The sequence below is a fragment of the Engraulis encrasicolus genome, chromosome 7, assembly GCF_034702125.1.
Source record: "Engraulis encrasicolus isolate BLACKSEA-1 chromosome 7, IST_EnEncr_1.0, whole genome shotgun sequence".
Classification (NCBI taxonomy): domain Eukaryota; kingdom Metazoa; phylum Chordata; class Actinopteri; order Clupeiformes; family Engraulidae; genus Engraulis; species Engraulis encrasicolus.
In genome coordinates, this window is record NC_085863.1 from 32,738,445 (window position 1) to 32,790,944 (window position 52,500).

The following is a 52,500-nucleotide window of genomic DNA, read 5'->3' on the forward strand; positions in this document are numbered from 1 at the left end:
TCTCTCTTTCTTTCTTTCTTTCTTTCTTTCTTTCTTTTCCTCTTTCTCTTGAGGTTGTTGCCAACACTGTAGCAGAATAAAGGAAAAAATGGTATGCTTACTGTTGAAGCAGAAACAGCATGATGTTTTTGATGAGAAACAGAAGGAGAGGAGAGGAGAAGAGTTAGGAAGGCAGAGAGGGCATGAGTGATGAGATGTTGTATAAGGGAGAGGGCATGTGTGTTTTTGAAGGAGAGGAGAGGAGAGGAGAGAGGGCTTTATTATTGGTGTGTGCGTGAGAGAGAGAGAGAGAGAGAGAGAGAGAGAGAGAGAGAGAGAGAGAGGGGGAGAGGGAGAGGGAGAGGGAGAGGGAGAGGGCATGAGTGTGCTTGTGAAGAAGAGGAGAGTACACCACAGTAGAAGGCATGAATGTTGGTGGGAGACCAGAGGAGGAGAGGGCTTGTGTGTGTGTGGGTGGAGGAGAGGAGAAGAGAGGAGAGAGGGCAGTAGTGTTGGCCTTGTGTCCTCGCTGGATCCTCTTGAGCCGTGACCCAGATCATTTAGCATCTGCAGCTCTCCCCATGCCGCGGGTCAGTACCACCAGCACCAGCAGCTCAGCCATCACAGCCATCCACACACCTCCAGTACCAGCTCAGCCATCACAGCCATCCACACACCTCCAGTACCAGCTCAGCCATCACAGCCATCCACACACCAGGAGGAGGAGGAAAGAGCATGAGAATGTTTGTGGAGTAGAGAAGAGAGGCCATGTGTGTTGGTGCAGCACAGGAGAGGAGAGGAGAGAGGGCATGTGTTGGCCCTGTGTCCTCGCGGGAGCCTCGCGGGAGCCTCTTGAGCCGTGACCCAGATCATTTAGCTGCTGCAGATCTCCCCATGCCGCGGGTCACTACCACCAGCTCCAGCAGCTCACCCATCACAGCCATCCACACACCACCAGCACCACCAGCTCAGCCATCACTCTGCTAAACAGTCATCACTCTGCTACACAGTCATCCAGGGAAGCTGACATTGGGGGAGAAACGGGACAGTTGTCTCAGGCCCAGGGAGAGAGGGGGGCCCAGAATTGGGTCCTCATTTCATTGTATGTATTGGGTGGTGGGGTCCTTTCGGATGACTTTGTCCTGGGCCTGGTCATAGATGTCAGCGTCCCTGCAGCCATCACTCTGCTACACAGTCATCCATCGCTTCACTACACACCACTACACAGCCACTGCTTCACTACACACCATCCCTCTCCCTGCACACCATACCTCAAACTACACACCACCCCAGCCCAGCACACCACTACACAGCCACTGCTTCACTACCCACCATCCCTCTCACTGCCCACCACCCCTCTCACTAGACACCATCCCTCTCACTACCCACCACCTCTCCATTCACTGCACACCACCCCTCCATTCACTACGCACCATCCCTCTCACTACACACCATCCCTCCATTCACTGCACACCACTCATCCATTCACTACACACCATCCCTCCATTCACTGCACACCACACCTCCATTCACTGCACACCACACCTCCATTCACTGCACACCATCCCTCTAACTACACAGCACCCCTCCATTCACTACACTTTGGTATTAGGTAGTAGGTTTAGAATGCTGTGTGTGTGTGTGTGTGTGTGTGTGTGTGTGTGTGTGTGTGTGTGTGTGTGTGTGTGTGTGTGTGTGTGTGTGTGTGTGTGTGTGTGTGTGTGTGTGTGTGTGTGTGTGTGTGTTCCTGATGCAAATGTCCCGTGTGCAGTATTGTGTTGTGATCTCTGTGTGGAGGTGGAAAACAACACTAAACTGTAATTCAAAGTGGCGTTTCCTCCTACATCGCATGTTTGTGTAAGGAGTCATCTTGTTATCCCTCGTAGAGCTCCGCTGCAACACATGTATTTGGATATGAATGTCAAACCCACAAAGACAAACTAACAACCCGTCACAATTCATTACAAGCACTAACTGCAATAAAAACACCATTTGCAATTTGAAGGAATTACACAGTGCATGCAAAGCAAGCACTGACAAATTGACTGTTAAAAAAGACTATACACTAAAAGGTTATTTTATCATTCACTGAGTCAAGCAGTTAATCACAGGCGAATTTGGATTGGAATATGCTACACTTTTTCCAATTATTTTCATACTTTCCTGTCATACCAGATCATATTATGAAATGTGTTTTGGTACAGTGCTTGTTAATTGAGAAATTACTGCACTTGCGATGTTATTTGCTTGGACAAAGTACAGACATGAATCTACAGTATGAATTCAACAATTAGAGACCAATAAGGTGCGTAAGTGGCTGTGTGTGTGTGTGTGTGTGTGTGTGTGTGTGTGTGTGTGTGTGTGTGTGTGTGTGTGTGTGTGTGTGTGCGTGTGCGTGTGCGTGTGCGTGTGCGTGTGCGTGTGCGTGTGCATGCACCGGTATGTGTATGTCTGTGTGTGTGTCTCAGTCTGTGCCTGTGTGTCTTGTTGAGAGCTTGATTCATGGGGATGACTTCTAAATGAAATTGACCGCCGCAGCCCCTCATGCAGTCTCATTAGGCCTCATTTGCATGTGTCTTAATGGCTTGTTAGGCTGCCATTATGTGGCCCACCATTCTTCTTCAGTGTCAGGGGGATTTCATTGGAGGTAGTCGTGGGCAGCACAGAGACACAAGACAGAACAATCTGCTATTGTTTAAACTTGTGTATTTGTCTGTGTATTTTACCAGACAGTATTGTGCTTTTATGTCAATGAGGCAATTTTGATATTGATATTATGAAGCTACATTCACACACATTACTCACTTCTCGCTCACTCGCCTAATCACCATTCCCTCATGGAACATTCGCTAAACGTTCCAGCGGGTTTAACTGCCATTGTAAAAGTGAGAAGTTAACTGTCAATAATCCAAACTGTTCATTCAAATTGGTGATTCGAGTTAAAATATTTTTTTCTCGGAATCCGCCCATATTGCATCGCTTGTACGCTCCTTTGCTCCTCGCTTCCTCGCCTCGCTGGAACACATAGGCCTAGATATTCTATTGACTTCACACCCTGAGCGGGTAACTAGTAGCGATGTGTGTGAACGATGCTCAAACCTATGACCTCTTGAGTAAGAGGCAGATGTGATACCAAGTCAGCTAAATGTTGTATAGCTAGCATATAAGATGTCCCACCACATCAGGTAAAAACTTTGAGATGCACATCAAATGTCAGCTAAAGGCATCTAAATGCACACAAGAGGAGTTAGATAAAGTAGAAGTAGAAGTATTGTTACAAATGTAATCACAACACCAGTAATTTTGCACCCCGATGTAAATAGTCAACATTGGTATTTACAACCCAGTGTAAATAGTCATTGTTGCTATTTGCACCCGGGTGTAAATAGTGAACATTGCTTTTTACAACCAGTTGTAAATAGTCATGGTTGCTATTTGCGCCCGGGTGTGAATAGTCATAGTTGTTATTTGCACCCGGGTGTAAATAGTCACAGTTGCTATTTGTACCCGGTTGTGAATGGTCATTGCTATTTGCACCTGGACGTAAATAATGAACAATGCTATTTACAACCAGGTGTAAATAGTCAGTTGTTATTTCCCCCTGGTGTAAATAGTCATTGTTGCTTACACCCGGGTGTATTTAGACAGAAATGCTGTCACAGGCAGATGCAAATTGCAATTTACAATCAGGTCTGCAGTCAGTAGTGCTGAAAACAATGTACTCCACCTGCTATCCCACTTGTTATACCACAAACCCCAGTTGTATTCCCTTTACCCTAACCCATTAAAGCCTAAGGCACCTGCAAAAAACACCTGCTGAATGAACTCATTTTGGAAAAAGGAACCCAAATATCTCAGCCTCCGAAGCACATAAATAACCTAATAACCTCGGACCATCATTTGCATTAGAATGTGTTCATTCATCTCTAACATACCCACATTTCTAATGAAAAACCCCTCAAATCTCAAGAGCCTGAATGCAGTGTATATGTCGCCCCAGGCGCCAAAGGTCAAACAACGTATATGCAGCATCAGGCTAAAATGGGTAAATATACTCTACAACAGGGGTGTCAGACTCAGGCCCGGGGGCCAAATCTGGCCCGCGGAGTCATTTTATTTGGCCCGTGGGATCATTTCAAATGTGTATTACAGTTGGCCCTCAAACATAATTAATGTACAGTGTACCAAGACTTGAACATGAAATTTGGTGTTTCTCAGAAGTATGAGCGGGCCCAGGCCAATGACACAGCTCACACTCCTATGCAATACAATATGTGCCAGTGTGTGTGAAATTAAACTATGAGTATTAAGTGCACGATTTTAGTCCATTTATTAAAAATAAATCTTCTTCGACCCTCGACTTCTTTTCAGATTTTGATTTTGGCCCTCTGTCAATTTGAGTTTGACACCCCTGCTCTAGAAGCTAAGTAGAAAGTCAGCGAGTTGCATTGCCCAGCATATCATTGAAGATGTACATTCAAGGTTCATACACACAAACACACACACACACACACACACACACACACACACACACACACACACACACACACACACACACACACACACACACACACACACACCCCTTACTCTCTCTCTATGAATCACAAGTGATGAAGTTTTATGAAAATGTAATTCTCCTGAGGTTCCTTCTCTCGCTCTCGCTCTCTCTCTCTCTCTCTCTCTCTCTCTCTCTCTCTCTCTCTCTCTCTCTCTATCTCTCTCTCTCTCTCTCTTGTCTCTTGAGAATATTAATTGAATGAGAGATGATGAAAGGAAGTAGAAGTGAATAGGGTTGAAGGAGTGAGTGAAGAGACTAGACATTATTAACCGTGCTCCTCTCTGCTCTGCTATGCTCATTGTCCACACAGGTGGAGGACATTTCTTGCAGTGTTAGTGTTTGACTCTAGCCTCGCATGTTTACACTAATGTATTGCAGATGATTCAATGGCGTCCTTCAGTTAAAACCACCATTCTTGAGGCATTGATCACTCATTTATTACGTTTGTGCGACTGCGTTATGTCACCTAAACCCTCACTTGAAGACAGTAAATTAAAGTACTAACAGCTGTGATCGACTATCGTGGCACGTCACATCAAATGTACAGTTTGCAAAAAAGTAATTAAAAAAATATGTAGGCCTACAGTTCGTATTTCATCCAGCCAGACATTATTGTTGTACATGCAAAGTCCGTTGGCATTCCAGCATGAGCTGAAGTTAATGCAAAAAATTCCAGCTGAAGTTAATGCAAATTACTGTTTAGGTGGTTCTCAGTAGTAACATAACCTTATGTGTGCATATTTATACAGGGCAATAAGTCAATAGAGCCAAAGGGGCTTTCTCTTCACTTTCCTTTGAGAGGAGCGTTAACATTCATAGTTAAGCCCGTTTGTTAAGGTGGTGCATTTGGTGCATTTTAACTGAGGCCCAGAACTTCAAAGGAAATTGGGGTGGAATATAAGAAGTGCTTTGGTTTAAGATATTGGGTTAAACCGTCTGAACTCTGCCTCTACAAATCTCCCACTGTTGCTCTCGAGGACATAAAAAGAGGGCACTGTATCATGAAAGGGGAAAATCTTCCACAGTACCTAAATAATTGAATTCGATTTATCGTCAAGAAAGGGGTCCGTTTCTCGACAACATCGTTGCTAACTAAGTTAGCAACTTTCTTGGTTGCAATGCAATTTCCCATTGATAACCTAGTAAGTTGGTAACTGTTTAGCAACAATGCTTTCAAGAAATGGGCTCCAGGTCTTGAAGAGACTACACCAACTTATCAACTTATTGGCAGCCAGTATTATCCCTGTGCACCCAACACTACCTGTTGTGTGTCTGTGTCTGTGTCTGTGTTCTGTGTATCATGCATTGCTTGCCGTCCATTTGTTTTTATAGCCCTGATGTCCTGATTTTACATTTCTGATGCTCATCTTGTCAGAATAGTTGAAATTTGTGTTGTGTTGTGTTGTGTAAGTAGTCTATGTGTCTCTGTGTAATTGATGAGCGAACATCTCTCTTCACTGGATTAACTCAAGGAAAATAAATATTACTTAACCGATATGAAAAACAAACTAACAACAAACCAGGCAGCCCTTAAATAAACAAACTAGTTACATTATTGACGACGGTGCAGAGGAATGGTGCAGCACACATCTTATTATAGGTGCACACTTAAGATTCCGCCCCTCTCTGTGTCAATATCAGTTATCTGCTTGGCTACATGATATGATTTTACACCACAGCACTACATAAAGAATGAGCCGTGTGAGTATAGCCCCCCATAACGGTCATTATTATGTAGTCGATGTTATGTTATCACTGTAAGAATGTCCTCCCGGCTTCTGTTGGCTCTTTTCATGGTGGTGCGATATCCTTGAAACCTATTTAAATGACTCACAGTCACCCGCTGTTCCCTTTCCATTCGGTATTCACTCATGTATCAAATAAAAGCGTCATATCTCACAGGACCATCTACAGTACATTTATGTACCATGTACCATGAACACTACATATGTTCCTGTGGCTTTCAAACGTCAGCACATGGCCTTTTTTCTCTCCTCTTCTCGATCCATCAGTCAGTCAGTCAAATGATCTCTCCAGATATCACATTTTAAGTGGCCACAGTTCTATTTAAAACAGGCCCCCTTCGCTATGCTGTGCTCTGTGTGTGTGTGTGTGTGCGTGTGCGTGTGCGTGTGCGTGTGCGTGTGCGTGTGCGTGTGTGTGCGTGTGTGTGTGTGTGTGTGTCAGCGTGGGGGACTGTATAATTAAGCCGTCTCTTCTCTGCCACCTATGGAGCGCTGAAGTGGCAGATGCACACACACACACACACACACACACACACACACACACACACACACACACACACACACACACACACACACACACACACACACACACACACACACACACACACACACACACTCCGCCTTCCTCCCTCCAGGTGATACGAGATGAGTCAGAGGGAGCTACTAATTTGATCAGATATTATGAGCTGCTGAAAAAGATCAGAAAAAACGATACTATACAATACCTTAGGGCACACTGATGATAGTAGCATTAATATAAAAACTGCATTTTAGCACAGCTGATACAGGCTGGCTAGCGCACACACATACGTACACTAGCATAGCACTGAACTAGCATACAGACATTAGCCTGGCGACGCCATCCTATGTACTTCCACCCAAAGATTTTGGCTCCGTACATAGTCTGTGTCTCAAATCACACAATTGTGTCAGTGCACTGACAGTCAGTGCACACAGTGCACTGAGGTCTTTAGTGCATAGTGTTGTGGAACAATTTGAGCACTATGCACTGTGCCCTCACTGGAAGTGACGGCTGAGCATGGCATTAGCTCGCCAAAATACGAGTTGGCTACTGTTTACAATGCACAGTGTCTGGTGCTTGTATTTCCATGTCCTTCACCCCAAAGGACAACAATCACACATACAATACTTTGGTTGGCATACAAAGGTTGGTGTCCCATCAACATTACTTACAGAATTAGGAGACTGTTGACCAAACTCTTCTACTGAACTGAATGCCACATTTCCTCCCTGTCATTGTCAACATGGCCGCCGTTTAGTGCGTCAGAAATTATCTAAGCTATGAGATAGGCATCTCTCATTGGCTCCCATTATAGCCCCGTTGGCGAACGCAGCCAAGTAAAAGATGAATGGGAGCCTATTGGGCTAAATGGCTCAGCAGGGATTTGTGACGGTTCTGTTCTCTGGTTTGTAAAGATGTGTGCACATTCTGTACCTTATCATGGAAGTTGTATTAGAAGTGAAGTTAAATGTTCCTGACATGGCTTTGTTCTCCCAAAGACGTGTTAGTTTTGTCCTGCAACACGCTAGCATTCGGCTAATACCTGTTGGCTGAGGAATCTCTGCGACTATTCACGACCAGAGCTGACGAGAGACGTACTCTGACTGATCCTAGCAGAGACATCTACGGTCACACACCTCAAAACCCCCCACCGCCGTCCAACATGTTAATTGAAGGTGCCCAAATTCTTAAGGATGAGCGCAGTCATTTCCTTTACCCCATGTATACATGCCGCTTTTCTACCACCTTAAATGCAATAAATAACAGGTGTCCGCAACAATCCTAACATAACTTTAAACACATCGACATCTGAAGTCAGACTTAAAACTACAAAACAAATGGCGTAGTGCCGTAAAGTCGATTGTCACGTGTTATGTCATTGCTATAGTTGAAATAAGGGTCATTTTCACGAATCTAACACTTGACAAGATGCAAACGTGTCGGCAAATGCTTTCACTTACTCATATCTATCGAACGCGACTCCATTGTTTCCAGGGAAAAAATCACACGGGCAGATAGTTCTATGAGAAGCGTACAGCCCCATTGGCACCCATTCATTATTTACTTGGCTGCGATAACATAGCTGCAGTGCCACTCCTGGCCACACCAGCTAGTGGTCGTTCTTGTACAATATTCCATTTTCTTTGCCATCATTCAAGCACTGCATTTGTCCGCCATTGTTAGGGGATCATCCTGGCACTTTCAGTGCACTGGCTCAACTGAAATCTTCAGCGTGAGTGCCCTAGGCACTGAAAAACAGTGCCCAAAGTGCACAAGTGCGTGATTTGAGACAAAGCCATAGTCTGGCCCAACCCTCCTAGCTCGGTTGCTGACGGTTCTGCCAATCAGCAAACAGAAGAATCCTGTATGTCTGCCTAACGTAGTTGTTGCATTTCACCTCATCTGTCTGCTCTGTGTGAGGCAGGGTCGCAGGTGACCCCCTTATGAACAATCTGTATACAAAGCGGATTCCAAAAAAGTTGGGACACTTTATATTTTGTGAATAAAATCAAAACGCTGGCATTTTCAAAACATTCAATATGTTAACAAGGTAGAACATTATGTACAGACAACAAATCAGTGGTTAAAGTCAAGCAGAATTATTGTTTTGAGGTAATTATGTGATCATTTAAAATTTCATCCTTGCAACAAATCCCAAAAAAGTTGGGACAGGGCCAATAAAATGCATTTTATATTAGATAAGACTAAACACAACACAAGGGATGAGACTGAACAGTTAAATACTTTGACTGATGGCATAATTTTATTCAAAAATGAGATATTTTGATGTGCGAGACATGATTTCAGCAGCTCAACTGAAAGGTGTGTTCTTCAACTTGTTTACCTTTTTGTTATGCTTAATATGGGCATATCCTGACTGCAAGAAAGCAATTTTGTGACCTGTTTACGCTTATGATGGAACCACACTGTTGGAACATAGTAGAGATTTAAATTTGCCACCATTAGGGGACAATATCTAAAGGCGGTTCTCCAAAATATAATGCCTTGGTAGCTATGTTTGCTGTTTAAAATCTGTATGTATCATTCAACATTCATTTTAATGCTCTACATGAGTAAGAAGACCCGAACCAAGTCACCTCTGCACCCCCTTACCATCGTATATGCTGTCTTTCAGACTGACCACTAAATCAAGCTGAAGTATTCATTTTCTATATAACCTGGAGGGTGCATGACTCCATAATTTTCAAAAAGGATTAAATATTTTCCATCCTGTAATCAGAGGACAGTTTCACATGTCTCCTAGTTCCATAGAATGAGCTTTTCCGTATGCAACACTGTTTAATGTCTGCATCATGTGCATTAATCAAGTGTTGTGTTTATGGTCATTTTTTCGAGAGCTGTCATTGTTGGAGTGTCATAGTTTGCTTATTGACCACAAGTATGTCCTGATCTCATAACTCATGCAATGATTACACAGAACTATATATTACGGAAATAGGCCTTATATGCCTGCAATTTTGATAATTCAATCTTTCTGTGTAATAGATAAGTAATTAGTCCCTCAAAATCTTCGCTGCTGAGTGCCACAGCCTTTCTGTGATGGTATTTTAGTTGTGCATTAATGTTGGCAGTCAATATAGTTCCTTTTAAAATATTATTCCTCGTCTTATTTTTAGAATTATCCAACTATTACAACATGTTTTGGCCCTGTCCCAACTTTTTTGAGATTTGTTGCATGGGTCAAATTTTAAATGATCACATAATTACCTCAAAACAATAATTCTGCTCGACTTTAACAACTGATATGTTGTCTGTACATAATGCTCTACCTTATTAACACATTAGATGTTTTGAAAATGCCAGCATTTTGATTTTATTCACAAAATACAAAGTGTCCCAACTTTTTTGGAATCCGCTTTGTATAAAGTTTGTGTCTTGTGATGCCCCCGAGAGAGAGAGAGAGAGAGAGAGAGAGAGAGAGAGAGAGAGAGAGAGAGAGAGAGACACACACAAACATACACAGGACAAGAAAGAGTTGAGTGTGTTGTAAATCCAGCCCTGCCTCAAGACCCACGGACATGAGGCAGCTCAGCCCTATGCATCATTTTATATCCACATTTGAATGTCTCTGATTAATGTATCCGGATGATACCAAGCTGTTGCATATTACTACTAATTTCCCTGATTTGTGCTGTCATATTGGGTCCAGCAGAGCTAGTTCATACTGAGCTGTGTGTGTGTGCGTGTGTGTGTGTGTGCGCGTTTGCGTGTGCTTGAGTGTGTGTGAGTGTGGATCTGTTCTGTGTGCATCGGCTGGGCCCTTAAATCTTCTGAGTAGTGTGTATGTGTGTGTGCGTGAGTGTGTGTGTGGTGATTGATAGCCAGTTAACTTGGCCCCTCTTTATCTCTTCTCCCATCATCTCCCTCTGCTCTCCTCAGCCAACTGGCTTTGTACGTCCTCGCTCATTTCCGGAGTTTCCTGAGTATTCCCGAGATAAATCCCAGCTCAGCTTGTCATCTCTCTGTATAAGGCCTTCGCTGAGGGACTCCTCAGCCTTTGGAGGAGTTTGCTGTATACACCCTAGCTCACTGTCTGCGTTTACTACATCATCTCCCTCCATCTCTTCTCAGCCAACAGGCTTTGCAGCATCAGGACCACAGCTTTCTGTATGTCTTTCAGCTCATTGCGAGTAAATGACAGGACAGCACTCTTCAGATTTTTCTTTTGTTTATTCGCCTACAAACGTTTCGGGGAGAGCCCTTCCTGAGCGTGTAATGGCGAATAAACAAAAGAAAAATCTGAAGAGTGCTGTCCTTCGCTTCATTTACTCACCTATATTTCATGTAGGATTCAGCACCCAGTTAAGAACTGTATTATTAATTATTAGGCGACAGTGTGATTGTGTCTCCTCCACTTTGCAGCTCATTGTCCAAGGTTGCTGTACAAGTGGTATCATAGCATGAATTGCTGCCACAGAGCTTGTACATCATTCATTATTGTGTGTTGTGATGAAACAGTGGAAAATATATCTGCAGCTTCTATTACACTAGGAAAGTTAAGCGCACACAGTATCTTGGCTACTGCATTACTAAATTAGATTAAGGTCCGAGTTTTCAACCTGTGTATGTCCTATCTTATATCAGATGCTGTACAAAGTTCTAGCATTGACTGTCGTAACAGTCCTAAATCAGAGGGGTTTTGCTGTACAGCTACTTCCATTCTTAACCAGCCGTCTGTTTACTCGGCAACATCACAGGCATACTGAAATGGGCTCTCTCTCTCAAGTATTTCAGAATGTGGCGGCGTGCCCACTCTTCAATCAGCAAGAGAGAAAACATCAAACACCCCATCCTCCTTTCATTCCTATTTTCCTCTCATTCTTCATCCCCTTTCCCCACCTTCTCCTCCCTCTTCCCCTCCTCTCCTTCCCTCCCCTCATCCCTTCTTCTCCTCTTCCCATCTTCTGCCCCTGTTACCTGCCTGCAGCCGGCATGCTGGTGGATTCCCGTGGTAGTTACCTACAAAGCAGACGGCAGTGGGGTTTCCGCTATAAAGGAATCATTCAAGCGGTATATCCTGTATTCCCTTATTGCCTTTTAAATCCCTATTGCCCCTTTCCTTTTACTCTTTCTGCCCCTCCCTTATACGGTAGTCTCCTTTCCTTTTTAAAATCCCTATTCCCCCTTTTCTCTGTACCCCTCCTTCATATTCCCTTATTTCCCCTTAGTCTCATGTCACCTGCCTTTAAGCTCCCCTTTCATTTTAACCCATCCCGCCTCCTCCTATTCTCCCTCTCCCCATTCGTGGGAGGGTTTTACATTGACATGTGTAATCAGTCACACACATTGTAGATGTAGGCTTCAACAGGATGCAGAGGACAATATACAGTAGATTTTGAAATAAAGTGTGTAATGTATACAAATGTTTGGACAGTAGGCTACCACATGAAGTGAAGTGTATCCTACATCATTTCTTCATAGGGCGTACATTTTTTACCACATAAAAATGTATCTGCAGCTAAATTAAAGCTATATCACTCCCAACAGGCCAACTTTTTTATTTTCAAAAAGTATTTCTTTATATATATGGTGTAAATCAGTTATTGGAAGCAGCTCCAAGGGACGGAGGACATAGAGGAACAATATTTATAAGAGTGTCACGTTCAAGGAGCCAAAGCCCAGTTGATGGCACACATTGCATCAGAAGTAATGATGGTCATCAATCCCCCGTCAAGCAGAGGGCGGCCATCATTATCTTTGTAGGGCCCCGGCTGCCCCGTTGCCTGTCCATGGGTCCAGGCACATAATCTGTCCAGGGCAGGAAACTCTCTCTCCAGCTCACTGATGGCTTGCACATCTATCTGAATGAAATCTGCACCCTTAAAGTTCTACAGTCGCGGCACCAGATTGGACTTAATTTCACTCATTCAAGATTCAAAAAGCTTTATTGTCTAATATGTTGATATGTTGTCATATTAGAACATTGTCTTTTAATTGAAGGCTTGTGTATATGTGTGTGTGTGTGTGTGTGTGTGTGCGTGTGCGTGTGCGTGTGCGTGTGCGTCCGTCCAGTCCAGTATAGTCCAGTCCAGTCCAGTCCAGTAGTGGCAGATGAGTGGCAGGCTCATTTCTCTTGCTCCAAATTATCTGGAGTGATCACCGGGTCTCTGGTGATGTGTAGTAATCAATAATTAAGCGGGCTTGCAGAGCAAGGCCCGATTTTAGTCATCTCTAAGTACGTTTATTAATATGCTTGCTTGCTTTGTTGCTTTCTTGTGCAGGGCAGTAAACATAGAAAATGGATCTCCTCCTAGGCCTTTTGAGATAGAGACATCGTTCAAACACTAAAACGACCGGCTCGGCTTGGAGATCATTTGTACTGATATAGTGTGTCCGTGTTTCTTGTCGTTTTTCCGTTTTTGGTGATTTTGTGCAAGTTTGGGTCCCCATTGAAAACAATGGACGGAACCTTCGTGCAGGCACTCCATCCTTCTAGGGATCAAAGTGCAGGAAGCTTTTTTTGTTCATAAAACATCAACACTTTCACCTAGAAGTTTAGTTGACGCGTTGTTAGCGAGCTCTATGAGATGTCTCCAGTCTGTGAAAGTTTCATGTCCCAACTCTCATTCCTTTTTAAATGGCAGGTGTGTAAAAACGGCAGGGCTGGCCCCATTGCTTTTCCCATTGACTCTTGAAGCAGAGAGAGTAGAGAGAGAGAGGTTCCATTGGCCCATTGTTTCCGGGTTCTATTATTGGGGGGGGAATCCCCCTTTAGGCAGACCTAGGCAGACCTGAGGACTGTTCTATTCAATGCTAGGAGTATTATGACACGCCCCTTTAGGCAGACCGGAACCTGGTCATGTTAGGTGCCCATAGAAACCTATTATGTTGGCTTATCTCTATATAGGCGAGTACATTTAGGGTTTAACCCCAAAAAAATTGATACAAAAGGTTTTTTTATGGATTCTATTACTATTGGACCTGCTAAATGACATACTAAAAATCTAGTAAAATCTGACTTTGGGAAATGAGTTTTTTCAACATAGCTGCCATAGGCTTATTATAAGGGTCAAGAGACACTCCAAGTGAATAGGCCAAAAAATGTAGCTTGCCGATATCACCATGAAACTTAATCCGGTGATTACTCACATATTTGTGAGAAAAAAATGTATTGCAAGTTTTCTGAAATGTTATGTTTTAATATGGTAATTTGACTATATCTAATTAAATATGTATTACATTTCAAAATGCAAAAACTCAAAGTCTGAAAAAGCCAAGCTCAAAATTACTCTTTTATTTTGTTTCTAGTAAGGCAGAAGATATCTTCAGAAGAGATTATGGACATCTCTTTTTGTTTTGTAGTAAATCTAAAAATCTTTGTGCAGACTCACCAGCTAGCATTTTTTTTTCAAAACATGATTATTTAACATCTCTCTTAGATAAATAATTGAGTTTTATGTTTCTCAAGTTCTTCCAGACATTCTTTGAGTCTGGTGGTATCATTCTTAGCATGTATCAAGGGCAAGGTCAGCTGTCCTCAAATCATAGCCTCTCCACAGAGGTGTCCTAGGGGCTGGTGCTGGGACTCCTATTTGCCATGTATACCACATCACTGGGCCATGTTATCTGTTCTCACAGCTTCTCATACTACTGTTACACCGATGAAGCACAGTTACTTTGTGCCAGATGACTCCACGGTCACACACATTTCCGCTTGCCTCTCTGAACTATCCACAAGTATGAAGAAATGCAACCTTCAGTTGAGCCTCGCCCAAATGCACTGCTGGTGATCCCAGCCAAAGATTTAGGTTGCCATGATATCGAACTCAATATGGATTCTGCTACTGTTGCCTCAAATAAGGCCACAAGAAATCTAAGTGTCATTGTTGATGACCATCTATCATTCTCTGACCACATAGCCTCAGTTTCCCAGTCATGTCCTCTTTTTCATGCCCTAATTGAATACAAGGCCCTGACCCTTGCCTATGAAGCTACAACAGGCCCTACTCTGGCTTACCCGAAAGCTATGCTAAAGCCCTATGTCCTTTCAGGACATTGTCTGTCTCCAGTACCAACCGTTTTCACTTTGCCCTCTACTTACACATGTAGTGGCTCCTGTCTTTTCAGTTCAGCTGCTGAAAGACCCAAAATACCTAGTGACACCATGATTCATCACTGATGATGTGCCCTGACAAACAACACATGGATATTACCATAGCAGTAGTGTCTTTATCCACCCAAACAGCACTCCAAACAAACAGATCCTGAAAACATGTTAGTTCATGCCAATGTAGGCTAATTATCATGTAGTAGGCCTAACCTTTATTTTAAAAAAAAACTTTGATCTTGAAAATGACACCTTTCCTGAAGTTAGATTTTCCTAGATTTTTAGTATGTTAGTAAGGACAGCTGGATGTATTGAAATCAGTTGAAAAACCTTTTGTATCAATTTTTTTGGGGTTTGGTGCATTTTGGCCATAGATGTACTCGACTAATACTTAAATAATCTCTGCTTGAAGTGCCTTGCTGAAGAGGTCAGCACATCTTCCACAAGAGGTCCATTTGTGGCTGAACTGTTTAACCTATAAACTTCATTCAAAGACTGTTAGAAAGATCACATGTATGACTCCAATCTGTGTACAGGATATGTTTTTTAACAACAGCTATCTAAAGACCTAGAAACAGTTTTGATTCGGCCCTCTGCCTTAGAGCACCATACTAACTGCCATACAGTCAATCAGGTGCAGCCAATATAGGGTTCCAACTCAACTGTCACTTTCTCTCAACATTCTATTCTTAATGAGCACCTGCAACTACAGTTCTAGAAGTCTATTGTTCAGATCTTCAATGCAATATGATATTGTCTTGCTGGAATGTTTATGACAGCCAGCTGCTTGGCTCAATGGTGAACGTGCTGGATTAGAGATATGGAGGTTGGGAGTTCAAATCCCACTTGGACCCATGCTGATTTTCAAAATTATATCATATGCAGTGTTCCTTAGCCAACGTAAAATACCATGTATGTCATTTAGTATCAATGGCAAAGGTGCTGGATTACAGATATGGAGGTTGTGAGTTCGAATCCCACTCGGACCCATGTTGATTTTCAAAATTATATCATATGCAGTGTTCCTTAGCCAACTTAAAATACCATGTATGTCATTTAGTATATCCCCAAAACGCAGAGCTACAACACTTTCAAGATGGCTGAATCCAAGATGGCTGAATTGTTTGGCCCATAACTTCTGACTGGGTGGATGGACTTTTTCCAACATTTCTTTTAGCTTTGTTTTCTCCATAGTACTTTGTTTTTAATTTAGGGATAGAGATATCCAAAATAAAACTGCTCATCTCTGCCCCAAAAGGCAAGCCCGCTTCCAGCATTTTCTGTGAAAATGCAATCTAGTTAACCATATTATTACCGTATTCAGTGTTTTTGTTTGTTTTGTTTTTGCTTGGTTTGGTCTCGGGCTGTGTCTATGTGGGCGGCGTTTCCCATAAACTCTTAAGTATTACTAAAGCATGAAGTGCCTTTTTGGTAATATATTGGAAATAGCTCAAATCATCACTAAAAGTTTCAACATACACTATGTTACTGGACACATGTCACTTTGGGCAAGCGTTTTATTTGCATGTTTGAGAAAAGAATATTGTAGGTATGCTGTAAAATTATTTTAAGGATGTGATATACTATATTGCCTCATTAAGTACAATTTGAGCTAGCGTGCAGTGAAATGACAGTTGGTAAGTCCATACGTGCAGAAAAATATAAATTACATAAATTAATTATACATCATAATATAAAAGTAGACGATTTTCTTAATTGTCCATGGCTGTGTAGACTCAATGACAAGGTGAAGTTCTCTGTGGAAAGTGAACGTAGATGTGGCACTGGCACAGCTGTTTTGAAAAAAATCCACTGGTCATAGGGAAGGACGCTCCCGTTGAGGTGTGCTGAACTCGCTTAGTGGCAAAACAGCATCCTCACGCCACTTGCTGATCACCGCGAGGCAAAGCGCAGTCCAATATCCACCCACCAACATGTGTGTGAAGTTGTCAAGTCACCGGTCGTCGGTGGATCGAGGCTTTCCCATTATCTGGACAGTACATTTTGCAAAGTTAATTCAAGTGTTAAATATCCCACTCTGAGTATGGAATTTACACTCATTTGAAATACAGTAGTTGTTGAATTCAACATTCTCCTATAAAGTGTATTTGGTCTTGGTGTCAAAGTGTTGAATTGACACTTCAAACAAATGCTATGTCAAGTCTACAGACTCAAATTTATTTCACTCATACTGCATTATTTAATTTAGTTTCGTGACCTAGTTTATCTGAGAGGTCTGGAGGTCTCAGGTGATGTACACTTCAATAATGGCCTAATTAACTAATTCATGAAGTCATGTAGGCCTATTTATTTTGTAAAAGTACACACTAGCGGAGCACGACTCTTGAAGCAGTTGACTCCTATCTGAGAATTATCAGCAAAGAGCATTTAAGTGTCTGATTTAAAGCCACCATTCATCTGGAAGGTCACCATTTTACACTTTTACTCTCTCCCTCCTGCACTCAAGCAGGATTTATAACTGAAAATTAGGCTAAAGCTCACAAATGGAGAGTACAGTTAGTTCTCATTCTCGGGCAGGTGCGAGTGAGCAAATAGAATACCCTTGAGTATATTCTGCTGGAGGTCGTCACAGAATTGATGGACCCATTAAAAGCAGACTTCTGCCCTCCATGCTTTCAGGCAGTGGTGCAGTTTACCAAGGCCAGATGTAAGATATCCACCCTGGTTTAACAACAAAAATCACCGGCACCAACACAGACTGTAAATAGCAGTCAGGGTTTGGCCATAAAGATGGCTCACTACGAAGAGCAATGATAAACCTCCCAGCTCATGGCTTACGACACCACACAAGCCTGACTTCCAATGTCTTTCCGACACGTTCTTACAGATTCTGTGTGGCCAACAAACCACAATGAGCAGTAGAATTTATAAACTGCACGACCAGACACACACACACTCTCTCTCTCCTGAACAGTATCTGAGTTCCCATAGTGTCTCAATCTTATACAGGGGTTGGACCAAATAACTGAGAGACCTGCCATTTTAGTATGGGAAGCTTCCTCTTGCGTCCACAGTTAATCCTGCTGGATGTGATTCATCCTTCTTGGTGGTATTCAGATATTACATTGGATACCATGGCTCTTGATACATCATGAAGACTTGCTGTCTCTGTCAAAGATGCAACATTTACACACACACCAAGAAATTCCCCCTTTTGAACTCTGTACCTGTCACCTCTGTCACCTCTAATGTGCATTGCACATTGCTAATTGAACCTTCACACCTCACTTTACTGGTCCACAGGCTGGTCCACTTGAGCCATGAAACTTCCCTCACTAAAATGACAGGTGTCTCAGTTATTTTGTCCAACTCCTGTACATATTTTACAGTATATCCTACCTCTCCCTTTAATGCTTTTCCTGAACAGATTTTTTGTAAAGAAAGTGTGCTCAACTCCGAAAAGTTTCTTACAAGGTCTTTGGGTGCGAGCAAACAGCAAAGTTCATGTTTAGTAAAAAAAGCCACACTCCCAGATCAGTTTCTTGCAGTTTTAAAGGAACAGTCCACCCTTTTTTGATTTTCACATATTTGCAGTATTTCCAAGCATTATTCATGACTGTGCATATCATTTTCTTCTCAGTTTTTTCAGTACTTAGGTTTAATGGATCAGAATTATTAACATAGTTAGCATAATCACTGGAAGTGAATGGAGGCATTAGCATCAAGTCACAAATGATCACAGGACATGATTAAATAGCTGTTTTGCACTCTGGTGAATTTTACATTAATTTTAAAGTACTTTATAAGAGTTTATAGAGTGAACCTGATGAAGCAATAGCGAAACGCGTTGTTCACCAAATAAACTACCAGCAAAGATACCAGTGATTCATCCTTCATTTACCTGGATTACTCTTACTGCACATCACCAGCACCTGGACAGTGGTTGTGCACAGGGACGTTACTTTGAGTACTTTATAAGTACATTTGATGACGTTTTGTTTGCCCCCATAGACTTGCATTGCTATGCTTAATTTGGCTATACTGTTAAACTAAGCAATGGAAACACATAGACGAAAATTATATGCACATTCATGAATAATGCTGGAAAATACTACAAATGTGTGAAAATAAAGAGGGTGGACTGTTCCTTTAATACTGGGTTAGCATGGCAGACAGACAGACGTTTCGGACTAAGCCTTCACACCACACCACCATCCTCTTTGACTCTCTGCAGGTTGAAGAACAAAGAACCTATGCTCACATTCTATGAGACAAACTACCAAAGTCAACAAATGTACACTTGTAATAAATAATGTAATTGTCCCAAGGTAGGCTTTTTTATCATGTGCCAAATTACTGTAAGCATTAGGTAAGCATTTTTCTTTTACAATGTCAGGCAATTGAACATTGAAATTCTTCATGCCACGTTTTTTATTAAATCTTTTTTTTGCATATGTTTGTGACTGTGTGTGTGAGGAAGAGGAGGGGCAGTACGCTTTTTTGACATGCCAGCACATCATCCAACAGAATAGTTTTAATCCAGATATGAATGTCCTAATATTGTCTCATAAAGGTTATATTGACTCAGGACATGGCTGTTTTGAGACAGATTAATGCAATAGGCTGGAGAGGGGGATTTCCTGCTAGACATTCTATAAATGAAACTCATCAAACATGACTTTCAGTGATGCACTTTGGATTTAATTTGAGTTTAATTCAAAATGGACGATGGCTATTGATTTCAGAGACACAAAAACACAAAACGTGCACCGGGACCTCTCCTCTGTCTGCATAGCAACCAGGGCAGCTACTAAGGTTTTGAAGGCTCTAAGCATAACTGGTCAGGAGGCCCCCCTCATAATTAAATAATAATAATACATTATTTTATTCAATCTCAATTTAGGAGGCCTCAATTTTGGGGGCAAAGTGGTTGATGCCCTTAGCGCTCTGCTTACTCTGCTTATGCCTAGCGGTGGCCCTGATAGCAACTTTAGAAAGCAAAGGACACCTTTCACATCACACAACACCCTGCGCTTTTAAGCCCACCAAACAGAAGAGTCTGTCAGTCGCAATTTCCAAAAGCTATTAATTACACCTCGTAACAAACCTTATCTGACTGCCATGAATAGAAAATTGCTTAAATTAAGTCCCAGGAAGCTTTTAAAAGAATACCTGTCACGCTGTTGTTAGACTTTGTGTGTGTGTGTGTGTGCGCGTGTGTCTGCGTGCCTGCGTGTCAATGGTGATTGGGTCGGCTTGTATTTACAGAGTAAATTAGTTGCTGTCCTTGTCTGATTTAGTTTTGAAAGGTTGAATACCACGCAACTCAAACCGACTGCTGCATGAGTCATGACAACGTTTCATGGGCAACTCTAATGATTTGCAAAATGGCCGCTGTGTGTGGAAGACCATAATGCAGCCACAAATGGCATCTGTGAAAATGCACTCACATCAAGTCATTAAGTCTAGTTTTTTAAGAATATCAAAAATCCAAATAGTAGCTAGCCTCGCGCGCCATCCTACATACTTCCACCAAGAGACTTGGCTCCGTACTACGTCTGGCGACTGTTTTCTGTGGAGCGATTGTTGAGCGGCAGGATTTGGCCGGCCAATCCTCCCCAGAAAACAGCCAATAACCAAATAAGCGCCCCACGTTGAGTGAAAGGGGGAGGACGCTTGTGACGATGACTTAAGGCCAATTTATACTTATTGGCGCTGACGCGCGTCTCAAGAAAATCCTGACTACACGTCAGACGGTTGCGAAGGTCGCAGAGAAAAGGCGCTGTGATTGGTCGCCTCGCTACTTCCGTGTTCTCGTGGGCAGGGCTGTAGTGGTAAAATTAGAGGTGGGTAAACTATGATTTTTTTGATCAGACAGACCGTGACGCGACGCAACGTGACGCGACGCGACACAAAGCAAAGGCAACGCAAGGTGTCGCAAATCTGTATGGCTGTCCTGGCCATATTCCATGACGTTATCAGTTAAAGTCATGTTGAATCAATTAAATTTCAAATTTCAACACTAAAGGAAAATATGTGTATGCCTAGAGTAAGAACTATCTAGGCTACAGTAGATATGGTGTGTGTGTGTGTGTGTGTGTGTGTGTGTGTGTGTGTGTGTGTGTGTGTGTGTGTGTGTGTGTGTGTGTGTGTGTGTGTGTGTGTGTGTGTGTGTGTCTCCTCTCGCACTACCTGTTTCTTCATCTCCTATTTCATCTTTCTCTGTTTCCTCATTCTCTGTTGGTCCTCTTTCCTTTCCTCCTCTTTCCTCTTCTATCTCTATCTGATCTCCTGGTGTTTCTCCTCTCCTTGTGATCTCTGCCTCATTGCCTGTACCATCACTGCCTGAAAAAAGTAGAATTTAAGAGTTGTGGGGCTGAGAACACCAGTTAAGCAGCCTGCCAATTACACTGACAACATAAGTTAAAGGATCACTCATGTAGGCTATAACTACCTATGTCAGCATAAATAGCCTATACAGCATGTTTTTTGTTAGGCCTATATTGTTTTATATTTAGAAAATATAAGATTGCTATTTTTGTTTTACACTTGCCAATTCAATGGCTGTTTAAAAAAAATCATATATAAGCCATCACATGAATCATATTTTTGCGGTATTTAGAATGACAATTGACCTTTTATTTGATTTGCTATTCTCATTTCACCTTGAAGCACGAGAACGTCTCGTGCTGTAAAATTATTGTTGTAAAATGACACTGGTGGCATTGCTAGCTTTCGTGATAGAATGACTAGCGGTGGGTGACGAGTGCAATACAAGGATAGCATGACTACGCATTAGCTAATCTGAAAGCTCGTTCTGTCATTGCCATAATTCGTCAAGTCAAACTTATTTATGAAGCACATTTAACGACTCATGTAAATTGATCTCTGTCAGTCTTACTTTGTACTTGAGGCCTTTTGCTGTCTCTTCAAATATCTCCTAATATCCATGATGACTAACTTTGAACAGGTAGGCAGGCAGGCAGGCAACTACACAACGTGTGTTTACATATTCCCTGGATCCTGATTGGTGTCGCCGCCGCAGCCGAAAGGCACTGATTGGAAGGTCACATACCCGAATACAGAGCAGATGAAAATTATTCCTACTAAAGCGTTAAATATGTTCAACAACATTTTTTAAATGACACCAAATTTATTTTGGATTATTCCAACGGCAGATCACAAGGCGCAGGGAACTTTGACGTGCGTAATTGCCATTAAGAGCTGCGTAAACGCTATTTAGAGGTGGGTAAACGCTATTTCCTAAATTCCAGAGGTGCGTAAACGGCGTTTACGTGCGTTTACCCTCCACTACAGCCCTGCTCGTGGGAGAACAGTTCTCCGGTAGTTTACGAGTGCCAAACTATCAATATTCTGTGAAATACGAATGCTTCCTTTCTAGTGTGTGTAAATAAATGAAGCTACAATGACTGAATTAGTAAGTAACAAACAAACAATACATCAGTTTAGCACTCGCGGCACAATGCCTGCAGTCTGACTACTGTACTGTAGCCTTGTAGCTATGTAGCCAAATGTGGCTAACGACATGAGACCTCGTGCGCAGATCTATAACATCAAAAGTGGTTAGCGACCAGAACCAACGGCCGCTGTTGCTGAACTATAATCTGCCCTTTAAACGTCTGTGCCAGAGCCATTGGTCTGCGCTATGTTGTAGTTGAGTAACTGTGTAACTGTGATTGGCATGCAGCCGTTTCATTACTGGGATCATGTTAAGCCGTATTAGGATTGTCATGGCACAGGTTTCCAAGCAATATGAAGCCATTTTAAACCATGCTCAAGAAGATAAAGAACATACAGATAAAGCAATTAGTGATAGGTCACCCAAGTGGCCATGGCAATGACCCTCTCTTCAGGCTTTAACTGCTCTTGTTATCCAGGCACACACTGTATGCACACACACACACAGACAGACAGACAGACAGACAGACAGACAGACAGACAGACAGACAGACAGACACACACACACACACACACACACGCACGCACGCACACACACACGCACGCACATGCACACACACACACACAGACACACACACATAAGGAATTTCACTTGTGCCCTCTAAAAGAGCACCTCAAGTTAATTAGTTCAATGATTCAGTGATATTTTAAATTACTATTTCACCAAGCTTGTAACATTTGAACACTTACTTCAGAAAAAGATAGCCACAAAACTTTGTCATACAGCACCTTTTTTCAGGACTATACTTCATTTCCCAAAATATCTTTCCCCATATTCAAAACCCTAATCTTGTGTCCATAGCTTTGCCTGACTTCCACCAGGGGAGTAGTGTGTAGTTCTGCACAGCTTCGAGAACTCCACTCATTAGGTCTGGGAGAGCTTGTTGGATTCAGTGTTGCCAGATGTATGATAATTATCGAATTTGTACCATAATTGTGTCCATTTTGTCCTCTGTACCATCAAAAAACCATAATGTACGATAATTTGTCATTCAGTTCATTTAGATGCCTTCAAACAACAATTTGGGTCTTGTACGATAATTTCCACCCAAAAAGCCCCAGAAAAGGATAATTTTGAGGTTTTGATGATAATTCAGCATTTTCCACCTGGCAACACTGGTTGGGTTCATTTTCAGAAGACATGACTTTATGCACTACTTGTCAATCCATGCCACCAAAAAATCCTTCAAAACCTTTCTGTTCTAGCCTGGTGACCCACCCATAATACCTCTCTTCATTCATATGCATGGTCTGGAGGTTCTTTGTGGAGGTTTTCATTGGATACCAGGCGGCCGACCAATGAGCCAACAATTGGGTGAGAGGTGTCCAATCGTTTTAAATCAGAACTGAGTGCAATCCTCCCACCCTTCTAATCGTGTCAGGTCAAAGAACCTCCAGACCATGAATATGAATGAAGAGAAGTATTGTAGGCGGGTCATATTAGGCTATCTCTGTTCATCTTTAAATTAATAGTCTACAATCTGTTGCGCAACTCCTCGTTGTGGGATGCTTTGTCAAGATTCGTGAGGTTCTCTGAAATCAAGACCCTTTTGTATCTAGCTCATAGAGCACCAGCAGCACCCCAAGTGGAGCTTTGCGAAACTACAGAGGTCTGACGAGAGCCAGGATTGCACCATGATAAAATCCTATAAACATTTTTTTTTTAGTCCCACAGTGCTATAATCCAGTATGAAAAATCCTCTCCGGTCTTCCACCCTGGTGACCATGCTGGGTTTGATCCTTGCATAAGCCTCCAAAACACAAACACACACGTGTACAAACACACACACACACACACAGGCACAGAGACAGACAGACAGACATACCGAGGGAGAAAGAGAGAGAGAGAGAGAGAGAGAGACCAAAATATTGCTCTCTGCTACAGCCAGTGTGAGACAAGCAGTCACAGCTCAAAGCCCCACAGTGAGACACACAAGAAAGAAATATTGTGTATCAAGGAAAGGATGTATTTCACTGGTGCCCTGCTTTCCTCTAATTCCCTCTACTTATGATTCAAAGGGAGCAGGAGCCCCATGCACTGTGTGAAAGAACACATGCACGGATGAATGCACACGCACAACACCCCTCCTCTTCATGACCAATTACCGTTGATGCATCTACCGTATTTTTGTTTAGGACTGACGCCAGTTGGTGTGCTATGGTCTCATCTTACAAATCATTGATAAGCTCTATTGATCAGCCTTCAGCAACTTGAGATGTTTGGGGTTGTTTGTCTATATCTCTCTTTCTCTCTTTCTCTCTCTCTCTCTCTCTCTCTCAAGCTCAATGTATATACAAGTCAAATAAAGACTTTGCTGTGTTTGTGAGAGTACGTTGCAGCGGTACAATGTGTAGTGCTGTTGGCTGACATGAACCATTAATGTATAACCTAAAAAAGACTTGAATATGAAATTTGCTGTGTCTTAAGACAGGCACATTTGAATTGCCGCACTAATGGGTAGTGCATGTACAATTTTAGTCAATCTTTTTAGAGTGTGGCCAGAACCTTTGTTTTAGATTTTAACTTTGACCCTCAGTCAATTTAAGTTTGATCCCCCTGTCGTATGTAAATAAGTTAAAATACCTGTGGACTGGCATTGCATTGGGTAGTGTATGCAATAGATTAAAATAGAGTTGTATTGGTATTGGACTGGTCCAGGGCAGGCTGCCCTGATTTTCCTGAGTGTGCATGAATGAATAGCTACAATGTGCAGCGAGAGCTGTGTTGCGTTGGGCGGTGAAGAGGGTATTAGGCGTCAGACATACCAAAGCCGAACGGAACGGACGTGAGACAAACGCGGTCTTTCTGCTTAGTTTCGGCCGGTGTGTCCTACTCTGCCTTTCACACTGACAGCGTCGGTGTGCGCGGCCAGTCCTGTTCAAAACCCTCCCCACAGCCAAAGCTAGCGTGCTACTTTGCCATTCATTTGAATGAGACACCGCAGGTCGCCAGCGTGAAAAATACGCTCGAGTTCTATTTTCCAAATGCAGCGCGGCGCGGAGCCGGCTCCCGCGCCACTGATGCCCGACTACCGCCGGTTGGTGTGTAAGGACAGATATGTTTCAATGTATTTTCACAGACGCCGCAACGCTTTACCGCCCTAGTGTGTAAGACTCCTTAACGTACGTTAAGATATCCGTGGCTAATTCATTTGCTATATGTCACTGAAGCATAATTAGCAGCTAATTAATGTCATTTTACTGAGACAAACTACTGTACAGTGCTGCTTGTATAATTACAATCTCTACAGATACAGTAGCATACTGTAGTATACTTGGATGGTCTTGACCAATCATTACATTTAGGTCACATAAAATACACAAAAGCGTGACTAATTTAATTTAAACCTCTGGGTAAAATGAGCCAAATTCTGGATGTGTATATTGGCACTTTCTACTAATACTGCACAAGTTGCTGGATGGTGATCTCTGCGAAGGCAAAAAAAAAAGGTCAGGAAAGATACTCTTTATGAAAAAGTCAAGTCGATTGTAAATGCAAAACCCAGAGGGTAATCCAAAATATTGACTTTTGGAGTGACACATCTGGCATTCATAACAGAGATGCATCAGCCTCTGAAAGCCGTTCTTGGCACTAGATATATGGGCCTTGGCTGAGTGAGTGAACTCTGTCAGCTGTGTGCCAAATGTGTGGTCCCCATGGGTTTGCCTTCTTGAGGGCACACACAACAGAAGCGGGAGGGAGCATTGAACAGTGGAAGAGGGGATCATTGAATGGAGGAAGGAGGAGGGAGTGATGAACAGAGGGAGAAAAAGGCATACTGCATCTGTGCACAGAAGGTGGGCAAGTGTGTTTGTGTGTGTGTGTGTGTGTGTGTGTGTGTGTGTGTGTGTGTGTGTGTGTGTGTGTGTGTGTGTGTGTGTGTGTGTGTGTGTGTGTGTGTGTGTGTGTGTGTGTGTGTTTGTGTGCACACACGTCTGTGTGTGCAGTGCGCGCATGTGTGCTTGTTTGGTATAGGTGTGTTCTTCAATGTGTACTGTATGTGTTTGTGCTTGTAGAACACAGAAGAAGAGCAGGGGGAGTTGTGCTTGCCTGCTTGCCTTCTGTTGCGAGTGCACAGAAGGAGGGAAAGAGATGTGCAGTACCTGCCCTCTGCTGGGAGATGAAAGGGAGGACAAGAGGCGTCTTGGCTGTCGAGTGTACGTTTGTGCGTGCGTGTGTGCGTGCACCCTCTTAGGAGACTGCACAGTAGTAGCACAGGAGGTCTGCTTGGCCGTGGAGAAATGACGACCTGGAAAAGTACAGCAATCACCAGCATGATTCAATTCCAAGTTGTCATTGTCGGTGTGTGTGTGTGTGTGTGTGTGTGTGTGTGTGTGTGTGTGTGTGTGTGTGTGTGTGTGTGTTTTTATCATGCAAGCAACCAACCACGTGAGTAAGCCTGTCACGATATACGATAAGTCAATAAATCGGACGATAACTTTTTACAAGAACGATCACTTTTCTGGCCCCGATAAGTAACGATAAGTTATTTGCGTGATGTTTTGTTTTCCCTCTCTCCCTTTCTCTACCGTAGCCGCAAGACTACTGATGGCGCGTTATAGGCCAACGCAGCGCAATGACGCTTAAATGGTGGTGTTATTTTAAGTTTCAGTGCAGTTCTGGTTGGAAAAAAGTGCATTGATCTGGCTACTTGCGTCTTTGAAATAGAACGCTGGTGTTCCCGCGCGTCGCTTATAAGCCTCGACAAAGAATCAGCGCTAGAGACTAGGAACGCAATATTGTTCCAGTCTCAGTCAGCGCATCTGCAACGTTCCTCAGAGAGGGGAATGAACAGCTCCAGCACGGAGGCAAATGTTCATTTTGAAACATGCGCAGCAACCCAATATCCACGACGAAGACGTGTTTGTGCAAACATGAAATAGTGGTGCCGTCGCGACAAACTTGCTCTGAGGCTGTTATTTTAAACCTCGCCGAGTTTCCACTATTATTTCAATGCGCCTCCTACCCCGACGTTCGTTGTCTGTTCTTTTTGTGATTTTCGCTATATTTCTTGTTTATTTAGATCTAACAATATGAGTAGGCAGTCCGCAAGCAAATCATGAAGATAAGATTTGTGGATTTAAATCTATCACACCAGGAGAATGTGAACGGTTGAGCGCGCTACAGGGGAAACAGAGGCATGGCGACTCATAACTCATAAGAATCAATGTATGGGCGTTCATAAAGGACTTTAAAGGTAGGGTTGGAGATCTTTGAAAAACGGTTCCTGTGAGCTATATTTTTGAAAATACACAGCCCGCCTCTCCCTTCAGCCCTCCCCTCAAAGCCACGCCTTCAAAACACATGAACGCGCATGCAGTCTGTCAAGTGTTCGGATTATCCCGGGAACCCACGAGAGCTCACGAGGCGGGGGCGGGCTAGAAGCCACGACAAATCGATTAGCCAAGCTAACTTCCAGCCATGGCACTGTCTCCGGCTACGGTAAGAATGTTCAACATCACAATAAACGCACAGGCCGCGTGGTTGCCATTTCAAGAAATATTGATGACAGTAGATGTATACTAGATTAGTTATTGAACTTGACTTGATACGTGTTACTTAGATATCTCATTCTAACTTCCTAACACTGATGACAGATGCTATACTGTCATCCCTAGACAGTAGTTCTAGCCAGTAGCTACAGTACTGACACATGGATGTATTTTGACAGATGTGTACCGCAGTATACATTTTACTATTGTATTTATATATACCCGACACCACAATCCGTAGTGTTTTAGGCTATGACTTCATATTTCACTTGGGTTGTCGCACGCGCAGACACAGGGACAGAGGGAGTAAAGAAAAACAACCGAACTGATCAACGCTAATGAAATTGTTTTGGCTGACGATATTTTCATATGCTTTAGACCTTCCACGACCACGAGAGCTCCAGCTCTGACTTTCCTGGCCCATCACAATCATAACGACCTAACAGCCCAGTAGGACCGATGGCCAGAGATGGAGGAGGAGGAAGATAGACGCAGCAGAGGTCGGGGGTATTGATTAGGGAGACGCCAACAGAATTGACGCCCTGCTAACTGTATGTACATTCATCCCTCAATAACATTATGTCCTGCTGTATTCCTCCAGATGTGTAAGTATTGTAATGGATATTATCACAACGGATGTACTCTATATCGCAACACGAGTAGGCTACACGAGTACACCTGTTGTGATAACCATTACAATATTTCTACTCCTATGAGTAGTAGTGTGATATTACATGGTTGTAGGTACACAACACCAGTGGTAGTTCAAGTACATCCATAAAAGCCCATCTACTTCATACATCTGTGTAACCCCTGGCACAACACCAGTTTGTAAGAAATTGACTGAAAACGTTGTATGCATATAATTGGCACATCTTTATTTATATACACAATAATGATTGCTTATGTCCATATTGGTCTTATTGTCAATAGAGTTATTTAGTCCCCATCATCAAATAGAAAATGCACTAAATAAAATGTATTTATTGCTTTGCAGGCCTTGATTCAATCATTGAATTTGAAGCAATCCCATCGGTTACTGCAGCGTGCCCTGACCCGTGACCCCAGTTTGATGTTCGACCTGGCACATGACATCTGGTCCTCAGTCACAGCCCAGTAGCACAACCAACCTGGCGCCTCTGCGCAATCTGTAAGGAGATGCCCATGAACATTGAAAGGAAATGCTGTGGTGTTCTCAGTTTTGATAAGACTTTGGGCTGATGTAGGACCAGGTGAGAGAAACGGTCTCTTCAGGCATGCAGCCTACAGACAGTATGGGGCACTTGAACAGGGCTGATGTTGTAATACACAGTACAATACCCAGGATTAGCCAGGGTTACCCTGCTCCACTAGAGCAATATAAAAGGTTTATACAGAGTACGGTATAAAACACACAAACCGGCAGTGTGCAGAGTTTTATTATTTTTCATTATCTGTAGGAGCATTCATCTGTACATCTCACCTTTTTGGTTTGGAACCACGTTTGTCTTGTTACCATTGTTTTTTTCATACATAGAAAATAAATGCAACCTGTCAAATAATCTTCTGATTGTGGTCTATATAAATTATGTAACCATGCATTTTCAGTCAGAGAATGAATTTTAAAAAAGCCACACAGTCAAATTGTGTCCACCAATATTTACTGTCATTGAAATGTATGGACAATTTAAACAATGTATTACACATGACACTAGATACATTACTTTATACTATATTTACAGTTGTCATGACCACACAAAAACTCTGGGAAGGTGGGTAAGTGCAGCAACTGTGAAGGGCCTAGTCTGAGGTTGGAGGCGTCTGTGCTGTAAAAAGATAAACAGAATTAGAAATCACATATCTGACAGTAGCTCCAGTGACATTTTAAATGTAAGTAACCTGGGTTGTTGGGGCAGGGACACCAAAAATAACTCCTTTATCTGGGCTCACCTGGTTGTGAGTGTCTGCGGTCAGCCATCCCTCTTAGGGTAGAAAGTCTTCTGCGCAGGACGGTGCCCTGAAGGTTGACGTTCACAGTATGCAGCCTTCATGTCCTGGAACTTTTATTGTGCAATTTTCCATATCTGTAACAAGCAATGTGTTAGACTATATTAGGGCTTCATTACATCAAATTACACAGCAGGGTTTTACAGGGTGTTGGCTACAGTCCCAGGACCTAAGTGGACTTGTGTGCCTTGCTCAAGTGCACTTCAGCTGTGGATGGAGGTGTAGGTAGGGAGAGGTAAGGATGGGATTTCAACCTGCTTCTCTCTGATCTTAGGACCACCTCTCACCATCAGGTGATGACTGGCTGCTACCTCAAATTTCATTCATGGCCCTAGTTATGTTCTGTAATCAGCATTGTTTTTACCTTACACAAATAAATGTAAATGCATTCAGCACCATGGGGGGCTGTGAAGACCTTTGAGAATATTTGCAGAACTACATACTGAATTGAGCCATCCGCCTTTCTCTTGGTTGGTGTGTTGAGATGGTGACTGCAGTCCAGGCTTCTTGGATTGGAGGAGAAAAGCTGTGGCTTTTACTGGCATAAGTATGTGGTTGTGGAAGGACCCTGTCTGCTGTTGACCTGAGGGAAAAAAGAGCACAAATTGCATATTAGCTCAGAGCCCATGCTTAGACCATAGACAGATAAATCATCTGGCACAATCTGCATGCAACCAACAGAACCTAGAAAGAGAAAGATTAGCAGCAATACACAAAGGGGACAAGTATACAAAAAACATGCAAAGTGTTCTGATAAGGTGCATGGAGGTAGTCTGTGTTGATTCCAGCAACCTCAAAGACTGAAAAGTGTCCCAGTGTGTTGAATTGAAAACTTGGCGCGTGCGCGCGCACACATAGGAATATCATAATTTAGTGTAGTGTTTCTCAACAGGGGTGCCGGGGCACCCTGGGGTGCCGTAGGGCCCCCTCAGGGGTGCCGCGGAAACGTGGCTGATAAATAAATTATATAACATAAAACATATTTGTCAAAATTGATAAGTTAATGTTAGTCAGTGGAATCTTTGATCTGCCATGTACGCACAATAAAGTAAATATTGGTCACCTCAGCTGCAACTTTGAACGTAGGTCGTGCGACTAGGTTGTGTGTCTCCAAATGTGTTACATATTCTAAGCTTGTGTGGTATCGGATGTGATGCTATATTACGGCTAGTTGGTTTGGGGTGCCTTGAAATTTTTCATGAATTGAAAGGGTGCCTCGCCTAAAAAAAGGTTGAGAAACACTGATTTAGTGCATCAATTACAACTACAGGATCTGTTCGCTTTTGTCAGATAGAACCATTGTTTTTCAAAGGCAGATCATTCCAAAAAGGATAGTAGTATCTGCAACTGGACGAAATTACACCCACAAACATGAATAAAATAAACTACCAGTGTGCGGTGATTCATTCTTCATTTACTTGGAAGCCTTGATATGTTGTGATACAGGAGCAAGGAACAGCTATGGAAAACACCACACCTTGGAATGGACAAAGCAGAACATTTCAATAACCAGGGTAAAACAAATAATGTGCCGGCATCTCCATGTGATCATTCAGTGTAGCCATCACAATAAAGATCTGCCGTGTAGCCGTCATGGTCATTAGGTGGTATTTATCAAATGCAAAACTACCGTCTTCTCAAAAACGACATCAGCGAGTTAACAACATTACACCCACAATTATGTAAACATTTGAAAACCCAAGGCAATCTATTTGCTGGAGCGGCGAACAGGTTGTGCTTGTGCTTGCCAGAGTCATACAACAGAGACGTACCAAAGCAAAACATGCAAACGATATATTTTTGTAAACCACTAGAAAGACATGGGCTTTGCTGGTCAAAGTAATGTGTGCGTAAACATGGTAGGTTACTTACTACGGGGTGAATCTTTAGCAACTGAACGCGGATGGAGAAGGGGTGCTTCCGTCCTCCTCCCAGCTGGTTTGTCTGGCTCGTTCGCACAACTAGTAGCAAAACACACAAGAGTAACCATCTGAGTTACACATAGCAATTCTGAAAACGTGTTCATGTGCACAGAATAAATGCCACAGGGGGGAAAAACACAAAAAAACAAAGCGATTGAGGTAGCAGCTATGTTAAGCAAGGTAGCAGCTAGATATATTGGAGCTTGAGCTAATCCTCTGACCCCTCTCAATGGATACTTGCTTAAAAAAAGACACCACTGTGTCCTAAACCAATTCACAAAATATTATTCAGACAAATATATTATCTCACCTCTCGATTAGAAATATGGTCACCAAAGCGTATTTGAAGCCGCTGCCGTAGCCGACATCTGTGTCCAAGAGTGTCAGGTCCCATTTCAAATTTTCAGCCCGTGTTGGAGTCTGGTCTTGCGAGTCCGATATGACTATAATCCAAGGGAGTATGTTATCCTGACATGGTTAGTCCAGTGTTCCAAAAGCCAAAGTTCTTCCTGTAGCTCTGCAAAAGCCACCAAAGTTTTCAAGTAGCTCAGCCTGCTGCTAACTCTCGTTACCTTGCTACTAGCCGAGTGATGATGAGCCTTGTCGCGTGTGCGTGAATGATGGGGGCGGGGTCGGTCAAGTTCACGAGTTGGTGAACGCGCAGGGAGGAGGGGTGAGTGCTGGCGGTTGATGGACGTGTCAGAAACCAATAGAAGTGATGATGAGTATTACTTCTATTGGTTGCCGTTTTCTTCTGACTACGCCCTCTAGACTGGACCAAAAGATTTCGTTTTTTTTCCAAACACTCTATTTCAATGGGTGCTATGGCGTCATGAGGAGTTTTTCAGATGATATGGTAAAATAGGTGCCAGAAAAACATCTCCTATCCCACCTTTAAAGTGCGCAGAATTGCAACTTGTGCCAGTCGAGGGTATCGGAGAGAGAGAGAGAGAGAGAGAGAGAGATGGAACTTGGGCTCATGCTCTTTTGCTTTTTGCTGATGTTGAAATGCCTTTAACAGGGCTGATTTGGGTTTTGACTGACAATTAGCTAGTAACAACGTGCATTTGTTTGAAATAAGCTGTCTAAGTAATAATTTGTGAATTAACAATACCCCACCAGTAGGTTATTTTACATCACACCATGGATAGGCCTATAAGCCATTCAGTGTGCTTGAGACCGATAAAGAAAATATTAAAGAAAGTCTATATAACTTACCCTAATAATAAATACAAAAAAAAATATTTAGAGCCTATTGTGATCCATGAGGATGTAATTAAAAACATATATATATCCCCCGCCGTGATGCTTTAAAAATGTGAAGGGGTGTAGTCACATTTTTATTGCATTTTTACGTCATTATATTGTTTGACACATTTCTTCTTGGAGCAGGCGTCAATCTTAATTATTTAAACCTCTGAGTCTGCTGGCCCAAATGTTACATTCAACGTTTCAAGAAGGAGGCCACACCTTGCATAGCAGTGTTTTTTATTGCACATTACATTGTTTGAAAATGGCGAGTGAGACAATATTATCGATTATCGCAATAATTTCTTGTTATCGTTATCGTCTGGCAAAAATTGTTATCGTGACAGGCCTACACGTGAGCTCATTTTTTGACCGACAGCAGTTTCCAACAATCAGAGGTTGAACAATGCGCAGCCAGGGTCGCGCAGCCAGGGATTGTTTACCAACGGTAAACCCATGTATCCAGTATAGATGTATAGGCCTATCTCTCTGAATAACTCAATCACTCATTCGATCATTTAATTATTTAATCAATCAATCAATCAATCCATCCATCAATAAATCACAATGCATTTTTTTTAAGCAATAAGCCATGAGAGGCCGTGGGTTTGTGTCCGATTTATAACAGGTAAGCGGATTTGTAGCATGACGGGAAGCGGAGGGCTGTTAAACTCCCTTTAGCCATTATAAATTGAACACAAACCCACAGACTCAAGTGGCTCATTGCTTATCTAACACAATTGCATTTAATTGCTGACAAAACTGTTTTAAAAGTTGCTGTAATTCATTTGCTCGCATCGTTCCTCAGCTGAGGAAGTGGTTGGTTACTGCAACACAACTGGGCGTGCGCACTTTCATTGTGTTGCCAGACACAAACTCTGCCTCAAAAACTCAGTGAGACGAGATATATACAGGAATGAAATGTTGGAAACGCTTTACTTGACGCCGGTGTCACAAGTATGTCATTACAGTGTCATATTAGTGTCATGGCACAGTTATGCATGTGTCATAAATATTATGTCCACGTCATAAACATTTTATGACTGTTGGCCTTAAGAGAATCTTCGTTTGGAATGGTGTGTGTTTACGGCCGATTTACAAGGGCTATCAGGCTCACACACACACACACACACCCACACACACACACACACACACACACACACACAGACACACACACCATTCAGCCAGTCACAGCTCAGAACCAGATTGCACAGTGTTAGATGGTCAATTTCGTCACATGCACTAGACATTACAAGAAATTGAAATATGAATATAAAATATTGAAATATAAATTACTGTATAAGTCAGCCATGAGCCACTCGGTCAAGCAGCTGTTCACATTTCTACCTGAATTATAACAGATGGTTTATATTTCCTGGAAATATAATACCTGTGGTATTATAAAAATATATATCTGTGGTGTTGGAGTAGGTATTTGTGTGCCCGCGTGCGTGCATGCATGTGTGCGTGAGGGTGGGTGTGCGCGCTTGTGTGCGTGTGCGTGTGCGTGTGCGTGTGTGTGTGTGTGTGTCTTTGTGTGATGAGATGCAGATCTGAGGTGCGTGCAGATAAGGTAGTGGGATAAAGAGTGAGTTTTAAAATATGGGGCTCTTGTGGTCTACCCTACACAACCCCAGGTGGTCTGAGTCTGACTGAATCCCAGTGTGTATGTGTGTTTGAGAAATACCTACTGTGTGTGTGTGTCTGTGTCTGTGTCTGTGTCTGTGTCTGTGTGCCTGTGTGCCTGTTGGGTTGAAGCCGTGGGAGTAACAATGAGTTGAGAGGCTCTCAGCCTGCTCCTCAAGCACTTAGACACTCTCTACAGGGGAGACTCTGCCAAATCATTAGTACACGTCTTGCTGCTACGCACACATACACGCACTCCCGCTCTCCCACTCAGTTTCGTTAACAAAAGTCTGCAGCTGCTCCTGCAGTTCAGACCATTTAGTTTGACTCATTTTCAAAAGAATTTTATACGATTTCGTGTGAAGAGAGGGTGTCTTTTCGGGAGCACGTTATGAGATTTAATAGTTTGTTGAGGATGCACAAGTCTACCACTTCACCACATGCAGAAATGTATGTTTGTTAGTGGTGTGCATTGGCACTGGCACTGCCAATGCGATTCGATTAAGATTCAGGAGGTAACGATTCAATTAGAATCGATTCAGTCCGATTCTATGATGCATTGCAATGCATTACATTTTTACTGAAAGCAAAGTAATTTCTTCATCAGTCAAGAGGCAATACAAGCAGTCAAATATTGAACAACATTTTTGGCTGTTTTATGTATCAGTCTTGCCGTTTTCAATGCTTTCAATTTGCTCCGGAAATGTCCATGGAAGTAATTGAAACTTGAAGAAATGTGCTGCATCGAATATGGCCCTTCCTGAATCGATTAGGCCTATTGAATTGTCCTAACATGCATTGTGATGCATTGCCGAATAGATTTTTGTTGACACACACCACTAATGCTGGACAAGATACATGTCTTGGACTTCCAAAAATATATCATACTACTGCTCATCCTTTTCGGTTTTTGTTTTTTCTGTTACCCACTACACCAACATTGTTTTTCTTTTGGTTTGGGAATTGAACCTATGTCCTTGGGCTAACAGGCTGTTGTATACTTAGTAGTTGAAATGTAAATAATGCACGGAGGATAAATGTATGTGAACTTCACTTTACTTCATTCATTCTTATTCTGCGTATGCATGTAATTGTACATCTCATTACCATATGCAGCGCCCCTGGAGGCTAGGTAGATACACCACATATTCCCCTTTTCTTAAGAAGAATGCATTTCACTGAGAATTTAAACTGGGAAAACTCATGGCATAACAGTAGTGCCAAATTAAAATGTTAAGGAGGCATGACAGCAATACGATCAGTACATTAAAGTATACTGCACATAATACTGTACCTGACACAGAACTGATCTGTAGATAAACAGTGTAACTACCTGTAACGCTGAAGAATAACGCTGCACTTAATTTCTCTCTGAGCATAACAATGCAGAATTTGTAACAACTTAACATTAACACATTAGTATTATTGTAGCAAGACAATGCACAGTTAAACACATTTAATTTCTCTCTTTTTTTTGTACAGTGCACTTAACTCTTTTTTAAAAACACAACAATGCACTGTAAAGCATCACATTTCCTCTCTCTCTCTTTTTTTTATGTGACATAATCCTTATGCCACTCCGGAGGACGGACATGTCTCCGAAAAGGCACAGCAGCAGGAAGTGCCTCGTCAGGCTGCTGTGGAGTCAAAGTCACAGGCACAGTGTCTGGAGGAGCAAAGGCAAGGTGGCTGGCATTCCACACTTTGCCATCCGAGAGGAGAAAGGTTGCAGGACCTTTCTGAGCAGTGATCTGAATGGGTGCTGTGAACTTGCGAGCACCTTTTCTGACCAGCACAGGCTTTTTGATGCGCACAAAGTCACCAACCTTGAAGGTTGAAGCCTGTGCACAGCGGCGTCGATCTGTGTATTCCTTCGCTTTGACCTGTTTTGCATGAACAGTGTCTCTGAGTGCGGCATGGTCGTGTGTTTTGGGAGTTGTAGGCAGGCCTCTGATGTTCAGCTTTGTGTTCAGAGGGCGGCCATGCAGGAGTTCAGCAGGTGACACTTGTGTGAGTGAGTGTGGTGTAGCACGGTAGGAGAAAAGAAAGTCAGTGACAAACTGCTTCCATGGTCTGCCCTCAATGTCTGCAGTTTGAAGACAGTCTTTGAGTACTCTGTTCCATCTCTCAACTTCTCCGTTGCATTGTGGGTAGTAGACTGAACTGCGGAGGTGTTTGATGTCTCGGCTGGCGAGGAAGGATTCGAATTCAGCAGAGACAAACACTGAACCGTTGTCGGTCACCAGCTCCAGCGGGTTACCCTCACGGCTGAAGACGATGGACAGGAATTTGATGATGGAGGCGGAGGTCACTTCAGAGGCGAACGCAACCTCTGGCCATTTGCTGTGGTAATCTACCATGGTTATGGCGTAGCGGCAGTCAGGTGGTGCATTGAGGTAAGGACCAACGATGTCGATGGCGAGCTTCTCCCAAGCGCCATCGGGTAGGCTCACAGGAGTCAGAGGAGCAGCTTTGACAACAGCTGTCTTGTCATGCTGTGCGCACGTGACACATGACTTGATGGCAGCCTGAACACTAGCGTCCATTCCAGGCCACCAGCACAGTGCTCTGAGTCTCTGTTTTGTACGCACGATTCCTTGGTGAGTGTCGTGTGCGATCTGTATGAGTTTAGGCTGGAGCTCTGATGGGACCACCACACGATGGCTACCACGGATGATGCAGTCACCATGTGCAGAGAGCTCAGTCTGTAATTTGAAGTATGGTTGGATGGCTGGATCAAGGCCTTTGTGTGTACGTGGCCAACCATGTTGCATGTAGTGTCTCACCTGTTGCAGTACTGGACAGTCTTTGCAGGCAGCAGTCAGTTCAGCAGCAGTAATGGCAGCAAAGTCGTCAGACACCAACGCCACGACCTCAGTGTCTGGTTCCACGTCCATGTCAGCATGCGGCAGCGGCAGGCGTGAGAGGCAGTCAGCAATCACGTTGTCGCAGCCTCGCTTGTACTTGATGGTGTAGTTGAAATTAAGTAGTCTGGCAGACCACCTGGCGATTCTCATACCTGCTCTACCAAGGCCCTTTGTGGTGAGCAGTGTTGTAAGGGGGCTGTGATCAGTGCAGAGAGTAAAGTGGTTACCCCACAGGTACGTTCGCCAGCGCTCTGTCGCCCACACGCAGGCCAGTCCTTCTTTTTCAATTGTGGAGTATTTTCTCTCACTGTCTGTCAGTGTGCGAGAGGCAAAGGCAACCGTTTTCTCAGTGTCACCGTGTAACTGTGTAAGCACTGCACCAATGCCATAATCACAGGCATCAGTTGTCACTATGGTAGGCAGTGCTGGATCGTACAATGCAAGAGCAGGGCTAGTGACTATCAGTGTTTTGACCTGAGTGAAAGCATGTTGTGCATCTGTAGTCCATGCGTACTTACAGTCTTTTCTCAGCAGGGCTCTCAGTGGTTCCACTACCACTGAGTAGTTTGGAATGAATTTGGAGTAGAAGGAGGTCAGGCCCAGGAAGGAGCGGAGCGCAGGAGCATCGTGAGGAGAAGGAGCATCACCGACAGCTTTGATGTGGTCCAGGTCAGGTCGGAGGCCAGCAGCAGATATGATGTGGCCCAGGAACGGTAGCTCTGTCTTCCGGAACCGGCACTTGGACATGTTGAGCTTGAGGCCAGTGTCGTGTAAGCGCTGTAGCACTGTTTTGAGGCGCTGCTCGTGCACCTCAGGAGTCTCACCACTGATGATGATGTCATCAAGGTAGCATTGGACACCTTTGACACCAGCCAGGACGTGTGACATCATTCTTTGGAAGGCGCTCGGAGCTGACGCCAAACCGTATGGCACTTTGAGGTAGCGAAACAGACCCTCGTGTGTGATGAAGGCTGTGAGATCTCTGCTATCAGCATGTAAGGGCAGCTGATGGTAGGCACTTTGTAAGTCGATAGTTGAAAACATCTGTGCACCCCTCAACTCATGGAACACTTCTTCGATGTGAGGTAAGGGATGGCTGTCGATCACCACTGCTTTGTTGACCTCTCGTAGATCAGTGCAGAGCCTCAGCTGTCCACTCTTTTTCTTAATGGCCAGGATTGGAGACACCCACGGAGACGAATCGATGCGCTCGATGATGCCCTCCTTTTCCATCCGCACCAGCTCAGCAGTGACGTCGTCACGGATGGAGAATGGTAGGCGGCGCAGCTTTTGTTGAACTGGAGGTATCTCAGGCCGCAGTTTGACTTTGTGGATGAAGTTGGTCACTCCTTTGTTGTCAGTGGATGTAGTGTGTGTATGTTGCACTTGTGCTGAGGGTGGTGTAGGGCTCTGGATGCTGTGCTTTGTAATGTCCAACTGCAGGGCTGTAAGCAGATCCATTCCCAGGATTGGTACCCCGACTGGGACGACGTAGAAGTTGCATTTTGCAGATTTGTCATGGCACAGCACATCCAAAGTGACACAGCCAAGCACTGGGATCGGCTCTTTAGTGTATGTCATAAGACGGAGAGTAGGCTTTGTTAAAGCAATGTCTTTGAAATTGTCTTTGTAGAAGCCATCATGAATAATGGAAACAGCAGAGCCTGTGTCAATGAGTAAGTTTGCATTTGTGCTGGAGCCGCCAGCAGCTTGAAGAGACACATTGCACCACAGTTTATTTCTATGCATATCTGCACCGTCAGCAATGTTCAGAACAACCACGTTGGAATTGTCATTGGAAACTTCATTCACGTGTGAAGTGGGAGTGCTTCTGCAAACTTTTGCAAAGTGTCCGCTTTTGTGGCACTGTTTGCAGACCACGGACTTCGCAGGGCATGTGGAGCTATTTGCAAGGTGGGAAGACGATCCACATCGGTAGCACTTTTTACCGGTGGCAGCATGTGAAGACTCGGCGCGTGCAGCAGAGAAACGCGCAGCATTGCGTTGCTGTTGCGGAGGGTTGCGTCTCCTTCCGCTACGAAAAGTAGTCCCTTGCACGGCCCCAACTTCTGCATCAACTTTCTTATTGTTTATTGCTTTTGCATCGGCAACAACAGATTCGACTTGGCAGGCTATCGTAATCGCCTTTTTCAGTTTCAGCTCATCCTCAAGTAGCAAGCGTTCTCTTATCCTTGCACTGTTTGTCTTCTCCACTAACTGATCTCTGATCATATCATCCTCCATTGCCTTGAAGTCACATTTAGCAGCTAGTTCACGCAAAGCAGCTACGTAATGCACAACAGACTCACCAACGTTTTGACTACGTTGACGAAACTTGTTCCGTTCAGCAACTATGTTGACTTTCGGACTGAAGAAGGTAGTCAATGCTTTCTTTGCAGCCGCGTATGTAGTACCTGTAGAATCCAATGTGTAGAAGATCCTTTGTGCTTCCACACCGATGCAATGGATCAAAAGGGCGCGCTTTCTCTTGTCCGGCAGCTCATTTTCAGACAATGCAAGCAAGTACGTTTCAAACATCCTCTCCCAAGCCTCAAAACTCATCACTGGATCCCCAGGTGTGTGCAGGAAGGGAGGAGGTGGTGTCAGACCGAGATGCGCCATCCTCGTCGCCAATATGTTGTATACTTAGTAGTAAAATGTAAATAATGCACGGAGGATAAATGTACGTGAACTTCACTTTACTTCATTCATTCTTATTCTGGCGTATGCATGTAATTGTACATCTCATTACCATATGCAGCGCCCCTGGAGGCTAGGTAGATACACCACACAACCACACCAGTGTTTCCATAAATTTGTCTTTCCAGGTACAAAAAACCCTCACCGAAATCTGATTGATGCTGCTCTCATCAGATCTGCTGTATGTTTTTCTCCTCAATCGTCGCCATTTTTACTTCAACTTTTGAAATTTCATGGCAGGTAGTTCCCAAGTCCTGCCCATGACTAGCAAAGCATTGAGACTGCAATAGTTTGATAAAGCAATGACACTTGATGTGACGTGATCAGGAAGTGCATGATTTGATACTTTGCTGCAGTAACAATCAAATACTGTGTTGTGATCAAATTCCCTGATGAAAACCAAAATCACACATAAGGTGCATCATAGATTAGAGAAATAAATAAAAAATAAAAAACGTGTGTATGGGGGGGCGGGGGGGGGGGGGTATTCTGGGTGTGGCACTCAACCCATTGAATGCTAGAAACATGTTGTTTCGCTGCTTACAACTTTGAGGGGGGTTTTTTCAGAAAATTGCAAATTATCATGAAGTAATTTCACGATTATGAGACATTGTTATCTAGAAATCCATTACCTGTGAAGATCCAAGTAAGTTAAGTCAATGCAGCTGTTGTCTATTCTTAAATGAAGATCCACATTTCTGCAGCTGTTATGTTTCATATCTATTTTTACCACAGTTAATGCTGTTGATTTTAAGGAGCTTAACATCTATTTCACACAGGAACTGCAGCTGGGGAAAATCTCAGTTCACCATTGATTTAGAAAATATATGCTCATGCTTGAATTGTGTCTGGATGTGTGGTATACAAATGTGTATTTCCACAGGGAAGGAATGCAGAGGCTTGGCACTGGTAAATTGCATGGAGGAGAGGTATTTTTCTTATCTGTGAATAAGTTTGTTTGTGGCTCTTGAGCAAGGTAGATTTGGAAGAAAAGAAAAAACAGTTTTGTTTACTTTGAATTGCTCTCACAGGACTGGAGAATTTACCAAGATCCTAATCACACACAGATCCGAAAGGCTTCCTGCTGGATTGGTATTGTTTAGTCCTTATACACTTAGCTTGAAGTAATTCCCAGAGTAGCTGTTCTGTGTTTAAAATGTCTGCTCTATTGCCATTGGAGCAGTGTTTTGTCTCCTGTGATATGTCAGAGCAGGGTAAAGACTGTTGTATTAGAGGGCCCTCTAAAGAGAACTGGATTATCCTCTTGGCCTCCCGAATTATGTGACAGCATTTTAGATTAGCTTGAGAGAGAGAGAGAGAGAGAGAGACCGAGAGAGAGAGAGAGAGAGAGAGAGAGAGAGAGAGAGAGAGAGAGAGAGAGAGAGAGAATGTGAGAATGTGAGAATGTGAGAATGTGAAGGTCCTGTCTGGAAAATGCCTGTAGGTATATTACTGCCGCTGCTCTCCCAATGGAGGAGACCATTATAGAAACACACCTATGATCTATGCATCTCCAAGCACTAACTGCACCACATCTCCATACACTTATAATGGGCTCTACTGTGTGTAGGCTACTGCCCTGGTGCAACACTCAGATATGCAATGTCATTACAAACTGGAGAGGTGGAAAATAGCCTTTATTCTCTTCTCTTCTCTTCTCTTCTCTTCTCTTCTCTTCTCTTCTCTTCTCTTCTCTTCTCTTCTCTTCAGCATCTTTAATAATGTAACGAATAACAACTGCACTTGTAAGGATGTTATCAAAGATCAGAGTTATACAGTGCTGTATCAATCAGGAATTCATAAGGATTTTATGAAAAGACACTGGACTTGTGTATTAATATGACAAATGCAACAGTGTGTTCATGGCTTAGACAGTGGCTCCATGCACTTGACATATTGATGGATTTACCAGTGTATAGATCAATATAATGCTTTAACCAATGTCTTTCTTTGTTTATTATGAATATCTTCCCAGACATCATGGTAAACATCTCTCTGATATGTCCTGGCTTGACAACCGGACCCCTAGAATGGAAACCGTCCACTCATAACTCCCAGATTTCATTGCTGTGTGCTTTGAGCACAATGCACACAGTAAACAAATACATAGGCCTACAGTACAGTGGAGAGCTGCTACACAAATCCCATAACAACACATACTTTACAAAACAAATGGCAAGGCTCTTCTGGCATACAATGCAATGCGACTGGAGCACAATTCACATAGCAAACAATCAATACCTAGGCTACTGCACAGGAAAAATACAGCTGCTCCACCTTACAAAGCTAACACTGCCATCTCTGAGGGAAGGACTTCAAAACTGAGTCCCAGCTACTGTGTGTATTAAGACAGCCCTGACCGCTGACCTCCAGGAGCTCAGCAATGTTTGTGGTTTGTATGGAACTCTCATTTTCTAGAAACTCTCAGTTTGTTTCATATTATACATGTGCATCTCAGCACTCTTGGTGTTTGTATGGAACCCACATGTTTCTCCAGTCTTCCTTGGGGTTTTTTATTGTAGAAGTGTAGCATTGTGTGTGACAACCTTGGTTTGGAGTAGCCAAGGAATACACTGAATACTCTGTGTGTATTTTCATGGGGCGTTCTCACTCATACATACATGTATAGAGCAACATTGCTTTGTATTCCACTACACGGGGTAGAGTTTACTTTGGAGACCACGAGTGTTAAATTCAACTTTCTAAGTGTTGAACCATCACTGCAAAATTTGACTGTGTACTGCAGCCCTGAAAAGAAAATTCTATTTCAGAAATTTACATTCAGTAGAGATTCAATTTCAGTAGAGATCAGAAATTTCATCCATTTCAATTTCATGTGTACAAAACCCAGTCTGTGGTCTGATGGTGAAGTTTGTTTGATGTTGGATATTCGACAGGTATTCACACACACACACACACACACACACACACACACACACACACACACACACACACACACACACACACACAATATCTGCCTGGTCTGTAGGGACTTATCTGTACAGTATGTCTTAAGCCGAGTGCCTGTCAGCGAGCCATCATCTATTCAGGGAGACCACACCATACAGTTCCTTCCTCGCTTCGGTGGGCAGAGGAGACAAGGGTCCAAGACGAAGTCATAAGGAAAAATAATAGGCCTGAATAAAAAATGGAATCAATCCCTTTTTTCAGCCTTTGTTTTCTAGAGGCCCTGTCTGGTCTCCAAGCCAGCCTTGTTCATTCTGTGTGTGCGTAGGCGTGTGTGTGTGTGTGTGCGTGTGTGCCTGTGTTCATGTGTGTGTGTGTGTGTCCTTGTGTGTTTGAGCTAGCGGCTAGGAGGGGAATCAATAGCCACACTGCCAGGCTCTGAACCATGACTAACAGCAGAGCCTGACACCATCAGTAAGGAGACATGGGACACACACACACACAGACATGCACACGGCATGGGGCACATGGCATGGGGCACAGCAGCCAGTATAATTGCCAGGTGTGTGTGTGTGTGTGTGTGTGTGTGTGCGTGCGTGCGTGCGTGCGTGCGTGCGTGCGTGCGTGCGTGCGTGCGTGCGTGCGTGCGTGCGTGCGTGCGTGCGTGCGTGCGTGCGTGCGTGCGTGCGTGCGTGCGTGCGTGTGTGTGTGTGTGTGTGTCCCATTCAGACTGAAGGTGTTCCCTCTCCTCTGCCAATGGCATCTTCTATTGATCACATAAACAACCTCCAGACCAGCGGTGTAGTCTACTTTTTTGAAGTGGGTATACTGTATATTTGAGCATTTTTTGAAGTGGGTATACTGTATATGCTATTCAAAACAATGGATCAATCCATTTTTAGTGGGTATACTGAGATCTCTGAAATTTAGAAGTGGGTATACTCCGTATACCCGCGTTCTACGTAGACTACACCACTGCTCCAGACCCATTTACACCAATTATTCTGCTTTCAGCGGAATGAAGGACCTGCCTCGTCTTGCTACACCCACATCAAAATGAAAAGGCTAAAAAGACTCTGAAGCATCCATTCCAATGCAGGTTGGATTTTAGACACTGCAGGCCTTTTCTACTCTTTTTAATTAGAGCAAATGATGTTACTGCTGATGAAAAATTGGGTTGCATCTGTGTGTCCAAGCATTTTTTCACTGATGTGCATAGATGTGTGTTATACACGCAGTGTGTTACTCCACGGAGTTCACCAAAGAGTATCCAATCACTGGGTGTTTCTTGTCCTAGCAAGGCTATACTCAGCATTGAGGAAAGGCCTGTGTGTGTCAGTGAGCTTTTTTCCATTGGTATTAATGTATTTGGCTGCTGTTGGTTATATCACTCTCCTGTGCTACCCTCTCCTCACTGTCAGTCTCCAGTCTAGCCAACAGGAGCAAGTTTCGATGCGTCCTAGTGTGCGCACCAAGGAGAGAGCATGCAAAAGGCTTGCACGTGTGTTGGAGGGATGGAGAGAAGGGAGAGAGAGAGGGGTGGGGGACTGGACACAAACACAGGTGTTTGGACATAGGCCAGCACAGGTGTAATATTAGGCCAGCAGAGGTGTTATTGAGCATAGGCCAGGGGGAGGCCACAGAGACAGTCCACTATGTTGTGGCCTTACAGCTCACAGACCAGGGGTAGGCTGGTGTGCTACAAAGAGAGTTGAGGTTTTGAAAAACAGCCCAGCCAGAAGATGTGAAATCGAGAAAGAAAAAAACAATTGGAAGAAGATTGGAACTATCAGGACTCCATCATGGGGCCATGGCTGCCTCAGCAAAGTCTGCAACCAGGGGAGAAGACACTTGTTTATATATAAACAGAGAGAAAAAAATCATAAAGAACATTGCTGCAAGGTGCACAGAAGTTCCAAAGCAACAAGACCCACCCCTTGAAGACTGAGGAAAGAAGCAGAGAAAATATAAAGAAAAAAATCCTTCGGTTTTAGCTGTGAGAAAAGGAACAACTGGAATAGAAAGAGGGAAGAACCTTAACAGGAGACACTTAGCAAGCCCACCTGGAGAGTTAAATAAGGACTGTGAAGGACTCTCTGGGCTGCAAAAGGCAGGAGTTTTCATAAGGGCTGCTGAAAACAAGATTGAACTGTAACTAACGGTGGTGAGTGAGCAAGGCTGTCCTGCTGTGGTGGAGATACTTAGCAGTGGGAAGTGGCAATCAGGTCAGGGGAGAGAGGGAGAAAGGGGGTGGGGAAAGGGGGTATGCGGACAGGAGGAAAGGAGAAAATGAGGAGGGGATATTAGATATTGGATATAGCAGTTGGAAATGGCTGCTGAAAAGTGTGTAGAGGGGGTGTAGACTAGAGGACAGGAGGTGATGATGGTCAAGGGTGAGCAGGGGTGATGGACTCAAATGATAGACTCAATATGGACTATATGGACTCAATGGACTACATATATATGCCTTTATTAACATGTACCAGAGCTTTATATGGATGTACAGAGTAACTGTCTCTCCCCCATAAAAACAATTTTAAAAAGTTGATTACCAAAAAAAAGGGTGAGCGGTTAGGGAGTTATGGGCAAGCAGTTAGGGAGTTACCAGTTAGATTCCTGACACACCACCAGCTGTGCTATGTCACAACGACAGAGGGGCTTTCCCAGTGGGCCTTAAGCTCTCATTGCTGTGCTGGAGCTGGGTTGAAGGTAGGCACGGCAGGTCTGGAACCAAAAAAACGACATGGGGCATTTCTGACATAGACCCCCGTTATGCAGTTATGATGTGCTGTGTCACAATGACAGGGGGACTTTCCCAGTGGAACTTAACAACAACAACAACAACATGTAGCCTATACAACACAATGTCATAATTATAGCCTACTGTTGACTAAAAGTGCTTTCAAATACAAATACACAAACAGATACACATTCTCAAATTCACCCACCTGCTCTGGAGGCTGCCAAGAGGGCAACAATTGTCCGGGGTACATCTATTGCACTTTCAACATACACGCGCGCGCACACACACACACACACACACACACACACACACACACACACACACACACACACACACACACACACACACACACACCCTGGTGGAGACCATGTGTGCTGAGCTGGTTGCATCCCACTCCACAGAACTGTACTGACAGCTACATCATAAATTATGCCTGGTAAGGATATTTTAATGGCCATCTGAGAAGAGGGTCCTCTCACAGTACAATTTATTCAGAATTTATTTTTCAATAAGAATAATTCAATAAAAATATCCCATTTCTGAAACCAGAATAATTGTACTTTGTGATTGACCTATAAAGCAGGTGGCAGCAAAAACAATTATGCAAATGAAGCTGTCTTCATATCTACAGTAATCACAATCACCAAAGCCGCAATCCTGCACCTAGAAGACACATTTTACTTGTCCAAAATGAAGTTTCGGTCTGTGCATTAACAGAAATCTCTAAGGGGAAGTGAGTGACACAGGTACCTTGGTGATCTTCCAGGTGAGGAAAGCAAAACAAATACAATAAAATTAATATATATATATATATATATAATATACATTACTTAGAAATGTCACAGCCAACCTAACAATGGTGCAAATCATGAATGCCATTCCAATAATGCAACTGTCCTTCTTTGCATCCCTTGAGAATTTCTAGGAAAGTCCTCAAGCAGACAGAATTTGCATCACAGATGGCCATCGTGTACAACACAACAAAGGCTGACAATATTGAGTGATGAAATGATTTCAGAGAATAGCAGTATGCCGTTTATGTCACTGGCTGCAGTGGCAGTCTGCGCTATCTTACTTGACATTTCTCACATGCTGTAATGAAAAGACGAAAAAAGGCAGATGAGAAGGCTGCTGTTGTGAGCCAGACAAGATAGTTCATAAAAGAACTCAACGCTTTCCTGAAGTGACATTTCTCAACCAGCCTCTCAATATTTGTGGAACAACAGATTTTAAAAAAATCACAAGGTCCTATATATTTTCTGTCATATGAAGTATAAGACTAATGTGTCATTGTACTTATTATAATAGCTGGAAATCACGGCTAACAACAGTATTCTTCTGCCATCAGTGACAGGATGGGCAATTTCATAAATAAATTGGTTTCCAGAGTCTGGATGTGATGTTCGACATTAATAGGATAACACTCAGACTCATTCTGACAATCGCAGCCACCAGCTGCTAGTCTAGCCATATCACTTTTCACAGCCAATAGTAGGCATATGTCAGACGGCACTTCTCATTACAATCACAAAACTATCATTTTATGCTAAAACCAGCAGATTTCACCCTCAACAACTGGAGTGCTGTAAACGCTAGTTTTACCAGAATAAATAAATCCATCATGAATTCGAAGCAATTTCCTGGCCATTATGAGACAGGGGCGTGTGTGTTATTGCTATTCTCGATGTGCCAGGTCCACTCTGCTGATAGGATTGTGGCTGTGTGTGTGAGGCTGTGAGTTGAGTGACAGCACTATTGCATTGTTGACGTATGTTGTCGAGCACTGGCAGCTCGCTTGAGTGGCAATCTGGCCTTTATTTTGGGACAGGTGAAAGAAGAGGAGAGGACAGTGAGGGTGGTGCTTCTTTTTGTGACGTGCTTGTCTGCCAATAACATGCTCTGTCAACAGAATGATTTGCAGCCAGCTGGCGGAGACTTTCTGGCGGAGACTTCAACCTTTTTCTGGAGAGAGAGAGAGAGAGAGAGAGAGAGAGAGAGAGAGAGAGAGAGAGAGAGAGAGAGAGAGAGCAGACGAGAGAGTCACCAAATACACACCAAGAGAAAACAGGTAAAAGCACATAAACTGTATCATGGTCCTCCTGACACATCCCATAATACTCGCCTCGCCATCGCAGACCAAACCAAATCACTCAAGGACAGTATCCAGAATGAAACTGAGTTCAACGACATCCTCAAGAACAACGAAGAAAAAATAAAAAAGCTTTCCAGCGAAATCAAAGAATTCAAGATCAAGAAATTCCAGAGAGATACGAAGGATGCGGCCGAAGGCAACGTCTACTTCTGGAGGAACCCCGCAAGAAGATCACGCCCACGCTCCACACGTAGGACGCGCCCCGGAGAATTCCAATCCACGTTTGACAACTCATCTGATGTTTCCACTGCGTCAAGCTCCAGTTTTTTAACCAACAGATCCCACGTCACCGCGCCACAGCAGCGCGGGCGCGGACGAGGGCGAGGACGGCCCCCAAAGGCCGCACGCGGCGCGGCATCAAGAAGAAATCCAGTGGAAACACAGCCACGTTGGACGCGCGCACGTACGCAGAGCACACGGACCTAACCACACAAAGCGCTGAAGAAATAACTGTCTTCAACCTCTCCAGTAAGACACTAAACGCCTCTCATCTTTCAGTTCTCAATAAGGGTTTATCCTTTGTTCCCACTACACAACCAAATGACTTTGATGTGAAGGTTGATCTATTTAAGTTTTTTCGCAACATTAGGCTGCGTGAGTTTTTTGCCACCACTCAGTCAGCATCCCAGTTGGACATAAATACATCTGAGTCACAACACCAACACACAAATACCCTCTTTCGGCCAAAAAGTGACTTTACACCTCCAGCCAACCGCAGTGCCTCGATTGAGACGTTCTGTAGATTGGTGGACCAAGATGCGACTGAACTGTTAAAAAGAAAACACGAATTCAACACGCATAGTAACTTATCGGCTGATGAGAAAGAAGCACTGAATGATTTACGATCAGACGAATCCCTAGTTATTAAACCTGCTGATAAAGGAGGAGGTCTTGTGGTTTTAAATCGAATTGACTATGTGAATGAATGTGAAAGACAACTAACCGATGATGTGTTTTATGAAAAATTACCTGGGGACCCAACTCGATCGTTCCAAAATCAGATTTTTGATACACTTGATGAATTTGTTCATACAGGAGACATAAGTAAAAAAGAGATGCAGTTCTTAAGAGTAGATAACCCAGTCATCCCGACCTTTTACACGCTTCCTAAAATACATAAGAACCTCCAAAAGCCCCCTGGTCGTCCGATCGTGGCTGGTATAGGCTCTTTAACAGCCTCTATGTCTACTTTTGTTGACCATTTTATTCGCCCCCTAGCAGAGGCTGCACCATCTTTTATCAAAGATACTGGGCATTTACTGTCAGTTATTGACACTGTTAACCCTCTTCCAGCAGATGAGATTATTCTTGTGACATTTGACGTGAACGCTCTATATACCTCTATACCCCATGACGAAGGTTTGGAGGCATTAGAACATTTTCTTTCCAAACGAGCAACTTCCCAAAACCCATCCACAAACTGCATACTGGAATTTGCCAAATTAATCCTGACGTGCAATTATTTCCTGTTTCAAGATGGATGGTTCTTACAGAAACGAGGGGTAGCGATGGGCAGTCCCTTTGCCCCGTCCTTCGCTAATATATACATGAGGTTGTTTGAAGAAAAACACATCCAGGTCAACAACAGGTTCACACAACATCTAATACTCTGGAAACGTTACATAGATGACGTAGTGGCCCTGTGGCGTGGGAGCATTGATGACTTAAAAGATTTCTTTACTTATCTTAATAACTGCACCGAATGTTTAACTTTTTCAATGGATTTCGATTCGACCCGTATCAGCTTCTTGGATGTGTGGATCATACGGGAAAATGACACACTGTACACTGATTTATTTACTAAACCGACAGCACGCAACAGTCTTTTAAGAGCAGACTCTTGTCATCCTCTTCCACTCAAAAACAGCCTCCCCTATAGTCAGTTCTGCAGAGTCAAGCGTATCTGCAGTAGAGAGGCTGATTACGCACGCAACATAAACACCATGGAGTCCAAGTTTCGAGCGCGCGGATACAAGTCATCTCAAATCATCTCTGCAAATGACAAAATCATAAAAAGACACAGGTCGGATCTATTGCGTTACAGGCCAAAGAAAAAAGAAGAACCCGCCATTATATTTTCAACATGCTATTCAAAATGTTCTGAGCAACTGAAGAGTATTATTAACCGTCACTGGTACATACTCAAATCAGATATTAATCTTGGTGATGCATTTCAGAACCCACCACGAATAGTTTACAAACGTGGCAAAAATCTAAGAGACAGGTTAGTAAACTCTGATCTTCCACCATTGATGGTGCCATCCAAGTCGGTTCTAACCCCTATTCCGGATGGTAACCGTAAATGTGGCTCCTGCGCGCAATGCAGTTATACTTATAAATGCACTACATTCAAACACCCCCACACAGGTAAAAGTATTCCCATTAAGGGCATTATCACATGTAACACAAAATCTGTTATTTATCTGATTACGTGCCCATGTGGAAAGTCATATGTTGGAAAAACTAGTAGGGAGTTAAAAGTACGCATTGCAGAGCATCGTAGCACTATTCGTTGTAAAAACCTTAACTATCCAGTAGCTGCGCATTTTGTGGAAGCTGGCCATTCGGTCTCTGCACTAAGATACATAGGGATTGAGAAGGTATCTCTGCCTAGACGGGGGGGTAACCTAGAACGTTTACTATCTCAGAGAGAAAATTATTATATCCACTCTCTTAAGACATTGGTTCCCTTTGGTCTAAATGTGGAATTTGAATTAAAATGTTTTCTCTAGGTAGACTCAATCTTATTGTGCAGATCATCTGGCCTTTGGTGATGGGTGTCAAGATGAGACAATACTTTTCATGACGGCCTCTAGTGGCCTGATCTAAAAATTACAAGTGTTGCTCTCACTTTGCCTTCCCATCACGTAATGTATATAGTTTACTTGGGATTTGGATCTCTTGCACTCACAGGGGCTGGTGTATCACTATGTGTTTTTGTTTTTCTTTTAATTTTTATAAATTGTCTTACCTCTTTTTGACATTACTGCCAATTTGTAAAGAAAACATACTGTAATCAAGATGAGATTTCACCTTGTCTGGCAGGTGTCACTGAACTGATTAACCGGCTGCTGTCAGCCAATCACAAACCAGAGGACAATTTATAAGGGGTGTCTTCACTTTGCTTTTGTAAAACTTGAGAAAGGCCATACGGGCCGAAACGTTGTTTGTCAATAAATTGCAACACGATGGACAAGAGTGTGCGGTACCTTCTTCTACCAAATACATCCCATAATACTGCCATTTCATTTCGTATTCATTGTCTGGAGGTTGTTTTATCTGACACGGTTGCAGGAAGCGTGAATGGAATTTTTCTGAAAAATCAGGATAAGTTGTTGAACAAACATGTCTGACGTCTATCTTTGGCGACGTAGGACCGTTTAACAGACATGTCTGACAGAACATCCTACCGTAGGATAAAATTACAACGTAGGATACAGTACAGTATTACAACGTAGGATACTCATACAGTATTATCTGATAGCATTCTCTTTGTGAGAAGCAGTGAAATATTAGAAATATTAGTCTGTCTGATGTTGAGCATGCCTTACATGCCTTAGTAGTAGCCTACATACAATACATTTCTCTCTTTTTCTCTTTCATCAAAATAAGCAAAAAAAGAAATACCTTATTTATTTTGACCTGAGGCGGACAGGAGTGAAGATTTGACATGTGAAAAGCGAGAAATGAAGTCCCTATTGTGAGGCCTGAGAGAAATAGAGATGAAATGTGCCTAGTGAATCTATCTGTGTATGTTTTCAGCAGCATGAGTAGCAATCAACGGAGGAGTATTTGACGGGAGGGACAGCTATTGATCTGACACATTGAGGTGATGGAGGAATAGTGTACCACACATAATCCATACAAGCCAATGCAGGAGGGAATACGTAGTGTGCTGTACCACAAAAGTACCATTGAAAAGTACCATTGTGTACAGTACCACAAAAGTACCATTGATACCTGTTCCGTTTTCCTGATTGTCTCGGTTTTTAATGGACTGCCCCAGAAAAAATATACTTTCCTGAACACTGAATGAAGGATACCATTGCGTAGGCCTACAAGCAAAAAGGTTGATTGAATTTGAAATGCCCAGTTTTTTTGTCAGACATAGTAGGTGGCAACCCTAACCATCGACCTGTTCCAATATCCGTACTTACCACCCTTTGTGTTTGGGGACATAGGGCGGCGGTCCAATTTTGATCACAGTGAAATCAAGTGTAAGTACCGGAATGATGCAGTCATAAACAGCCATTTTTCAAAATATGGAGTAGAACACTTTTGGTACAGAACGGCTGCCATATTTGTTACGTAGTTGAATGACAGATGTGTCAAACTTCTGAGTCTCCATAGTAACAGGACCGTTTTTATTTGAAAGATGATTTGTGTAAGAAAAAGGGTTGACAAAAAAACCTGTGAACACAACAGACAGAATGTGGTCTGGAATGATACAGTACTTAACTCTCCACGTTTGACTACTCTCTGAGGGCGGAAAGTTCACTCCACCTCAGCACACATGCACAATAGTACTGTTGGATCAGCATTG

General features: G+C 43.2%; 1 protein-coding gene and 1 long non-coding RNA gene across 2 annotated transcripts; both read right to left on the bottom strand.

Annotated features, from left to right (window-relative positions):
• Positions 1–28,869: 28,869 nt before the first annotated feature.
• Positions 28,870–32,567, bottom strand: LOC134452111 (uncharacterized). Its single transcript, XR_010035370.1, has 6 exons — positions 32,025–32,567; positions 31,665–31,753; positions 30,236–30,375; positions 29,736–29,869; positions 29,538–29,611; positions 28,870–28,954 (listed from the first exon to the last, which is right to left on the bottom strand). It is a non-coding gene; the product is annotated as an uncharacterized LOC134452111 (long non-coding RNA).
• A 3,574-nt stretch (positions 32,568–36,141) lies between these two features.
• On the bottom strand, positions 36,142–39,036 carry LOC134451812 (uncharacterized protein K02A2.6-like). Its single transcript, XM_063202211.1, has one exon. It carries the CDS (start codon positions 39,034–39,036, stop codon positions 36,142–36,144), a length of 2,895 nt encoding a protein of 964 aa, XP_063058281.1.
• Between the last annotated feature and the right edge of the window lie 13,464 nt (positions 39,037–52,500).

What these genes read in the sequence shown, in the direction of transcription:
- LOC134451812 (XM_063202211.1), bottom strand. Translation starts at nt 39,036, where the DNA reads ATGACATACACTAAAGAGCCGATCCCAGTGCTTGGCTGTGTCACTTTG.